The sequence below is a fragment of the Phyllostomus hastatus genome, unplaced genomic scaffold (genome assembly GCF_019186645.2).
Source record: "Phyllostomus hastatus isolate PE091 unplaced genomic scaffold, TTU_PhHast_1.1 phas_scaffold_385, whole genome shotgun sequence".
Classification (NCBI taxonomy): domain Eukaryota; kingdom Metazoa; phylum Chordata; class Mammalia; order Chiroptera; family Phyllostomidae; genus Phyllostomus; species Phyllostomus hastatus.
Genome location: NW_025334026.1, coordinates 13,890,665 through 13,945,820, shown reverse-complemented (window position 1 = coordinate 13,945,820; position 55,156 = coordinate 13,890,665). Strand labels below are relative to the sequence as shown.

At 46.4% G+C, this 55,156-nt stretch overlaps 2 protein-coding genes across 2 annotated transcripts; one reads left to right on the top strand and one right to left on the bottom strand.

Annotated features, from left to right (window-relative positions):
* Positions 1–9,781: 9,781 nt before the first annotated feature.
* Positions 9,782–35,687, top strand: YWHAG (tyrosine 3-monooxygenase/tryptophan 5-monooxygenase activation protein gamma). The gene is made up of 2 exons (XM_045819452.1): positions 9,782–10,139; positions 32,304–35,687. The coding sequence occupies exons 1-2, from the start codon at positions 10,053–10,055 to the stop codon at positions 32,958–32,960; spliced, it is 744 nt and encodes a 247-aa protein (XP_045675408.1). The 5' UTR covers positions 9,782–10,052; the 3' UTR covers positions 32,961–35,687.
* A 14,326-nt stretch (positions 35,688–50,013) lies between these two features.
* Positions 50,014–51,322, bottom strand: HSPB1 (heat shock protein family B (small) member 1). The gene is made up of 3 exons (XM_045819544.1): positions 50,898–51,322; positions 50,399–50,462; positions 50,014–50,306 (listed from the first exon to the last, which is right to left on the bottom strand). The coding sequence occupies exons 1-3, from the start codon at positions 51,262–51,264 to the stop codon at positions 50,117–50,119; spliced, it is 621 nt and encodes a 206-aa protein (XP_045675500.1). The 5' UTR covers positions 51,265–51,322; the 3' UTR covers positions 50,014–50,116.
* Positions 51,323–55,156: the final 3,834 nt, after the last annotated feature.

The following is a 55,156-nucleotide window of genomic DNA, read 5'->3' as shown; positions in this document are numbered from 1 at the left end:
CAGGTGGGCGATGCAGTGCAAACCAATCAGTGGTGACCACAACCCTAAAAGGGCACACCTGGAAGACCGATGACTATTCTGCTGAAACCCTCCCCTGAGACCTCCCTAAGATTCCCAACAGCAAGAGAGAGATAAAAGCCTCAAGATGAAGGACCCAGTGCCAGCACCTCTTCCTTCCCTCTCTCCTTCCCCCACAGGCATGCATCTCCCAACCCTAAGGGACCCGCTGAGGCGGGAGCTTGTCCTGGGCTAACATTCCCCACCCCCCAACCTGTTTCCAAGACCCTCTTTTCTCTGACTTCCCAGTGAGCTAAAGCAGCTCTGCCCTCGACGCATTTCTTTCCTGTGACATTTGAAGAGAACCAAAGCAGCCCAGCTTAGGCTCTCCAGTTATTTCTTCAATGCTAAGCCCTTTCTTGTTTCACTATCTCCAACTTTACTTTATTTTTAAAAAATATATTTTAAATTGATTTTTAGAGAGAGGGGAAGGGAAGGAGAAAGAGAGGGAGACAACCTCAATGTGTGGTTGCCTCTTGTGCATCCCCTACTGGGGACCTGACCTGAAACCCAGGCATGCACCCTGACTGGGAATCAAACAGATGGTCATTTGGTTCGCAGGCCAGTGCTCAATCCGCTGAGCCACACCAGCCAGGGCTCACTATCCCCAGCTTCAGTAAACATACTTTCATATTCACTTGGACTCACGTTGTGAAATCTTTCCTGCATGAAATCAAGAACCCATATACTACTGGCTAGCCCTAGACAGACCTGCTTAGGGCCAGGTCCCCTGTCCAGTAACACCTGTACCCCAGTCCCTTGGCCACAGCTGAGCACTGCCTGCTCTAGGTGGTCTGACCTTGACTTGCTCAGCTCCTGGCCCACACTGTGGAGAAAACCATTGAGCCAGGCAGTGTGGGCCATGGTCTCCAGGCCCAGCTGGGCTTCAAATGGCTAGCCTTTCTGAAGCTCACTCCCCTACCCTCCCCAGAGGCTCCCTCAAACCTTCCATCTGCTCACAGCCTCCTCCTCTCCTCCTCCCATGACTCAGCAGATGACTTCATCTTCTCCTTCTCAGAGAAGGAGGTTCCCAGGAACCTCCCTTCTTTCCACTCAGAAGTCCATCCCCTGCCTTCCATCCCAGCAGACTCCCCCTCCGGGACTCCTGACCCCCCACCCCACCTCAGTTCATCCACCCGTCCCTTCCACCTGCACCATCCTTATACCTTTCTTTCTCAAGACTCTTTCCCCTGAGCATTTAAATGACCTCCAGCCTCTTTCAGACAAATGAAACCCTCCCTCTGCCCTGAGCCACCAGCAACGTCAGCTTTTCCCTCCTTATCTGACCATTAAATTACTAATGAAAATAGTCATCTCCAAATCCTAATTCGTTGCCTCTGTACCTTCTGCCATTCTGAACCACTGTAGTGGGGCTCCCCACAAACTGCACTTACCAAGGTCAACAGAGACACCCTAATCATGAAGTGGCCTGCTTTTCTGTCCTCACATGAGTTTCTGGAGTCATTAGGCACCATGGAGCACCATGAGGACCGGATGGCCATGTTCTCCTGTGGTCCCTGAGTCACACGGACTCCTGGTTTTCTTAATGCTTTCTCTAGGTCTCCTCCTGAGCCCTTCTTCACTGGTTGCTCCCACACTTCACCCTCTGCTCATCTATACTCTCCTCAGGCTTGTGGGTCTACTCCCACTGAGAACTTACATTTCTTTCTTTCTTTTAAAGATTTTATTTATTTATTTTTAGACAGAGGGGGAAGGGAGGGAGGAAGAGAGGGAGAGAAACAGCAATGTGTGATTGCCTCTCACATGCCCCCTACTAGGGACCTGGCCCGCAACCCAGGCACCTGCCCTGACTGGGGGGGTTGAACCCTTTGTCACCGGTTGGCACTCAACCCACTGAGCCACACCAGCCAGGGCAGAACTTACATTTCTATGTCCAGACCGAATCTGGACGTCTCACTTGGGTGTATTCTTTCACATTCATTACTTCCCAAACCGATCCTGTCATCTTTCCCTTAAACTTGCTCTGTCTAGGAGAATGGGACAATCCCTGTCCACCCATTTGCCCGGAGCCATGCTAATCATCTCCTATCTTCCACAGCCACCACTGCTGCTCTAACCCAGCCCTCACCACCCCTCACAGGAGCTACAGGAACTCCCCCAAATTTCCCTGTTCCTCTGGCCTCCCAACCAATCCGCCAGCTGTCCCAGCTGCCATAGCAACTGCTCTAAAATGCGAATCTGACCCTATCTCTCCCTTGTTTAAAATCACTTCTGGTTAAAAAAATCTTCAGGGCAGCATCTGGTCCATTCTGAGATTCCCAACCTTGGTGCCTCTCAGGACTCGTTTGTTTGAACCCTCCCTACCCCTAGGACCCAGGAAACCTCCATGATGTCATAGATATCCAAGAAAACCCTGTTACATCATTGTGAAATATCCTGATCTGCACATGGTACCTGGAGTTCAGATCATTTTAACGAAGACAAGAACATTAAAAGGTTTGAGTATTTACCCAAGTGACTGATGGATCATTGGTTCCTCATTTTGCAAAAGAGGGACAGAGATCCAGAGAAGAGAAGTAATTTCATGTTTTTCAGCAAGTCATTGCGTTCTGTCTGCCGTACCAGGCCCCTGAATCCAGCACGGACAGCCACAGCCTTGGCCAGTCCACCCAGAAGCTTCTGTCTCTCCAACTCCAGGAGGGCCTTGGCTTTGACTCATCCTCCTGCAGGACCACCGGCCGCCTCCCCCCCGCCCCCCCGGCGCTTCCATGAGCGAGCAGGTCACTCAGCTCCTCCCTCTCTCCTCTCTTTCCCCAGCTTTATCTGCATCCTCCCACAGGAGAGGTTAGAAATAAACCCAGCTGTGGGCAGGGAGTCAGGCCTGCCTTTACTGGCTCTGAAAAGGGGCCAATGAAAGAAAGAAAGAAAGAAAGAGAAATTAATTCTCTCCACTGAGGTGGTACTTCTGGGTGGTGAGATGAGGAACAGGAGACATGAGCCCTCTTTATGACCCAGGCCCTCTGCTTCCTAGCTGTGTGATCTGGACAGGTTACTTAACCTCTCTGTGCCTTGAATTCCTCATCTGAAGCGTGGCTTCCCTACTGCCTATGCGGGCATGGGTTGAACACATTTTCTCTCCTGTTTTTTCTCATTTATTGGCTTTTTCTTGCAACATGAGTATTAGAGCTGAGGTGCAGACTTAGGGAGAGGAGGACTAAGCATTGATTATAGGTCCTGAGGCAGCCTTGAGGTAGACACTTGGCCCAGCCTAGGTTGGAGATGGCAGTCCTCTGGTTGGTGGCCAAACCTCCTCTTGTTGTGCTCTTAGGCCTTGAGTAACCCTCTGGGCACACACCTCTTAAGTGTGTATGTGTTGGCAGGGAGGTGTCAAGAGCTCAGTAATGCTGATCCATCCCTTTGGCCATCTCTCCATTCCCAGCAGGCATTATGGGCAGAGAAAAGCACATGCCGAAATTGACTTTCAGCTCCTGGGGAAACTGCCCAACATGGAGACAAAAGGCTTCATCTATACTGGCCTTAAATGTAACAGACTGTTGGGGAAAAGGGTCTTGGCAAAAAGAGGAACAACGAGCAGGGTCTGGGAATGCGAAAGCTGTCCCGCAGCGGGAGGGAGACCTCAGGAAATGGTAATTGCCTGTGGCTGGAGGTGTGCTAGCAAGAGCTGCCACCCAGGAGATGGAAAGATGGGGTGCTGCAAAGGGATTCCTCTACTGGAGGAACAAGAGTCCTTCTGCCATCCCTTCCAACTCCCAACCCCAAACTCCAGGGAGACAGGGAGGAAATCTGGCTGGCTCTGAAATCTAGAAGGCAGTTCAGGCCCCATGCTCCTGACTTGTCTGGATTCGCTCAAAGCTTGGCATGGAAAGGGTGCCTTTTGCTCTTTCCCATCCCCAGGCTCAGAACAAAGAGTTGGTGCTGATATCTGTGCCTACCTCCCATCCACTGATACAGCCTGGGCTCCTGTCTGCCTGCTGTGTCAGCACCAGCATTCCTATTATATGAGCAAGTGGGACTTGAACTCTGAAAGCATTAGTGCTGAGCTGACTTGGCAGAATTACCAACACAAGAAAATGCTCATTCCCTCACTTCTTCCAGCTGGCTCTCAAAAGTCCTCAAGGACACTCCACTTCCTCTTCAGGCAACCCAGCCCGGACTCCTTCAGAGTTGTCAGGGCCTTTTGAGGTTACCCTGGCAGACCACTGGTGGTGGAAGAATCCCCCAGAGAGTTTTGAAAACATACCGTTCCCAGACTCCATTGCTGGAAATTCTGACCCCGTATGTTGGACCTAGGACTCTGAATTCTAGACAAGCTTCCCCCAGGTATTGGGGGGACTGTGATGCACAACCAGATTGAGCACTACTGCTCAGTATCATCTCTGATTGGCTGGTGTTCTGGCCCTGCTTATTTGCTGGTCCCTGACCCCCGATTCCTATTCTACCCCCTCCAAACTCAGCTTATGCCATCACTGGACAGTTCCAAATGATGGAGAAATTGCTTCCTTGAAATGAGCTGAAACTGGTAGCTCTCTGCAGCTTGAAGTCTTCTAAAAACAAAAAGCACTTGCTTCACTCATGTGATTGCAGGCTGCCACCATCCCCATCCTTGTGGGACTCCCATGAGTCATTTGCCCTCTTTTGGAGTTCCAAGCATCAGAACACTTGCTTCAGACCCCTCTACCAAGTCAAGGAATGCATTCATGTCACAGTCTGATTCAGAGGGCAGGGTGGAGATTTGTCTTTAAGATTCAGTAGGGAACCTGAGGTCCAGATTGGTGAAACACTTGGCCTGAGGTCACACAACTGAGTTTGGGGATTCTAGTCTAGGCTCCTCCCCCTTGGAAGGCTGTTCTCTTGAGAATGTGGATAGTTTTTCTCTTTGAGACAGTATCAATTTTTTTTAATGGTGACAGACATCCCTTTGGTGTGCTAAATTTTGGAGTTAGCTCTTTATAGAGAAATGTAAAGCCCTATGTCAACGTTTTTAAAAAGATTTTTTTTATTTATTTAGGGACAGGGGAAGGGAGGGAGAAGGAGACAGAGAGGGAGCGAAACACCAATGTGTGAGAGATACACCGATTCATTGTCAACCAGAAATCCAGGAATCAAACCGGGGACCTTTTGGTTCACAGGGTGGCATTGAATCCACTGAGCCACACCAGCCAAGACACAACAGGCACTTTTTCAAAGTCCACTGTCTGGATCCTCTCCAAGATAATCCTTTCTGGCTGTGGCCCTTTTTGCTCCTGGGATTGCCTACAGTTCTGCTTTCCTGAATTTTGCCATAACTTGGCCACAGCCCCCCTGTTTGGGGCAAAATCTTTCAAGTCTTACTCAAGAGGTAAGACCATCTGGAAGCAGAGAGTCTCTTCCATTGAACGAAACTTCCCTGAGCACTTGTTCCGTGCCAGACCCTGAGCTCAGAGGCGACTCCAATGGATCTTTGTCTTTGAGGAATTGTTTGTAAGACCCCAGGGGAAGATAGACTTATACACGTGCAAAGGCAAAAAAGAGGTCTGCACCCAGGAGCAGTCAGTTCAATAGTGTCTGAGTCTGAAAGATAAGGAGGTAGGAGTTGAATGCAGTTGGGAGTAGATGGAGTTCTCAGCAGAAGCAACAGCTTTTGAAAAGGCCCAGAGCTGGAAGATGGCACTGCGTGCTTGGGAAATGTCAGTCAAGTGCCCTGTGTGAGATGCAGCTGGGGAGGTAGGCAGGGGTCCTCAGGAAAGGCCTGAATTTCAGGCTAAGGAGCAGGGAGGGACTTTGGCCCATATGCAATGTGAGAGGCATGCAGGGCAGAGTCAAAGCAAGGGAAGATCAGATGTACATTTGGAAAGATCTTTCAAATCTTTTACTGGGGAGGCTAGGAAGACATTGACGCAGGGTAGTTAAAAGGCTGTTGTTACAGGTTGGAAGAACTTAAGAAGCATCCATCCAATTCTTTTATCTTGTTGATGCACAATCTGAAGCCCAAAAAGTTAAAGTGACTTGCTCAAGGTCACCTGGCAAGATTAATAGCAAAGTCAAGGCTTCAGCCTGTGATTCCTGGCTCCCAGGGCAGGGGTTCTCCACTACCCCAGTATCCTCAGGAAGAGAGGTAGCCTACTGAGATTTCCCCATTGTCCTTTGCCTCTGAATCTGTCATGCGTGCTGCCCTACTGTAACCAGCCTGCTAGGCAGTGAGAGAGAAGTGTTCCCAGAGGACAAGGCGGGCGCATTGCCCATCTGCTTCTGAAGCTGGGGCTATTGCTGCTGCCTCTTCACCAATCAGGGAGCTTTCCTGCAGCAGGAGGAAGCCAGGAGCCAGGGGATGGGCCCGTGGTGATTTATGACTATCCAGAAACAGTAGGACACTAATGTCTCTGGCTGGCCTGGTTGTCTGCCAACTTAGCCAGAGAGGATGCTTCTAAAGGTCATGTCCTCCAGCACTGGAGATGAGGTGTATTGTTAACCATATAGGGTTTCTGCCCAGTGCCCTTGTGTCACATCACCAGAGGGCAGGGCTCCTCATTTCCTAAGAACATGCCAAAGGGTAGATCCTCATAGCCTGGGCAGGAAAGGGTATCCTTGCTTCTGGGTGTCCAGAAGATCTGCCTGGGTTTGAATTCAGGCTCTCTGTATCTCAGCTTTCTTGTCTAAAACACAAGGATGTTTCTGAGACTCTCAATCTTTGGGACTCAACCATATCACAGGTCATTAGGTAAAGATGCCCTGTTTCCACAGCTAAAGAATGCCAATAGTTTTCCATTTCAGAAGAGGAACATGTTGAATCTAGAATTATGATTCATCACAGCTGGGTGGAGCACTTAGTTCCTGTTTGGTTTAATTTGTCACTTCAAAGGAGGGGAAATTGAGACCCAGAGAGGGGACAGACCTTGTACTTTGAGTTGGGGACCAGGCAGAAGCCAGAATGTTAGTTCTCCAAATCCTTGCTTCAGGTTTCTTTCAGCAGTAACAGGCAGTGGCAGAGGAAGTCAGAATATTAAACCATTTGTTTTGTATAATGTTACCATGTCTTTGAAGCAGTCTTCTAAAGAGCCAGGGACTGCTGGGCTGCAGCAGCTTTAAGCCTAGAGTCTTAAAAAAAAAAATTAAAAGGGAAAGGAGGGCAGGGCCAGCTCTCCCCTGCACCACTGGAAAGGAGCCTCAAAGTGGAGACCACAGATGTCATTACTGTTTGACTTTGGAATATCCTTTCTTTGCATCAGCTTAACATTTCCCAAACAGATTTGACCTGGATTTTTTTTTTATTAAAACAAACATTTTTTTTAAATTTACCATTTGGGCTATTTTTTAAAGATTTTATTTATTTATTTTTAGAGAGGGAAGGGAGGGAGAAAGAGAGAGAGAGAAACATCAATGTGCAGTTGCTGGGGGTCATGGCCTGCAACCCAGGCATGTACCCTGACTGGGAATCGAACCTGTGACACTTTGGTTCACAGCCCGTGCTCAATCCACTGAGCACGCCACTGAGCTACAACAGCCAGGGCCCTGGATTTTTTTTTTTTTTTTTTAACGTACGTTGGACTGGCAGGGGAAGGAACTGAGGTGGAGAGGTCAGGACAGCACCATGAAATGTGTCAGGAAGTTGCCAAGATTTAGCATTGGCACCTTTAATCCACATGTAGACAGACAGCCAGCATTGGCTGATAGGGCTCATTCCCATGGACCTGTGATGCCTAAGTTAGAATAGTTCAGGCCTGGCCTGCAGGCAGGAAAAAAAAAAGGAAGAGGAAGGACTTGGTGAATAGTCTTGTAAAAGACAGAAAGAAATGGGAGGGTTTATTCACCAGCAAGCCTGCACTTGGCTGAGTGGTGTAGTATGGAAGAGGGGCTGGATCCTGTGTTGGAGGAGCAGGAGAAGAGAGCCATTCTAAGTTTTCTTCTCACTCAGTACATCTCCTCTACTCCTGCCAGAGCAGTCTACTTAAAGTGCATCCACTCATTCATCTCTTTAATATGTTCTACATATTTACTGTGTGCCAGGCACTATGCTGAGCACTGAGAAGGCAATGATGAAGAAGACAAAACACAGATCTTATTTTTTGCTCTTGTTAAAATCTTTCACGAGCTTTCTATATATTTCAGAATAAAGAATTCACTTCCTTGCCTACCATGCAGAGCTCAAGTTCTGGCTACTGACTCCATCCCCTGCCCCACTATCACTTTAGGCAACAAACACTGGATTTTTTGTCTATCCATACACATGTCAAGGAGGAACCTGCCTCTGAGTCCTACTGCCTGTGCCCTCTGCCTGCTCTCAAATCCTATGTGTCTTTGAAGGGCTGGGTTGGAAATGTTACCAACTTTCCTGGAGAAGCTTTTCAAAATCTCTTCCTATCCATCCAAAAATAATAAAAAAAAATACATAGCACTTAACACATTCTAAATTCCTTGAGGGCACTTAACACATTCTAAATTCTATGCCCTCTTCCCCAAGCATCTAGCATAGTCTGGAATATTCCCTCAGCAGAACTCCTTTATTCTAGGTTCTCATACACAATAGTTAATATCCCCTACTTCATATTTCTACTCTTTATCACTTTCTAACATATTCTACATTCAGGGGTAGGCAAAAGCATGTTCACAGTTGCGAGTATATGAGTTTACTCTATTATTATTTATTTGTATAACTGTAAACCTACTTTTGTCCCCATTTCTTGTCTACTTTCATGGGTAGGGTTTTTTGTTTGTTTTTGGCGGCTTTTGTTGTTCACTGCCGCACCCCATTGCTTAGAACTGTGCTGGAACCTAGTCGGTGCTCAATGATACCTGCTGGATAAATGAAGTAAATAAAACGTGCGGTGAAAACTATGGGGTGTGTGAGCTACATGGAATGTCAAAAAGGGAAGCACGTGAACAAGAATTTGTCAGCTTTACCTCACTGTCTATGCCCTAGGTGGAGATTAGTTAACTCCAGATACAACCTAGTGTTAAGCACACAGTAGGCTCTCAGCAACAGAATTTAATCTTTAACACTCAAACCTGGAGAGAAAGAAGGGGCTCCCCAGGTATCAGCTGGTAGACAGCCGCATCCTTTCTGTAAACTAACTGGTATGTCTGGCCAATACTTGTCCTTCCACGTTTTCACTTCATCAGGTCCAAGAACCTCAAGGTGGGGTTGGGGAACCGGAATCTTGAGGGGGAGGGTAACAGTTTAGCTCCCAATGTTTAGCTCCTTAATTCAACCACCCCAGGCACCACCGCAGAAGTTGGGTGCCACGGTAGACGCACCCCCCTAATTCCCCCATCTGTGAACCACCTTGGCCTGCTTCTTTATCTCGGACACAAGGTCCAGGGCTAAGGCCCCAGCCTATTCCCTCGTAATTTCCTGGAGAATATGGGGCGGGGCCGTGAATCAGCACTCGCCCGGACTGACACAGCCAACGTCCCCGCCAGGGGTCCCCAGCAGCAGTAAAATTAGAACCCACCCCCTTTCCTCCGCCTGCGCGCTATGACCCCTGGGAGATGTAGTGTTGACCGCCCCTTTGTCCTTGATCTCTCTAACGTACGTCTCACCTCGCCGGTAGATGAACTACAACTCCCAGGGGCCCAGCCACTGGGGCCTGTCAGAGCGAGGGTCTAAGTGGGGAGGGGGAGGGGCGTCTGGAGAAGCTGGGGCGCAGGAACCAGGGTGAGGTGAAGAATGGGGAGCAGCGGGGAAAGAAAGGACACCTACAAGACGGCAGCAAGCTGAGTTGAGAAGAGACCTGAGCAGCGGAAAAGCCGGGGCGGAGCCTGGGAGGGGTGCGCGGGTGGGCGGGCCCTGTACGTCACGCGGCGTGGGCGTGACCGCAAGGGGTTGTCCTCTCGCTGCACGCACAGCAGCCGCAGCCGCCTCACTTCTGGTCCCGCGGTTGCAACTCCAGCCGCAGGCGTCGCGCCACCTTCGTCTTCTCAGCCGCTCGCTTCGTGGGTCGGTTCCTCCGGCACACGGGCTCCCGCCGCGCCGCAGCTGTCTTCAGAGCCTTCAGGCCTCCCTGGTTTTCTCGCCCGGCCCGACTCAGCCCGCGAAGATGGTGGACCGCGAGCAACTGGTGCAGAAAGCCCGGCTGGCCGAGCAGGCGGAGCGCTACGACGACATGGCCGCGGCCATGAAGAACGTGAGTTTCTCTTCCCCTCCCCCCTCATAGCCCCAGCCTCTTCTCAGACGCGAGCCATGGTTTGGACAACCCAGGGATTAGTCGCCTGTCGCGATTGTAGGGTTGGCCGCCACTCCTCGCTCACTGAGGGGACGGGGAAGGTCTTAGTAGCGAATGGGGACCCGGGTTGTGACGCGGCCTCTCCCCGGGAGTCCCTCGGGGCCGGCGGCGCTGCCTGCGAGGCCCTCCCCGGCCTACGGTTGGGGCGGAGTCTTGCGGTACTAGTCTCAGATGCGGGGTCTCTGGTCCTGCGTCTCTGGGATTGCTGGGGACCTGAGCGGGGGGCTGTGCGCATCCTTTGTGCCCCACTTCCCCTCCTCCCAGCTTTGGTGTGGGGGCGGGGGACCGCATGGATGCGGTTCCTCTTTCTCTCCCTGGTGTCTGGGCGGCGCCTTTCCCATTCACTCAGCATGTCTCCCCGGTTTTCTAACCCCCCTCTCCCCAAAATCGTCCCCGCTGCATTTACTGTCAGATCCTGTAGAACCTCCCTGGGGAAAATGTAGGCTTCCCCGAAAACCTGGGCAAAATGGAAAGGTTCCTCACGTTTTTCTTAACAAAAGGCTCCTCTTTCTCCATTTCCCAAAGCAAATCCTCTTGCTTTTAGGAACGTTTTGTCTCTCGCTAGCGTTTTCATTGATTGTTCTCGACATGTCATCTCCATTTTTTCCTAATGTTTTGTATTGAGAAGGGTAGGTATTGTCTTTAAAATAAAGGTTGTGAATTTACCTGACTGGTTCAATTCGTGACATGCTGTTTGTTTTTAAAATACAGGCACACATCTGTTGAAATGAAGTTGAAAAAATGTTCTCTGATCTGTTATTGCAAACAAAGCGGTGGTGGGAGGCAGTATCAAGTCATTCCAGAAGATTCTGCATTTGTCATATTGCAGAGAGCCTAGAGGAGGTGGAGGCTGGGAGGAGTTATTTTAAAGGGGAAAAAGTCTTAAAATTTTTTTTGTTAGATACATCGGAGGCTTAAAAAAATTTGCTATCGCATCCTCGTGCTGCTGGAAAGGGATCCTGCTCTCCAGTCGTCTGCAGATTCCTGCGTGTATTGCACCATTTTTTGTCAGTAACACTGTATTTATCTAATGGGCTGGTAACCAGTTTGATTTTAGAGGAGAGGGAGGAATTGAACATTATTAAATGAAACATGGAAAATCCAATTAATGATTTAGTCTCTCACTATCTTAATATTTAACTTCCTGCCTTATGTAACAAAGGTTTTAAAATGCATCTCCAGTGTGAAGTGGATTTAGGAGTGTACCTTGCATGTTAAATCTTTTTAATGAAGCGATACAGGCATTACAGATTATTGGACAACTTTACGAGTTCACAAAATATGATGATACTGATGCTTTTATATTTTGTCAGTAACATGAACAAAAATTTTTTAATCTTGTTAAGGAAGAGAATTGATTTTGAAATTGGGAGCACCATCGAATTAATATAGTGCCACAGTTCCTATCTTAAAACATTTTAAAGCTCAAATAATACAGGTTGCACTTTTCATAATATAGGTTCATGTTATTTAGACTCTTCTCATTTTTCCATACTTCAAGTTTCTCAGAAAAGCTAGTGACCTCGAGCCCATATCCATAGCAATCCAGTGATGTCACACACAATGACACAGAGGCTGCAATGCACCTAAGGGCTGGTAGGGAGTATGCAAATGGCATTTGTCCAAGGTAATGCAGAAATTAGCAGATAAGCCAGGTGGAGTTGAGCACTTCATCTTTCACCAGATAAGGATTGGCACAAAAAATAAGGATTTCATATGTCTGTAGATGGCCAAGTCAGTGACCTCTAGATATGCCTATTCGTTTTGCTATTTCTAGTTTTCTCACAAGAGTGTATAAGATGTTTGTAATTTTAAACATTCATCTTGCCGTTAAAACTGGGCAGTGATGGAATAAAGATAGATTTTAAACAAGAATACATTCTGTGATCATAGTGCAGGGACAGGCTGTATACCTGGGTTTATTGCATATTATTAACTTGGCAGTTTTAATTAAAACTGTAAAAATATTATGCCTTTGTAAAGGGTCGTTTTCAGTAAATGTTAGGGAATGAGAATCTGTTACAAAACACTAGGTTCGGATTTGGGCAGGTTCTCTTTTGCTGTGTTTGTGCTTCTGCTCCTTAATGGAGTTTGGAGGAATGAACAGTTTATAAAATAAAGCAGACCTTTTTTCAGACCTGTTTACTGTGACTTTGGGGAAGTAGATGTACCTTGCACCTACATTTCCTCATCTGTTCAATGGGTCAATACCTAACGAAGTTATGAGGATTAAATCAATGCAGTAGGTGCTCAAAATGGTAACTATTTACAAAACTTTGTTTTTTCCTTTCAAAAAGTCATAGCAGACAATTTGGGAAATACTGGAAGATACAAAGAAAATAGTCCTATGTGTTAGAAGGATTAAATTTATTTGCATTTAATGAAATTATTCTAGTAATAACACTGTTGGGACCTGTGCAGAGTGGTAGTTGTAGGTGGGTAACCAGGATAGAAACAATATGCAGTGTTTATGCTTTTAAAACAAATGTGTAGTCTTGCATTTAAGGAGAGAGTTAACACCTAGGTGTTTCCTACTGGCTAGACAATACTGTCTTGTACTTTGGATTTTACTGCCTCCTGAGAAGTTAATGTTCTGAGTAGGCTATAGGTACTTCCTGGGGTTCGGGGTGGAGAAAAAGTTTCTGGGACACCAACTTTGTTGAGGTCATTGGATTGAGCAATTTAACTCGGGTGGGGGGGGCACTGGTCGCAAAAGGCTATCTTAATTATATTTAAAAAGTCTCCCTAGTAGAATCGATACACTTTAAAATTCTTAGTATCTCAAATACTTTTTCCTGCTAGCTCTTCCAGGAGGCTAGATCAATAGCCATTATCGCTAATGGAGTAATGACACCTCTGTAGACTCTTCAGAGGTGGAGCTCTGCCAGCCATTATTCTAAGTCATGTGGTTTCAGTTGTTCTCTTCTTTGGGGCGGAAAGAATAGAGATAACAGTTTGCTTTTTATATGTTATCCTTCACAGTAACTTAAACATTAACTGCTTTTTCTGATTATTAAAAAATTTAGATGATGTTGCTAAATGTACATCCTCCTTAATCTTTTGTATTAACTGTTGACCCTGGGGAGGATTTTCATCCCTTAGTACTTGGAGGAACCCTTACTTATTTATCACACCAAATTCTAAATGATTAAAAAGAGTGGAGAAAATGATCTTGCTTTTATTGAGGTAAAAGTCGCATAACAACTAACCATTTTCACGTGTACACTTCAGTAGCATTTAGTATATTCATAATGTTGTATAACCATCACCTCTAGTTAAAAACGACGATGATTTTGCTATAGCTGGGTGGATTTCAAAACAGGACTGATTTAGGAATATGTCAGTAATGAAGTGCCCACAACAGCAAAGCCAAAGGTAATGAGTATACCTTTGTCTTTGTTTTCTACCTTCTGGACCTTTTCAGCCTAACTTTTAAGAAGGGGCTTGGCTAGGTTTATATTTATGTTTAAAAAAAAAAGTTACAGAGCTTAAAAACCACATGGTGCTCACCCAAATAAAGAACAAGTAACCTGAAATCAGGCAACTTACTATAGAGATCATGGAAATTTTGCTGGTGTTCTTACGACTTATTTTCTTCCCCAAGGCCCACTTTGTTAGAAATGATTTCCATGCCTGTGTGTCAGCAGACTGCTGCTGAACACCTTGAGTACTGAGAGTAGTGAGCGATTCATGCATGGGGTTCTTAAATGATGGGATTCCTGTAAATAAGATGTTAAATACATTGTATTGATGGTTCTGTGGCTGCCAGAAGCTTCTCACCCTCATATCACTACTTTGATCTAGCAGGGCATTTTTCTGGATTTCTACCAGATTTCATGGGGTGTGAAAGAAAAGCAAAGACCATTTTATACATTTTATAGTCAAGGTTGGGGAAACATGTATCAACCACTATTTTTTGTCTTATTTTCTGGGTTCTGTTTCTTTGTGTTTGAACAGACATTTGAAACTATCATTATGGGCAGAGGGAGAGGGCACTATATTTGTTGTCTCTCTAGGTGACTAGTGCCAGCTACCTTACGGCCTTTCCTCTCATAATCGTTTTCCTTTTGTCTTCCCCAAATTCCGTTTCAGGTATCAGCCTGTCATTTTGGTTTGCTCTGAAACCATATCTTTCCTTAAATTGGCACTTGTAAAGATCCTTGGAGTTTTGACTTTACTAATTTATGAATTTGAATAGTTAAGAAAATTAACGTAAAAAATAATAAACAAAAATTCCCAAAAGAAAGCTTTAAGATAAATGGTTAAATAAGTGGTTTGCTCCCATGATTTTGCAAAAACAATAAATATTATAAATCTTAAAGACTTTGCATGAGTTTTTTTTTCCCTTCTTTTTTTAAAAAACCGTGGAAGTCTTCCCTGGCTGGTGTGGCTCAGTGGATTGGGCGCTTGCCTGCAAACCAAGGGGTCGCTGGTTCAATTCCCAGTCAGGTCACATGCCTGGGATGCAACCAGGCCCCCAATCAGTCCCAGTAGTTGGGCATGTAAGAGGCAACCAACCACACATTGATGTTTCTCTCTCTCCCCCTTTTTCTCCCTCCCTTCCTCTCTGAGAATAAATAACTAAAGTCTAAAAAAAAAAGTGGAATTCTAAGCCAAATTTTCATCAGCTTTCATCTTGAAGGATATGATGTGCGTCAGAGGTAGATTTTTCTTTACCTGAGTTTGAACAGTTAGTGCACCACAAAGCATTATTTGGCTTGTGAATTGGTAAATGAAAATGGGAGTGTTCTTACATATATAGGTATATATATTTAATATTACTTTCTATTAGTTTTAGGTGTACAGCATAGTGGTTAGACAATCATACTTTACAGAGTGTTCCCCCAATATTTCCAGTATGCTTTGGTACCATAGTTGTTTCAGTATCGTTGAGTGTATGTCCTATGCTGTACTTCACATCCTCAACATATATCGTTACTTTTTTAACACAACATTTAAAAAATTTCCAAATAAACTCTCATTTGTCTTATGTCCTTAATTTTTGTAGCAATATCTTATTTTTTGTAGAGATAGAAAGCCAGATTTAGTAAGTAGGGCCTAGGTGTAGTGTCCTTTTCTTAATGATTCTGTTACTAGAACAGGGGTGTCAGAGCTGGGAATATGACAGTGACAGCAGTGGGCAGCTGAACATGTAATGACAGTAGTCGCTCAAAAGGAATTACTTGTCCGCCCTCCCCCACAGCTGAGTGTGAAGAGCAGCTGCAGTGGTGTACAGCAGTGAGGGAAGGCTAAGAGGTAACAAGGGGAAGGTTACCTGTTAAAAATGCAGGTTTGTTCTGAAAGAGGTCATTTAAATTTTATTAGCTTTCTGAAAGGAATTAGGAGTATGACAATTAAACCAACTGTATTTAAATCACTTAGATCTAGGAAACAAAGTTGACTATGGTGCCAGTACTTTAAGGATGCAGAAATAATCTTATCTTTTAAAAACTGAATTGTTTTACTTCAGTACCATTCGATTCAATACAGCGTTCCTTTTGTAGCAGTCCAGCATGAAACCGTGAGTGGGTATGTCTTTGCAGTGGAGGCCCAGTGTGGATAGTGGCCGCGCAAGCAATCCCATGTCCCCTGCCAGAGCACTTTTACATGCAGCCTGCCTGGTATGGGTAGACTGTTGTGGATAGTTATTTTCAAATATTCCATTTTTCACATACTAACTACATGTGGTCTTCCCTAACTACATTTGTGTAGTAGAAATAGAAACCTTAAAGTTTAGGCCTGGCCGGTGTGGCTCAGTTAGGTAGAGCATTGTCCTGTAAGCTGAAAGCTTGTGGGTTTGGTCCTGGTCAGGACACCTGCTAGAGGCAACCAATCAGTGTTACTCTCTCACATGGATGTTTCCCTCCCTCCCTCCCTCCCTCTCCTTTTCCCTCTCTTTTTAACAAAGAAAGAAAGAAACTTCACAGTTTAGACACTAGCTTTTTATTCTAGGCTGAAAATGACCTGATCCAGAAGGGCAAGGAGAACTAACAGGATAGGAAAACAGGAACAATAGTCAGAAGCATTCTGAAGCAAGCAGAGCTGGTGGGGACAAGTATTATCACCATAGTAAGTCCTCATGGAGAAATATTGCCATCATATCTTTCTACAGTTTTAGACTTGCTTTATCTTACCTTTTCCCCTTAACGTTATTTTAAGGATATTTTCTGTCATAAGTATTTTCAGTGGCTAAATAATCCTGTGGATGTCATAATTTTAATTATTTTTTGTTTCACATTTAGGCTGTTTTCAAATATATAAATAAATACTGTCATGAATATCTCGGGCTAAAGCTTCTGATACAGTTTATATATTAGGACAGAGACCCAAAAGTGAAATTGGTGAAAGAATAGCTAAGAATAATTTTTAAGGATCTTGAAACTATCACTAGTACTAGGTGATGATTTCTGAAAAGTTTTGGAAGATGTAACTGTTTGAATAGGTATAACATACACGTGGTTCAAAATTCAAGGATACCCTACCGCTTTATGTTAAGAAAAATAAAATGAGATTGAAATGGGGGAAAGCTTGATTGCTGCCTTGTTTGTGGCAGAGCGCCCTTTTTCTGCGCTCTTGTGGTTGGAATGACTGCCTTAAAACTAACAGTGAAACTCTCAAAATCTTACAGAATACAAGGATGGTGTAATACACCCTCATGTAGCCCCCTTCATCATTTGTCAGCGCATCGGCCACTCTTCCGTCTTTATACACTTTCCTGCTCTTGCGGCAAATCTATTGAACTAATCTATCGAATCTATGGCTATCAAACTAAAATTACCCCTATTTGGCACAGATACTCAAATTGCGAACAAGATTTCTTTACATTCAAATTTGGCCATCTCAAAGGGTAGTTTCTTGCTTAAAGCATTTAATCCAGATGGCAGATAATTTAACCTTCCTTTCATTTTTGAGAGTAGTGTTTAAGTTAACATCCAAGTGCTCCTTGCCCCTCAGCTTTTACACTCAGGACAGGGGTTGGTTGAAAGGCTGGGTGGGTCAGAAGTGCGGAGAGGAAAGACTATGGGGTATCTAGGTTAAAAGAATAGAGTTCTGTCATTACATTAGTATGTTGATTCCTTTTTTATTGCCCTCACCTTTTTTTAAAGGGTAATGTGGGTAGATTCTTTTGTCAGTTTTAGCTTTTATCACCAATCTGATAGAAGAGCTAAAACCCAGTTGATTTGTGGAGGAAGATGTGAATAAACTTGCTCTTGTTTGCCTTCATAGTTTGCCAAACTTTTTTTTTAATCCTCACCTGAGGACACTTTCATTACCTTTCGATAGAGAAGAGAAGCATCGATAGGCAGCGCCTGTCTGCCTGTGCTGCCCTCCCACCCCCACCCCCACGTACCCAGACTGGAGATGGAACCCAGAACCCAGGCATGCCCCTGGCCGGGAATCAAAGCTTTCGGCGGGTATGGGATGATGCTCCAACTGACTGAGCCACACTAGGCAGGGTGCCAAGCGTGTTTTTTTTTTTTTTTTTTTTAATCATTTTGCCTTAACGTTAATATATTGCTGGGGAGGGGGTGATATGTATAGATAGATATTAAGTACATACTAGCTGTCTGGGCTCAGACAGCTGGGTTTTGAATCTATGCTCAGAAGTATGGAGCTTACCAGCATAATGGTAATGCAGATGGCTATTCTGCCATTTTATTTATTTACTTTACCATTTGAGGATTCTACAGGTAAAAACTAGGTTTCTTTAAGACTAGATTTTGGGCATTTGATTCACTTATTGAGGAAGGGAGGTAAACAATATGGTAAACTTGAGCGATTGTAATGGTTTGAATTATAAAACTTGCATAGAATATATTTTTATTGATATTACTTGTTTTTAAACATTTTTTATTTATTGATTTTTTTTGAAAGGGAGAAACATTGGTTTGTTGTTGCACTTGTTTATGCACTCATTTGTTGATTCTTGTGTGTGCCCTGACTGGGATGGAACCCGCCATCTTGGTGAGTCAGAACGGTGCTTTGACCAACTGAACTACCCAGTTGGGGCGTGATATTACTTATTTAGAACTATGTCTAGCATGTAGATTCTCAAAAATGCTGAAAGAATTATAACTTGTTCTTATTTTGGGTATATAGTATGTTTGCATTTTGATCATGTCTTTTCTCTGTTCAGTGCTGGCTTACTATATACATACACACATACAGGCTATATGTATACATGCATTTTTAGTAAATGCTGGCTAAAGACTTTTATCGTCTGTGAAACTGCGTCAGTATCATTGTTCACTGCTGTTGCAGCAGAACACTGCTCTGACCACAGTGGAAAACTTAACATTTTTTAGTATGACTTTTTTTTTTACATCTGTTCTGTAGATTTCTGAACTGATTAAAATCTTGTTGGGAAGATAGATGTAAGTTACACAGTCTTAGATGAAATATTGCAATATAGTTTGACATTTATTGTCACTTGTGAACCATCTTCATATACTTTCCTACTTAATTTCACAAAAGTTTTAGAGAACGATATTCCCATTTTACAGGTAGAAATATTTAAGTAATATACCTAAGAGTTGAACTAAAAGTATTTTTTTCCTAAACCTAAGGCTATTCTAAAAGTTTTCAGAAAGAAGTCAAAGGTAATGTGTATAAATGGATACTGGTGATCTTTTAACTATTTTCTCATTTATTTAATTTCATTAAGTTTAGTCAATGTTTCATTGGTTGCAGAAGCATTAAAAATCCTTTAAACTACTGCATGTTTAATCTCTTTGTTTAGTTGTCCTTGAGAGAGTTGTTGTGTAGTTTAGGTTAAAATACAGAACACATTTCCTTTAGAATAGTCCTAAGGTATATTACTCAGTGTGAGTGTAATCTGCTTTCTTTTAGAAAACATTTGATCTCATGATATCAGATGTTTTAAGTACCATTTAACAAAGGAGAATTTCAGATTTTTAACATGGGGAGGTAAGTACTATAGCTTTGCTATTGGAGTCTTAAAGGTATTTCCAGCAGGTGAAAGAATGCCACTCAGAACTGAATGAGAGAATATACCTTACTTGAAAGAAAAATGGGAGGAAGCTGTGATCTTTTTGTACATCAAAAATAATATGATCTTGTGTAGAAACATGTTTTGAGGGGATTAGGGTAAAGATCAAGGAAGAAAGAAGGTGCTAATTTGAATATTTTGGAGATGGTCTAGGCAGGTGGAATAAGCGAATGATAACCAATCCAAAATCAGAAAGGGAAGATATAGTTGTGGTGAAGGATTATTGAACATCTGGGAATATTTATTCCACACATAAAAATGGAGGTAAGATCATTGCTGTGGAATTAGAGGAGGGCATCGAGGTCACAGTCTGGGCATCGGAGGAGATTTCCTAGAGGAAGTGATGCCAGAGAAGCATTTCAGGGGTGGGGGCATGGCATGAGGAGACAGGAAAGATTGAAAGAAGGGATGTCCAGACAGAGGGAATATCATGTTTAGCTTTGAGATGTACAGGGAGCAGAATCTGGTGCATGAATCATTTATTCACTATGGCTTACACTCAGGGAATACTTCAGTAGTGTGTATTTGAGGGAATTTTAGTCTACAGAGGTAAATGGGGCAGTTCACAAAGGGCCTTGGGGAGTTCGTGTTTGTTTGTTTATCTGTTTTATTTTTTAAATCCTCATCTGGGGACATGCCTGCTGACTTTAGAGATAGGGGAGGGGAGGGGGAGAAACAGCGATTGAGAGAGAAACATTGATTGGTTGCCTGTCATATGTGCCCCGACCTGGGATCCACCTGTAACCTAGGTATGTGCCATGACCTGGAATGAAATCTGTGACTTCTTGGTTTACGGGACATCACTCTAACCAACTGAGCTACATGGGCCGGGGTGAGTTTGTGTTATTTTTAAGCTATGAGACATCACTGAGGGATTTTAAGTAGAAGAGAATCATAGTCTGATTTTTGGTCTGGAGAGATCATTGTCAGCACTGTGGAAATTGAATGAGAGGAGAGTGACAGAAGGAAGGAGACTTAACTAGTATTGTAGGGGTCTAATTGGAGAGATGAAAACTAGGTAAGATGAACTAAGTTGTGGCCATGCTGAATTTGAGGAAACATTTAAATGGAAATAATTAGAGACATGGCTTCATATTAATAAATGAAAAGCATTTAGAACAGTGTCTGGCAGAATGTAAGCAGTCAGTGCTATTTATTCAGTAAACAAATGTATACATATATATTATTTTAAGATTTTATTTATTTATTTTTAGAGAGAAAGGGGGAGAAGCATTGATGTGTGATTGCTTCTCACATGCCCCCAACTGAGAACCTGGCCCTTAACCCAGGCATGTGCCCAGACTGGGACTCAAACTGGCAACCCTTTGGTTCACAGGCCTGCACTCAATCCACTGAGCTACATCAGCCAGGACATAAATATATATTTAAAACCCACTAATGACCAGGCTCTGGTCTAAGATCAGAAAAATATGATATCTCCAACATTCTAGTTGGGAGCCTTCTCTCTCTCTCTCTCTCTCTCTCTCTCTCTCTCTCTCTCTCTCTATATATATATATATATACACACACACACACACACACACACACACACCCATGATAATTAAAACCAGGCATAATAAGATCACGTAGGGGGGAAAAAGAGGTGAAGTAAATCTGAAACCCTGGGGAGTAGCACGTTAGTAGTAACTGGAACGAGGAATGAAAGACTAAGAGTAGATATAAATGCAGAAAAACAGGAGAGAGTGCTAGCAAAAAGTCAGAGGCATTTCTTTTAAGATAAGGTAATTTGGGTATGTGAAATAGGAAGACACTTGATGACTTTTTAAGAGTGGCCACAGTGGTAATGGGATGAGGAGTTAAAGAATATTAAAGAAATGCATCTGTTACCACAGATAGAGTAAATTTTCACTTAATATCCATAGGCTCTGCAGCTTTGAGTGGTACCAGGTATAACTAGTTTTACCATAGGCTAATTGATATAAATGAGAGTTAAGTTAGTGTAGCATTTCATCAACATTATAATGAAACATTCAGGAACCTACTGTATAGGTTTATTTACAGAAACTTAATTTGGAAGGAAATAAGAATGAAGAGATGGAATTAAAAGGGATCATTTATTTTAATTGTGTAATTGGAGTACATGAGGTCTGTCTGGAAAAAGTCCAGCCATTGTTAATATAACAAGAATGGTTGTGTGACATCGATGTAACCTGGCAGCCAAGGAGAGTGGACTGGAATGCACATGCATGAACGATAACTTCACTATACTAGTCAGTGGGGGGTGGTAGATGCGATTGAATAAGCATGTGTACTGTGTGGCCGTCACATTCAAAATGACTGAATAAGTAGAGCAATGAATCTGCATCATATTTTGCATTAAGCTTGAACATTACTTATGCAGAAAGTATTTTGATGATTCAGAACACTGCAGCTATGGGCAAATGGTGATTGGCAGCTTAATCATGACAATGCAACTGCTCATGCCTCATGTCTTATACAGAGTTTTTTGGTGAAACATCAAATCATCCAGGTGACTCAGCTCCCCTACCACCCAGGTTTGGCACCCTGTGATTTCTGGCTTTTCCCAAAACTAAAATCACCTTTGAAAGAGATTTCAGACGATTGGTAAGATTCAGGAAAATACGACCGGACAGCTGAAGGCATCTGGGAGAACTGTGTGAGGTCCCAAGGTGCCTACTTGGAGGAAAACTGAGGCATCACGGTGCTATGTACAATGTTTATTGTATCTTGTATCTTCTTCAATTTATATCCCTGTTTTTCATATTTTGTGGCTGGATCCTTTCTGGACAGAGCTAGCTCATAGGTTGGAGGGAAATAGCAGGAGATAGGAGAAGGAAAAATACAGGAAAGAGAACAATTGATGACTGTTGGGAGGGAAGAAGCATCTTGTTTGGCATACTGGATTGCTTTTGCTTTTTGGCTGTTGATGCTGTTAACGTTCGTGTACAATTTTTTGTGTGAACATTATGTTTCCATTTCTCTCGCACACACTTAAGAGTGGAAATGCTGAGTTGTGGCAACTCAACTTTTTGAGTGTGGTACTTAAGTTCTTAACCTGGAGAAATAGATATGTATGGATCCCACACAGTGTTGTATCTTTAAGGACTAAGCCTGTTTATTTATTTAATTATGTATTAAATAAATATTTTTTATATTTAAAAAGTATTTATTTGTTTAAAAAGCTTCCCCTCCTTTGTTAAGAACAGTTGTAGAGTGGAGAGCATGTGGGATTTTGAGCCATTAGATTTGGGTTCCATTCTTTGGCTCTGAGTCATAATTTTCATAACTTTATCTTTTAAAGATTTTATTTTTAGAGAGGGAGGGAGAAAGAGAGGGAGAGAAACATCGATGTGTGTTTGCCTCTTGCACACCCCTCAGCTGGTGACCTGGCCTGCAACCCAGGCATGCGCCCTAACTGGGAATTGAGCCAGTGACCTTTTGGTTCTCGGGCTGACGCTCAACCCCACTGAGCCACACTGGGTAGGGCCCCACCCTGTATATTTTTTTTTATGACTATCTAGAATTCTGTTATATGGTGTATTGTAATCTAAGTAGTCTCCTGTCTTAAGATCATTTGGTGGTTCCAGACTTTAGCTGTTACAAATAATGCAGTGAATTAGTTTCTGGAATGAAACTGTAGTGTCAAGGTTTTTGATTATTTGTATTTTCTGATAATCTTTTCCAAATTGCCCTGTATACATTTATTGTGTCCACGGTGGATGAAAGTGCTGTTCACCCGCTCTGTCTCCTTCATAGTAAGTCATTAAACTTCTAAGTTTTGCCAAGCTAATATTTATAAGGACTGGTTGGGCACTCTATGTATATTTTCCTTTTCTTTCAACTATCTGTTCCTTTTGACGATTTTTAAAGTTATTGGTTGGTCTTAAATTCTTTTTAGGAGGTCTCCGTAAGAAATTAGCCATATGTCTGTGATGTGCTGCAGTGTTCACAGCATCAGAGACTTTGTATGGGCAAAAGAGCACAGGATTTGAAGGCAGAGGGCCCAAGTTTGTGTCCTTGTGCTGCTGTGTGTTAATGGTGGGATTTTGGTGAAAGGGCTGTTTTATTTCTCTGCGTGATATAGAATGTTCCCTGTAGGGTAGTTGTAAAGAGAACACAGAACTTGGTGGTATCAGAAAAACAGGTGCTCCACCAGCTCTCCTCTCATCTGAGACCTTGACTGTGGCCCTGAATATGCCGTGGAAGTTTTGTGACTCTGCTAGGATGTTTCTCTTCCTGGAAAGTTTTTTCCTTCTGCAATTTGTATCCAGTGTGACTGCTGCTGGATTTTAAAAACCCAGCTAAAGTTGTTACCTTCTAATTAAAACACCGTCTAAGCTTTCCAGGCAGAGTTTTGCTATCTTTAAGAATACCCCTGTGACTGATATTCTAAAGTGAATAAGCTTGAGTTCTCCTGGTGGAATATTGTATCTTCAGCTCATCGCGACACATGCTGGATGTTAAATGAATGCTTTATGAATTATAAGAAGTGGCCTTTAAGCCCTCGCCAGCATGGCTCCATTGGTTGAGTGTCGTTCTGCAAACCAAAAGGTTGTCGGTTCGATTCCTGGTCAGGACATGTGCCTGGGTTGCGGGCTCTGTGCCCTGTCCTCGTCAGGGTGCTTGCAGAAGGCAACCAGTCTATGTTTCCCTCTCACATCTATGTTTCTGTCCCTCTCCTACCCTCCCTCTAAAATAAATTTTTTTTTATTAAAACAAAAAAATGGACCTTTAAGTATATTTTTCTTGTCATTAGACTTGATGGGACATGTTATATGAAGTTTTCTAGAATGAATATGTGTTGGAGGTCCCCAGGACTGTCCCCCTAGGTTCAGTGATTTGCTAGGACCCAGCATGGAGTCTCACTTAGCAGCTATGGTTTATTAGAGTGAAAAGCTACAAAGCTAAATCAGCACAGGGAAAAGGTGCTTGGGGTAAAGATCAGTAAACTAGGTGCAAATTTTCAAGGGTCCTCTGTCAGTAGAGCCACACAGGGTGTATGTTTGAAATGTTATCTACCAAGGAAACTCTTCAGAGACCCCAAGGGTTTTATTGGGGCTGGTCACATGGGCACTTTCTGCCCAGCATATAGCAAAATTCAAGACGCTTAGAACGATAACAGGTGTTTAGCATAAACCACATTATTTACACAGTTTAGGGACAGAGAAACATTCTTATCTGAGGGTGGCAGGAAATCCTTCTAAAATCCACGTTCTCAGGTGCCTGCCAGAGGTCAGCTGCACAAGCAGACCCTTCTAAAGGGAGCAGTCTTGAGCCTAGTTTGTTAACACTTTTCTGCACAGCAAAGTTGAAGACACTTTACTCAGATAGGAAAGATACAACTTCAGATCATTTCCAAAAACTTCAGTGATTTTAGTAGACAGGTTACTATAGACTACATGATTAACTGTATTTAAGCAGAAGAACAGTGTCACATTTTTTAGTAATGGTGTATTCCACTGCTCGCACAGTAGATAGACACCGTGGCCACTGTGTACGCACTGATGCCCACCTCGTAAGCTCATTTCTTCTGTTTTTAGCGTAGGGTGTTTGTATGTAGCAGTCACTGCGTCTGCTTTCGTCTGCCTTTTCCATGGCCTCTTGGCCCTTTCAGATGATAATGTTCCAAACCTAGGAGGGCACAAAAAAATGCATGAAGGGGCCAAATGTCATACCTAGTATTTGATGTTTTTTTGTTTTTGTTTTTAAGTAGACTATCCAAAAAGAACAGTTTTAGATTCACAGTGAAATGGAGTGGAAAGCACAGCCTCCCCTACTATCCGAATCTAAGTGGTACATTTACACTCAGTGGACCTGCTTGACATGTCATTATCACTTCCAAGTTCACAGTTTACATTAGGGTTCACCTGGTGTTGCACATTTTATGGATTTTGACACGTTTATAATGACATGTATCATAGACAAAAGTTTCACTGCCCAAAAAGTCCTTTTTTCCTGCCTATTCATCCCTCCCATCTTGTGTGTTGGATGTTAACTTCAGTTCTTTGTGGAGATTTTCAGCTTCCTAAATAAATGTATTCTATGTTTACCACCATAACTGTTATTTTGTAATAGCTATGTAAGATTCTGCAAGATAGAAGTATATTTTTAAAAAAGTAAGATTAATGTAACAAGATGAAACACTTAAGTAGCATGTGACAATTTAAGGCTCTTGATAGATAAGTTGAATTTGTGAATGACTTAAGACTTAAGGTGCTTTAAGACTTAAGGTTAGAAAGTCATCTAAATACCTTTTCAAGAATCTCAAGGGTTGGTAATCTCAGTAGGCACTAGTTAATTAATACCTAATTCTTTAGTAGCTGGAATTTGGGGAGTTCTGTTTCTTAAACTGTTGGTGAAAATAACAGATTTTTCTAGCCTTTTTACTCACAGCTCTGTCTTCAATTCACTAAAAGAAATTTGAACTTGAGCTAGTATTCTAAGAGTTTTGCTTAGAAACATCAAATTTGTTTCTAAGCAAAATATATAATGCTGGAAGATAAAAGCTTTCCACATTTTCCAGCGTCTGTAATAGTAAATTTGGGGACTGTGTTTGATAAGTGCTGCATTCTTACGATACAAACAATTCAGTGGCTTGAAAGACATGACCTCCCTTCCCAAGTGATGCATATCTCACATCTTTCCACATTGAATAGTCATTCTATCTTAAACTTTTTGGACCTTTTTTTTTTGTCTTTTAAAGTATATTTAGATGTTGAAAAATAGTATGGTTGTGATCTCTATTTTAATGTAAAAGTTACAGATTAATTCTCATACAAGTCACTTTGATTTTAAGGATTTTTTAAGGTTCTGATTTAATGCTTGCATTTTTTGTTTTGGTTTGGTTTTGGTTGATTTAGAGAGAGAGGAAGGTGGGTGGGGGAGAGAAACATCAGTTTGTTTCTCCACTTATATATGTATTCATTGGTTGATTCTTGTATGTGCCCTGACTGGGAATCAAGCCCACAACCTTGGCATATCAGGAAAATGCTTTGACCAACTGAGCTATCCATCCATGACTTTTCTGGTGTAAGGTTTTCAGAGAAACCTTCCTTTCCTTTGAGCAGACTCTTCAGAGTTACAGGCTTTTCCCTCTAACTTAGTTTTTCAGTTGCAGGGAACACCTGGGTATGTTCCAAATGTGGAAACCCTGTATCTAAAGGTGATATTGGCACTTCATAATCTCCATGTTCCAGTTTGTTTGAGGCAGTTAGACATACTTTACATGTGCACAAATTGCTACCTTTGGGCTCTGCATCCAAGCTTTATTTGCAATAGGAGAGCTAAAGGTATATATTATACTGGTGAGGTAATTTGAGCTTTAAATAGTTGCTGGCTCTTGAAATAAGGACAGCATGATTTAGGGGAAAGGCCAAGACTCTATCTCAAAGGACTTAGGCACTCTGGCTTCTTGCATGGGAGACAGTCATCAGGTTGCACTGGAAACTGCTAGTCTTCAGTATCTACGCATTCAGCAAACATGGGCTAGAGTCCTGTGGTTTGTGGTCCGAGGTTGGCGGAGGCCTCGGCTTGTTGGAGAGTTGGTCTGGGAAATTTTTCTAGCTGTATGATACTAAAGTTTATGGAAAGAAGGTTATGTAAGGTAGGTAAGGAAGTTTCAGCTTAGAGTAGAACACAGGATGAAATGGAAAAGAGATACTTGATATAGGATGATAAGCTAGAGATTGTGTAAGAAATTTAGAGGCTTCCTAGCTGACAATTAAAATGAAGGAAAATTATTCAAGTTATTATCAAAAGTGATTGCTCACGTTTCTATAGCATTTTGCTGTGTCAAGCACTGCATTGTTTGTCTGGTATACCCTAACAGTAACCTTACGGAAGAGGCAGAAGTCTTCATTTTACAGATAAGCAAACCAAGGCCCAGACGGATGAAATGTTTTGCTCCCCAGGTCACTTAGTAAATGCTGAGACTTGGAAAAACCCTGTCTCCTGGGATATTTGAATATTCATCAGAAATCAAGAGGAGTGACAGTGGCCTGAGGGCTGAGAGTAGTGTCTCCCGAGCTTAGAATATATAAAGAATTGGATATGAGATGATAAGCCTCTTTATTCAGGAGCAGTGGTGTTTCCACAAGGCAATGTGCTAGGGAGGTCTTGGAGCAGAAAGCGCCTCTGTCCTGGTTTCCTCCTGGTCTAAAGTCCAGTGCACCAAGTCCTAGTCTCCCACTCTGCGCTCAGAGCACTGAGGTCATGTCTGGTAGAGGTACTCTTCTCAAGCATGATAACGGAGAATCAGTAATGCATAGTGTAAGGTTAACATAAGAAAAACTACTGATAATTTGAGGAAATATTTGAATGTATATTACTTGCTGGATATTTGAAGAGAATTAGTAAGCAAAGCATGATCAATTAATTTAAAGGATGAATTGCAATAAACTATAATAAGTATGATTTGGTTTACATTCTGGTTTAATTATTTCTGAGAGATACTATTTAATTCACACAACCGGTTTCGCTAAACAACTCTTTTCCACCCCATCCCCTTTATAGAAGTGGAATGCATACTGAATATAAATGATTCCTACATAGAAAACCGTCTGTCAAACATCCCGCACATCCATAAGTAATATGAAGTAGATGCTGTGGTTGATCCACACAGGGAACAGTGAGGCCTCTAGAGAGAAGCCAGTTTAACTGGGGCTGGAAGGAGAGATAGGGAAGATTTCCTAGGGGCATTGGTATGAACTTGGTTCTTGATAGTTGTGTAAGTATTTTCCAGGCAGGAACACTGGAAAGTGTTCTAGGCAGGGGCAGAAGAACACAGAGCAGAAGTATGATGATTTTGCTATTGACGTGTTACAGCTGAAGCACAGGCACAGGAGAGGGTGCGGCGAGGGAACCGCCTGTTCTGCTGTTACTTAGGAAATAGCGAATGACCTGGGTCCCATATGTTGTGACTTAGCCGTTGACTTAGTACACACCAGTTTAGATAGGCTAGTTAACTAGACAGATAAAAATGCGACCTCAGAATAGGAATAAAAAGTAAGGGAGGGCTCTGTCCTTGTAAAATTTTGTTTCATGGGGATATCAGACCCTTAGTAGTATGTGTGGGGTGACTATGATAGCACAGAAGTCGAGTTATATAAATGTAGTGTCAGTGTCTTGATTTAATTTATTATGTTTTGTGTACAGCATAGTGGATAGACATTTCTGTAACTTACGAAGTTATCCAACTTTGATAAACCCATCACCCACCCGGCACCACCCACAGGTACTACAGCACTGCTGACGATGTTCCCCATGCTGCTCCTACATCCTCATGACTCTTTTATAACGACCTGTTTGTACTTCTCAATCCTTTCACCTTTTTCACTCAGCCCCTTAATCCCTCTTCCATGTGGCAACCATTAGTTTGTTCCCTGTATCTATGAGTTTGTTTCTGTTTTGGTAGTTCATTTACATTTTATTTATATTCCACATACAAATGGAATCATATGGTATTTGACTTTCTCTGTCTGACTTACTTCATTTAGCATAATGCTCTCCAGGTTCATCCATGTTGTGACAAGTGGTGGGATTTCATTATTTTTTTTTGTTTCCATGGCTGAGTAATGTTTCATTGTATATATGTACCACATCTTTATCCATCCATCTGTGAATGGACACTTAGATTGCTTTCATATCTTGGCTGTTGTATGTGAAATGTCCTTTGTTACAGCTTTTGTTTCAAAAAAATTTTTTTTTGCCTGTCATAAATACTGCTACCAGCCTTTTTTTTTTTTCCCCCATTTCCATCTGCATGAGGTGTCTTTTTCATTACTTTTCTTTCAGTCTGCGTGTCTTCCAGTCTGAAGTGGGTCCCTGGTAGGCAGTTTATGTAGGAGCCTTGCTTTCTTCTCCATTCAGCCACCCTATGTCTTGATTGGAGCATTTAATCCATTTGTGTTTAAAGTATTGATAGGTACATAGTTTTTGCCATTTTATTATTCATAGTTTTGATCTTTTTTTACTCAAAGAATGCTTTTTTAAAAAATACGTATATATATATTTTTTAAAGATTTTATTCATTTTTTAATTTTTTAGAGAGGGAAGGGAGAGAGAGAGAGAGAGAGAAACATCAATGTGCGGTTGCTGGGGGCCGTGGCCTGCAACCCAGGCATGTACCCTGGCTGGGAATCGTACCTGTGACACTGTTTCGCAGCCCGCGCTCAATCCACTGAGCTACGCCAGCCAGGGACAAAGAATGCTTTTAAACATTTCTTGTAATACCAGTTTGGTGGATTGGAGAACTACTTCAGGTTTTTCTTTTCTAGGAATCTTTCTTTCTTCTTCAATTCTAAATGATAGCCTTGGTTGGGTAGAGTAGTCTTGGTTGTAGGCCCTTCCTTTCCCTCACTCTAAATATTTCTTGCCATGTCCTTCTGGCCAGCAAAGTTTCTGTTGAGAAATCAGTTGACAGTCTTATGGGAGCTCCCTTGTACGAAACTTAACCTGCTTTTCTCCTGCTGCTTTGAAGATTTTCTTTTTGTCTTTGACCTTTCATATTTTAGTTATGATATGTCTTGCTGTGGGCTGCTTTGGGTTCCACTTATTTGGGGCTTTCTGTGCTTCCTGGACTTGTTTGTCTCCCTTTTCCACATTAGGGAAGATTTCTGTCACTGTTTATGCAAATAGGTTTATAATCCTTGCTTTCTCTTCTCCTTCTGTTACATGTATGATGCAAATGTTCCTCTTGTCCCAGAGGCTCCTTAAACTATCCTTTTAAAAAAAATAATTTTTGCTCTTCTGATTGGGTGTTTTCCACTGCTTTGTCTTCCAAATCACTGATTCAGTCCTTTCCTTCATCTAGTCTGTTGTTGATTCCATCTCGTTTATTCTTCATTTCAGTTACTGTATTCTTTATTTCTGACTGGTTCTTTTTAATGGTTTCTATTTCTTTATGTAAGTTCTCACTCAGCTCATCTATTCTTCCCCTACGTTCATTGAACATCCTTATAACCAGTTTTGAACACTATCTGGTAGATTGCTTGTCTCCATTTTGTTTAGTTCTTTTTCTGGAATTTTGTTCTGTTTCATTTGGAATATGTTCCTGGTCTCCTCATTTTGGCTGCCTCCCTGTTTTTGTTTCTGAGTATCAGGCAGCTCTGCTCCATCTCCTAGTCTTGGCAGGGTGGCCTCGTGTAGTTAAGTGTCCTGTGGACCTAGTGGCAGAATCTTGCTGTCCATTTGACCTGGGTGCTCCAGGGGTGCCCCTTGTGTGGGTTGTATTGTGTCCTCTTGTGGTTGAGCCTTGTTGCTGTTGGCATATCAGTGGGATTGATCCTCAGATGGACTGGCTATGGGGACTGGCTGTGACCATAGCAGAGGAGCCGTTGTATAGGGACTGACTCCACAGAGATTTTGCCTCGGTGGGGCTCTGGTGTGGTTCTGGTGCTTGCCAAGTCCACTGTTTGGGTGTGTCATTTGTGGATCGGATTGGGTGGTACTCTGGTGCAATGTGAAGCCAGCCGGGCATGTTGGTTCTGGGACCTTTTGGGAGGAGCTCTAGTGCAGTCCGTGGTCAGCTGCTGCCTGGGCTTGGGCTTGGAGGTACCTGGGGGAGAGGCTATGCTGTGAACTGAGGCCAGATTCCACTAGAGCTGGGGGCCTCGCAGCAAGAGGTACAGGACACTGAGGTGAACCACTGCTTGCTTGGGGTTTGTGGACCTTCAAGATATTTTAGGAAAGACTGAAGCATGCGCCAGGGCCAGTAGCTTGTGAGGTGCAGCCTGTGAAAGAGATTCTGGCTGGTGCGTGGTTTGAGTAAGGTGAGATCTTGGGTATTCATCAGGGTGAGACCAGCGAGTGGTGTCAGTTGGTTTGGTGAAGATTCAGATTTGGTGCCTACTTGGGAGGGCTCAACAAAGCAGCAGTGCCACCTGCCAGCGCTCTGTCCAGGCCAGCTTCCATCCTGTGCCCTGAAGCCAGACAATTCAGTTCCTTCCCATGTGTCCCTGGTGCTTTTTGAGCTGCTGCCCCAGCACTGGAGCGCAGAGTGAGCAAGAGTGTCAGCAGTAAGTCCACATACAGGGACTCCAGCAGCCCTTCATCTCACCTGGACGGAATCCCCACTGATTTTTACAGCCAGATACTGTGGGGCTGGGACCCCTCACTCTTCAGGGAGGGCCTCTGCAGCCAAGCTGTCTTTCTGGATTCTTAACCACTACAATTTAGTTGAATTTTGAGGTAGTCACAGGAGGAGGCAAGCTCAGTGTTCACCTACTCTGCCGCCTTGGCCAGAGAAGGCCAGAGTTCTCGGTGTGCTGTTGCTTTTGTTTTCTTAAGGCGATTGTTAGCCTTTGGGTTGATGAAGACCCTTTAGAAATGTCTGTACTGAAAGAGGTATGAATTCTGTTGGCCACCTCAGGCCAGAAGCACTTTGTTCACCTCTCCATTCTTTTGTATTGCTAATGTATTCAGGCAAACACTACAACAAACGCGTTCCCCAGGTTGCTAAAATTTCAGTGGTCAGACTCATTCTCATGCCCCCAATTTTGACTGCCTCTCTGAGGTTTGTAATTGGTATGATCTTCACACAAGAGCAGGAAAATGTCCTTGTTTCTCAAAAGTCTGCTTGAAGTTGACTATATTCTCAACCAATACTCAAAATATTCCCACCCAGAAGGGATAGGGCTGAAGTTTAGCAGACAAGGCAAGGTTAGACGGAAGCTGTCCTTCTGTTCTTATGAGAACAGGATGGTATATAAGAGATATATGGGCCATCTGTACTAGAATCCCGAGGAACATGAGAGAACTGTTGACCTTTTGTGATTTAGGTCAAAATTTGATTTGCAATGTAATAGCTAGACTCGACAGTTCGTGGAGCAGCTCTGATAGGTATGTGTCCATTTCTGGTGGGGAGCAGGGTTCAGGCACCACTGACCCAGCTGCAATTATTTTTTCCCCTTCCCCTACTGCGCCTTCTACCTCCACTCCCCTTCCATGCACTCACACAGCCTGCCTTCTCTGTGAGTCACTTTAATCAGGTGGTGGATCTGTTTGTGTTTGAGCGGCATGAAGATATGATTAATGCCACTGATACGACACCTCTTTTATTCTTTTCCTCTTAATAGGTAACAGAGCTGAATGAGCCACTGTCCAATGAAGAAAGAAACCTTCTGTCTGTGGCCTACAAGAATGTAGTTGGGGCACGCCGTTCTTCCTGGAGGGTCATTAGTAGCATCGAGCAGAAGACTTCTGCAGACGGTAATGAGAAGAAGATAGAGATGGTCCGTGCTTACCGTGAGAAAATAGAGAAGGAGTTGGAAGCCGTGTGTCAGGATGTGCTGAGCCTTCTGGATAACTACCTGATCAAGAATTGCAGTGAGACCCAGTATGAGAGCAAAGTGTTTTATCTGAAGATGAAAGGGGACTATTACCGTTACCTGGCTGAAGTAGCCACTGGAGAGAAAAGGGCGACTGTCGTGGAATCATCTGAGAAGGCCTATAGTGAAGCCCATGAGATCAGCAAGGAGCACATGCAGCCTACTCACCCCATCAGATTGGGCCTGGCTCTTAACTACTCCGTTTTCTACTACGAGATCCAGAATGCCCCAGAGCAAGCATGCCACTTGGCCAAGACCGCCTTTGACGATGCCATTGCCGAGCTCGACACTCTCAATGAGGACTCCTATAAGGACTCCACTCTCATCATGCAGCTCCTCCGCGACAACCTAACGCTCTGGACAAGCGACCAGCAAGACGACGATGGTGGAGAAGGCAACAATTAAGGCCCCCCAGGTGGACTGGCAGCGCACGCTGATGCTACTACTGCAGTCTTTATTTTTTTTCCCATGAGTTGGGGGTCGGGTGGGGGAGGGAAAGGGAGGGATGACCTTCCTAGGGAGAAACCCACGACCTGTTCTGTCTTTGATTGCCTCTTTGACATTTTTGCCAAAATACCACTAGTGGAAAGTCAGGCTAGCTGTGCTGGTGTTGGAATAGCAGCCTCACGCCGGCATATGGACTGTTCCGTAGATTAATGCAAGTGGAGCTGTCTGTCTTTAATTTAACTTATTGCTAGATAATAGGATCTTGAGATGAAAAGAAAACTTCAATGGAATGGCCCTCGTTCAATAAGTTCTGTGGTTCCAGTAAGAATTTTTATGTACATATGCTCTTGTCTTAATTTCTATCTCATCTGTTTTAGCTGTGCATTTTTTTCAGGGTGTAATCTACCAGACATGGAATAATTTAAATCCCAAACTTGACAGGCTCGGAACATAAGGTATATTTATCCTTATGGTTTAGGCCCTGCTTGTTTTCTGAAGTTTCTGATTAGCTGACAGTATTAACACTAAATTGCAGTTTACAGTATTTCTACATTACAGCCATATGTAACATCAAGCCATTGACTGTATTTTTCTTTGCTAGTTATTTTGGCTTCACGTCCCTTCTCAGCCTTATCCAAGTTCTCTCTCTCTCCCCTAGGCCAAAGGCTGGCCTGAGGAGCATCAGAGCTACTTAAGGTTTTGGTTAATCGGTGCTTGGCGGGTGGCTGTGGGGTTTTTGTCTTTCTTTCCTCTTAAATCCACCACAAAAATTATTAACCAGTTTAATAGAAACATTAAACACCACAAAAATAGAGAAAATTCAGGTCTGTATGTCATTTATTGTATTGATATTTTCAGAGAAGTCCTAATCCGTAAACTGCCACATCTCCTTCCTCAGGGATCATGCTGCCGCATCACTCCTCACTGCAGTCTTCCCCACTGCACCTTATCCTGGCGCCACTCAGTTGGTTGAAAAGCTGTTGGGTTGTAGAAGCTGGGTGGTCGTTTTGAGGAAGGCCGTGGTGCAGTGTGTGAAAATTCAGGTGGCAGAAGCCGACTGGTAGAACAGCCCAAAAGGAAGAGCTCCATCCATAGACGTTCTGCCCGGTTCAGGAGCCTTGCATGTCGGCTTTTCCTCCCTGAAAACACTTGTCCCAGTCGTTCCAGGAAAACCAACTAAAACCGTTATCAGATAGTAAATACTTAACCCCTGTTTGACCAAAACTTTTTCTATACAGATTTTTCTCTTTAACAAATGCATAGAAGTCAGAGGTTAATTTCTTGCGCAGTTATTGCAAGTGTTAGAATTGAAGGAAACCACATTGCTATTTTCACAAATTTGTCTTCAGTTGTTAGCCTTTGTCCTTCATTCTCGTTTTGGATAACTCTGTCTGAAAACATGACCCGTTGCATGTGTGGTCAGTCTTTTTTATAAGGTCAGCAATGGTGCGAACTCCCAAGATAGGTAATGACACCAGACTTGTTTTCTTTGTCTTGTTTAGGCAAGGAGAAGTATAAGTGATGATTGAGGAAAACTGACACTTGCTTTTTACTAATATCAAAATTGAGCTTACAGTTATGAAATGAATACATTTAACAGGCTCCAGGTTACAGTGAAGATAGAATGCTAATGATACTCTCTAACATTGCACAGTTCACCCAGCATGACTTTCCTTAGAAGGTCCCCTTCCTGTGCTAGAGTGGAAGTCCCAATTAACCAGACCCAACCAGAAGAACCAATAGAAGAAAGCTTTACAGCTCTTTTGCCTTTATAGGGCCCTAAAGTCAATGCCATGGAAGGGGGAAGGTGGGCGGGGGGGGGGGGCGGGGGTGCTTTCCTTAATTTATCTTCATGTCCAGTGAGCAGTGTTGTGTCCTTGTAGCTTTTGGAAATGATTTACTGGAATTACAAAACCTATATATATATTTTTTTTAATTTTAGCTTTGGCTCTGGCTGCTTTTTAGAATAATGCAAGATAAAATCATACCTGAGGGCTAAAAATGAAGAGGGAATGGTAGACTTGATATTTAAGCAGCTTGAATGGTTCCTTTTCTTTTCTTTATTTTTAAAGAAATGCACTTGCCTATGATACTGTCTCTCTGGTGAAATGATTACTCCTCCATTACTCTATTGATACAATATTGTGCATGCTAGTGTTGTATTTCTATACAGTAGCTTGAAATTTATTAACTTATACTGTAGGTGTTATGTATTCCTATGACAAAAAAATCAAGTCTTCAAATTTTTTAAAGTTTTTTTAATTTAATTTTTCCTTTTGGGGGTAAAGTTTGCTCTACCAAATAGTGATTGTAACAAATTGATCTGTTTTGGATGTTGCTATAGTGACATGCAGTTATATATTTTGTTTTTAAAAGGGGGGGAGAAAAGAAACACCAGTGTTAGCTTAATCTTAATGTCTGGTGTTTGTCATGGTGAAATTATAGCTATTACAGTGTAGGAGAACATTGACCATGTTCTCTGAATGAGCCTTTGTGCTTTTTGTCATGTTATGCAGTGAACTATTTTTAAGGTCTAATCAGTGATTATTTTTCCAACTCCGTGTTTCTCTAAGGAATTATTTCACACACGGACCATTCTTAGCAGTTTTCCTCAGTGATGGAATATCATGAATGTGAGTCATTATGTAGCTGTCGTACATTGAGCAAATAAACTTACAGATCTGATGTCAGTGCTACGTAGTTTTATTTATTGAGTTGAATTTTTCCTTTGCTGGGGTATTTGAAGGTTTGATTAGTTATGGGTATTCTCTCCCTCTCCCCCACTCAAAGAATGAGGTTGGATTGGGGAGTGGGGGGTAAGACCATATATACTGGAGAGCACCTATATCTGGGAATTGGACTTGGGTTTACTCACCCTGAAAAATCGTTACACCTCTTGGGCCTTCATTATTTCTCCTACAAAACACGTGACTTCAACTAGATCTTTGAAGGTGGAATGCAATTTGTGCAGAAGTGCAAAGACCGTAGTTTGAATCATGGCTCCTTTTGATTATTGGACAAATCACTACACTTCTGAGCCTTGGGTTGGGGTGGGGTGTGAAACTAAATGAAAACCAGTCATGTGCCTGTTCGGTATCTCTCTGGTGCCCAGTGTTGTTGGAGATCTCATCATGTGTTATATGAGGTGGTTCTTTGTACTTACAAGTGTTCGTACATATATTGTCTTGGGTTTTTTAGTCCTTCTGAGGTGGCCAACAGCCATAGTTGGTGTGAGCTGAGCTCTTGACAGCCTGCTGTTGCTGCTGACAGCTGTCAGTGTATTCACCACCTGAAGGTTTGCATCCCAGGGTGTGTGGGGTGTTCTGCCATGAGGAGGGCTCTGTCTACAGGGAAGAGTGCCAAGGCAAAGGCTTTCCTCCTTCATCAACTTGGGCATGCTCCAGTAAAGGGCGGTGGGGGGGACGCTGGTTCACCTAGTGGAAGAAGATGGCTTTTTAATAAGTTTTTGTTGCAGTTCATGCTTTAGGGATAACACTGTGTGTGGCTAGGTTTTTGTCTGTGTGGTGAATGAAGTCACCTGTGTGTTCGTCACTCAGAACCACTGTGAGAGGGCCACTGCAAGTCTAGCTGCGGAGATAGAAGCGGCCGTGTGCCCAAGGTCCCGCAGCTTGCGGATAAGCCCACATTGGAGCCTCCCTGTGGCCCTTCTGAGCTCTGCCTCCCAACACCAGGCTGTTCCACTCAGCTAGGAAACTCAAACTGAGTAGCACCAACATTCAGCCACATGGACAGAGCTCTTTTAATGTGGGAATTACTAAGGTTAGAGAGATGAATTAGGCATCTTGCTAACAGGGAAGCACAGATAAGGGTGAGATCAGAAGAGTCCAACTTAATTGAAAGTAACGGCTTTCCAAAGCTGCTCAGAAAGGAGGGGTAGCTCCTGGCAGTTGCTATTCTTATACCCTGATCTTTGTGTGACTTCCCATTATGGGGGCCTGGAATTTGACAGGAGATGAGTTTACCCAAAGCATTCCAGCACTTCCTTTTGAGATAAAATACTGCCTGTCGCATTTCTGTCCAGTTTTAAGAGTTCCTTAATGCAGTGGTTTTCAGACTTCTTCATCTCAGGACCCCTTCACACAACTCTTAAGTGCATTTGTTTATGTGGGGTGTATCTACAACTAGAAACTAAAAATATTTATTTAATAAAAACAATAAAAGCCCATTACATGTTAAAATAATAATTTCATGAAAAGGAATTATTTTCCAAAACAAAAAATAGTAACAGCATTAATTTACAGTTTTGCTGGTCTCTTAATAGAGCTCAGCTGCACTCAGAGCTGCTGCTCCTATTACAATCCATTACAGTGTAATGTGTTGTTTGAGTTGAAGCATTTGGGGAAAAAATCTGGCATCACACCAGTAAGTATTTGGAAAAGGATGGCCCTAAAGAGTTGAGGTTGAGAATGTTCTAACTCGAATGATGCCTTGAGTGAGGCATCATGGGGAGATCCTGTTCCTCAGTGCACTTCAGAATTAAAAACATGAGCAGTGTGAAACAACTAAATGAAGGTAATGTGAGGGGTGGGAGAGTGGTTGTAAAGGGGTAAACAATTCACTCTTCAAGGGGCAACTGCAGAAGAGAGTTCTCCATTTCTGTAACTTTGTAGTTGGGATGCAGGGGGCATCAAATGAGATTTCGCAGCAGGGAACCTTCAGCGTAGCAGGTTAGTTGCTGTTGAGTGAATGTGAGGGTTTTCCTCCACTATTTATGTGTCATTACCACATGCACTGGCCTTCGTGCTGGGCAGCCGAAACTGGACATTGACTCACTGCTGATCTGAGTGGCTAAGAATGGCAGCTACCTCTTGGGTGCACAGTTCTCAAAGCAAGCTTGGAGAAACAATCTGGAAACTAGCTGGGTAACACTTCTATTTCTAGGAGTTGACATTAAGTGGTCACCAGCCTCATCAGAACATTGTAATGTGGGATACCGGATTGCTAATTACCCCACTGATTTGAATTTTCCAGTTCTGGTACGGATAAGGATACACGTGATTGGATCTGAATGGCCACAAACCCCACCTGTAACTGCCCACAGATACCTAGTGAGCAGCTAGGGCGAGAGTGGCTGGGCCACACTGATGAGTGCTCAGCGCCAGGGTTTAGGGTTATTGGCATTTCATTGGCATCATACTTAAGCCATGTGTGGCAAGACAAAATGGATTAGGATTTCCCAATTTAAGTAGTAGTCTGAAATGGCACTTAATGTACAGTGTGGGGGAGGAAAGAATACAAAGTTATTTGGGGGGATATTTTTTATTTGAATAAGTAGTACATGCATGTTAAAAAGACAAGTGTACAATCTAAAATAGATTTTTTAATTGCCTTTGAGCTAGGAATGGTTTTTACAGTTTTACAGGGCAGAGACAGTGTGTTGCCTATGGAGGTTAACATACTTCCTATCTTCCAGTAGTCTGGAGACTCCTGGTTCATCAGTAGCTCCCAAGACGGTTCCCAAGTCACCCATTTTTCCATCCTAGAGGTAACCACTGTTGTCCCCATCTGGCTCAGTTCGAGATTGTAGACTTAACTCTGGCTTTGAGAGAGGATATTTACCTTGAACACTAAGTGACTCTTGGATCATAAAAGGTTTTGCCTTGTGATTTTAACTGGGAATCCAGTGGACCCAAATAGTACCTCTTGAGTTACAGTTAACCCCAATGTAAAGGGCCCTAGTCAGGTGATACTGGCACTTAACCCCCAGCCCTTTATTTGGAAGATTTTCAAAGACAAAAGATGAATGACACTGAACAACCGAGTACCCAGTACTTGATACGGTACTATTTCATTTAATTTCTATTTCTCTGTCTTGTGGAACCTTGAAAATAATGACATTTTTTGTAACCACCCCTGCATACACACTATCTGGGATCTAATTAAAATTCATTAATTAGATTTCATTATACAGTTTCTTTAGCCTCTATTTCTTCCATCTCTTTTATAACTTTTTCAAGAGACCAGGCCACTTGAATGGCCCGCACTCTGAGTTTGTTCAATAGTTTTCCTCTTGTGTCATTTCATTTGTTCCTGTCCTTCTTGAGGCACTTTGTATCTTGCATAAGGATTTTACTTTGTCCCTCCATCCAGTCTTAAGTGGCTCATGTGGAATGGAATAGGGCCTGGCCAGGGCTCTCCCTGAGAATTAGGTGGTCTTGAGCAGCAGCCAATACCACGGCCTATTAGATCTGAGCCTATAAAGTTCTGAACAACAGGCTGGACAGAATACCTGCCACCCACCTTGTTTTCTGAGTCTCCCAGGTGAGGGTGTTTTGCCTCCTCAAAATCCTCTCCTGCCTTCCCTGGATGGGAAAGTATTAGGTAGCTGCCCTGTGGGTTTGACTTGGCAAGCCACATCACGCGTGCACTCACTTGGCCTGGTGGGTCCTGGGGCCTGTAGCTGGTGCCTGGGGAATGTGATGAAATAGTGCAGCCCACCACATTCCTGGGGGTTCTCAGGAACAGGCAGGCGTGCCTGAGAGGCTGCCTTCGTGTTCACTCTCCATCCGTAGACTGAATCTAGGCTCGTTTTAACTTGACCTTGCTGTTAACTGGTTCGCCCGACCATGATGGGCAAATCACCTCACTACTCACCGTCTGTGCCATAAGGGGCTAGGAGACATCGACACCTGTCTCTCTCTCTACTCCCTTAGCTTGAAGCTAGAGTTTAGGGATGGGGTTGAGATGGTTGGTCAGTTCTTTAAAGCCTGATGGGAATCTCATTTTGAATTCTATTAGGTTTGTTATCAAAGCATACTTCCTTCCAAAGTTTCTGCCTTCCAGAATATGGAATGGAGTTACATCATTACAGTTTATAGGTGTTTTTGTCTGCTCAGTTTTAAAAAACATTCCTTTTTGGGAATGTTACGGCCCTTCAGTGAGTTCTGGGTTACAGGGGGTCTGATAGTGGGAAAACTAAGACTGAAAAATACTCTCTTGCCCTAAATTAGGTTACGTTCAAAATAGAGACAAGATAGATTTTGAAGTAATGGTTGGGTATCAGGTATAAAGAATGAGCAGCAGCTCATGGCTGACTGCAAACGTTTTGGGTGAGTCCCTTTCCTTGTAATCTCCCTAAACGCCTCCCAGATCTCTAGGATCAGATATTACATCCTGCTGCTGGGTGAAAGCAGAAGGAGTAATAATTGCTCCCAGTGCTTATTAGGATCTAAAACTTTTAAAAATTTAATCTCCATTTTATATTTTCCCATTACCATTTAGTCCCCTTATACACCCCTCGTCCCAGCAATCACCACACTGTTGTCCATGTCCAGGTGTCCCTTTTCCTTTTCGTTCAACGCCTCCACCCCATAACCTCCCTCCACCCCTAGCTGTCATCCTGCTCTCCCTCTATGAATCTGTCCCCACATTCCTTAAGTTTGTTCATTAGATTCCACATATGAGTGAAAACTATTGTACTTGTCTTTCTCTGCCTGGCTTATTTCACTTAGCTTAGTGTTTCCCAGGGCCATCCATGCTGTCACAAGGGTAAAACTTTTTTACCATAGTAAAAAAGTTAACCAAGTTTTTATCAAAACTTTTTTTTAATGGAATACTGAGTAGTATTCCATTGTGTAAATGTCCCATAGTTTTATAGGATTTAAATTTTAGCCTGCCCTAGTTGAAATGGCTCAGAAGATTGAGGCTGGCCTGCAAACTGATACGTTGTCAGTCAATTCCCAGTCGGGGCACATGCCTGGGTTGCAGGCCAGATCCCCAGTTAAGGGGATGGGTTGGGGTGAAAAGGCAGCCAAGCCCTGCTCTCTCTCTGCCTTCTCTCTGAAAATAAAATCTTTTCAAAAAATTTCTTCAGGGCCTGCGAACCAAAGGGTTGCGGGTTTGATTCCCAATCAGGGCGCCTGCCTGAGTTGCTGGCCAGGTCCCCAGTGGGCAGGGTGTTCTCAAGAGGCAACAACACATTGACGTTTCTCTCTCTCTCCCCCTCCCTTTCCCTCTCTAAAAATAAATAAAATCTTAAAAATTTCTTCGGCCTAGTGGTGATAAAAGCCAAAATGAATGCCAATCCCTCCAGGCTTCAGCACCCTAATGCTTACCAGCGACGACTGATTTGGCCACTCCTGTTCCATTACTTGGGTTACCAAACTGCAAGGCTATGGAATTGAGAGGGAGGATTCGGCATCAGTCCCGGACCAGGTCTGGGCCCTGGCACCACCCTCACCTAGGTAGGGGCCGGCTCTGGTGGTGCCATCCTCTGCTGCCCCTCGCTGGGCGCCACCAGCTCTGCATGCAGCCGTCACAGACGGAGCCCCGCCCGCCGCGAGTTTCAGCCAGGTTCTGTTGCTGAAAGCATTCCCGGGACAGCAACAGCGCCATCCAGCCCAGCGCGCTGTCCCGACTGTTTCTGGGTCCCCACTCCCAAACACCTGGGCCCAAAAGGAAGGATTTTGCTGTCTGCGTGTGCCCAAGGGCACACGGGAGAATTCGTGTAAATGAGCTGCTTGGCTCTACGCGCCCGCACGTCGCGTGCCCCGGCCACGGCTTGCTTGGGAAAGAAGTGCTCTGAACACTCAGGGTTGGGCAGGTTCCAGGGCAGGCTAGACACACGTACGTGAACGGGGCCTGCCTTCCAATCGCGGGCTTTGGGAAGCACCAATCACAGGCCAGTCTGTTATGCTCCTCCAATGGTCAGCCTGTTGCTAGGACCTTGGTTCCTGCTCCAGGATCTGCCTACGCGGCTGTCCTTGCATAGTCACTTCCGACCCTGCCCTCCTTCCTCGTTGTGGGAGGCTCATCCTCTGTTTTTAAACCTTGTCGCCTGGGTCTCCACCTTCTGCCCACCAACCTCTGTGTGCTCTCTTGTCATCCGGAGTAACCTGGTCTGGGCTCTACAGGGCATTATAACGCCTTATAAGGCGTTAGCGACATCTATTGGCATTGTCCGTGGCTTTGGAAGGAACTGGTTTGGGAGGGCAGAGCCTGAGGCTCCTGCTTGGCCCCTGACCCCGTGCCAGCACCTCAGTTTCCTCATCTTAACTACCTGACCTCTAATGTCCTGTGTAGGTTTGCTCTGCTTTTTACCTACGTAACTCTCATTCTGGAACCAGCCCAAGGAGGTAAGCATTACCCAGTATTACAGGACACAATAGTTGGAAGGATGCAAAGGGAGTTGGCATCTTGAGTCTGTCGTGTTGGTTACTTCAATTGCTGGTTCTGTGACAGAGCGCTTAGATGGCAGACCTGCTGTCCCGAGGACCCCCAGGACAGCCCCTGCCTCTCTTTGACATTCAAGGTCCTCTGGCACAGCCAGGTCCCAACCTACCTCTCTAGCCTCACCTGCTTCCTGGCCTCAGTTTGCAGCCCCATCCCACCCTCCTCTGTGCATGTGCTGTTCCCGCATTGAATGCCCTTGCTTTCCCCACACTCCTGGGTAGAAGTTCCTAACTTTTAATTGAACGGTGGTCATTCAGGGCTCTCTTGCCCAGAATTAGATGTCAGAAGTGTTAGGGAGTGTAGACACCTTCAGTCAGTCTCTGCCGTACTCATCTCTCACATAGACAAGCACAATCTGAGGTGTGAGAGGGGAAATGGGTTACCCGAGTCACAATAAGACCTAGATTTAGGACTTGAAGATAATTTTCAGTGGCTACTTAACTGTTTAAAAAGATGAGATTTCTGTCACTCAGCAATGTCATTTTCCAAATGAAGGGTTGTCAGTGGAAGGCTTAAGAGCTCAGGATTTGAATTCTGAGTCCTAATTATATGGCATAACTTCTCAAGTTCCTTAGCCTTTCAGTGTCAGTTTCCACATGCATAAAATGGGAGTAATACAGCCTATCTCATAAAGATGCCTAGAATTGACCAGGTACTTAATGTGCTTAATGACCAGATACTGTTCTAAAGGCTTCATATGTGTTAATTCATATAATCAGCTCTATTTTGCAGAGGTAAAAATTAAGACTTGTCCAAGATCCCACAGCTAGTAAGTGGACCAGTGGGGATTTGAACCCAGGCAGTTTGACACCAACAACCAAAAGCAGAACCACAATCCTGTTCTGCCTCTCAGAGGTATAGGGTTGCTATGAGTTTTAATAAACTAAGGAGTGATTGGCAGCTAGCAGGTGCTCAGTACATGCCAGTTGTGATTAGTAACAGAAACACTGGTAAATACCTATGCATGGGGTGGGGCAGAAGCTCTGGCTCCAGGCCTTGGCTGCCAGACCCTTAAAGGCAGAAGCCGGGGGCGGGGGGGCAGCCAGGAGAGTGAGCTGGGTCCTCCAGGAGGGAAATCCTAGGAGGCTGGAGGGCTCTCAGAGACTGAGGCCAGAGCAGAGAAAAAGGCATGGTAGGGCCAGGCTGGGATGGGGAGGTGTCAACATTTTCCGAGACCAAGTCTCCTACCCCAATTTCTGTGCTGGACCTGGCAGGACCAGAACCTGGGCAGAGATTCTGGATGTCTCTGTAGAGCACCAGGGGGCAGTCACTTGCTGTCCTAGCTGGGCCTAGAGGAAGGGAAGGGGCAGGGAGAACTCTCATGCCCAGCATTAAGGCATCCTGCAGGGGGCAGTCTCAGAGCTCATCTTGGTATTGTTCCAGCCCCCAGGCAGGGGGGCCATGGCTTCATTTCTGGAGCTGACCAGTGCAGTCTGAGGCCTGAGCTGGCCAGGCCTGTTGCCTGCTTGGTGGAGATTGATTACTCCTCCTCCTGCACACTCTTCCTCTCACCTGGAGACCATTGTCTCGGGCCTCCAGAACGCCTGCTGAGGGATTGGCTGTGGGACCACTCACAGGGTTCAAGGCTTTCAGGCTGGTCAGGCGGAGGGAAGAGGGTCTTCGGGATCTTCGACAGGGCCTTTGAGGGAATTGTAAAAGGATAGCTCTGCGGCTATGGATGGGGGGTGGGGCTTGGTGGGGAGAGGGCACAGTGACCTCTCTGGTTATTCATTCATCTAAATTCTTAATCTTTCTATCCCATTGTCCCATCCACTTTGAACACAGGCTTTTTAAAAAAGTCTTTTTAAAATCTTTTTTAAAAGATTTTATTTATTTATTTTTAGAGAGAGGGGAAGGGAGAAAGAGGGAGAGAAACATTGATTGGTTGGTTACCTCTCTCACCTGCCCCGACTGAGGACCAGCCCACAACCTGGTCATGTGCCCTGACCAGGAATTGAACCCATAACCTTTTGCTTTGCCATATGACACCCAACCAACTCAGCCACACCAATCGGACTTTTACAACCATCCCTACACAGACTTAAAGGACTCTTAGGATCTCATCTTGTAGAGGGGAAATGATGTGAGAAGAGAAAGGTTATCCAGACCTGCCCTGGCGTCAGGGCCAAGACTGAAGCCATCCTCGTGAATGGCCCTTGTTGGTCCTGCAGAGAGCTATCCTCACCTCCTTGGGCATCCCTGCTACTTTGGCCTGCCTGCCATTGTTAGGGGGCTGACCCTGGGCAGCCCCCAGTCTCCATGATTCCACCTTGATTCCCATTCGGTACCACACTGTCAGGGCAGGAGGCATCTCAGAGGCCACCCAGATCCCTTAGAATGGAAACAGCCTAGAGCAGGGCTGCTGCACCCCAGTTCGTGCCTCCTAAACACAGAGCTGCTCCTGTCCCCTCTATTATTTAGTCCAAGCCTTCCTGGCAGGTTCAGGTTCTGCCCTGTTATCCCTGGGGGTAGGTGTAACTTCCTTCCACTGAGGCAGGCCTCCTCCACCAGTGCTGCATCTTGAGCCACCCACTGCCACCTTAGTCTGGGCAGGGTGGAGTACTGGACTGGTAGGTGAGCAAGGCTGGAAATAGGGGGACCATTATGCTGCAGGGACCCCTCCCATGGCTGGGCAGTTTCCCCCAGGGGCTCCAGATATGACCTTTTCTCTCCGGACAGGGAGTAGGGAGCCCTGGCCCTCAGTCTGCCTCTCAGTAGAGAGGGAGGTAGCAGGCTGCCTGTGCAGACTCTTCCACCTCCATGCTCCTATTCAAGGTCATCCGGTGATTCTGCTCTTGATCTGGAGCTGTCCCTTCTTAGCTGACTCTGGGATTCCTGGCACTTTTCATGCTGCCAGCTCTCCCAGCACCACCAGCAGTTGGTAGAGCTATCTAATAAGAAGCCTAGGAGAATGTGGTTCATCCTTGGGAGGCATGGTTATATATATATGGTGAAATCCAAAGTCACCTGGCCAGGTGGAGGAAGAGGAGGTGGAGGACCCAGAGCCCTTGACCAGGAAGATTTTGCCAGACATGGAACGAGTTCCTGCTTACTGGTGGGTGAAAGATTTTCTTAGACTCCTTGAGGAATAAATACCTATTAGCCACAAAATTAGGCAATATAGGGCACTTTATTTGGGGTTGCACCCCGGTGAGATCCCCCCACCCACGTCCACACAGAGAGGGGCCGAGAAAGCCGCTGCCGAGCAGGGAAAATGGCGAGGTTTTACTTTGGGCTGGGTCTCCGTGGGAGCTGGGGATTGGTCCCTTGTGAACAAAGCGGCAACATATCATTGGTGCTTCCCCTTGAACCCTGGTTTGACGTCAGCCATCTCTTCCGGGTTGTAGTTCAGCCGCCATGATTGATTGTAGTCCAGCTGCCATTTGTCCTACCCCGCGCATCCTGACAAAATGTTTATTTAATTCTGTGCAGACTTAAAGTAGTGACCTAATGTCTTCATAAAAAGATCACAAAGTCCCTTAAAACACCCACAAACACGTACAGTCCTTCCTTCCCCCTTTGCCCAATCAGGGGTACCGTATCTCAGGAAAGGAAATAGAAGTTCGTGCTCAGGCAGCCCCCGGTTCTTCCCAGTAATCCATCTTGGCTGGGAGGCCTCCCTCGGTTCCCAGCACCATCAGCTGTGTCGCCGGGACCTCTGCTAAAGCCGGGCGATGGTTCCCCCTTCTAAAGCTGCGGGGGTCCCCACTCTGGCAAAGCCGTGAGGGTCTCTCTCCACTGCCCCAGCCGCGTGGTCCTCCCTGCACAATGGCCGAGGGAGTCTCCACTCCACCAAAGGCCAAGTTGTTCTCCCTCTAATGGCTGCCGCATCTCTCTCGGCCCCACCGTGCGGACCGAGAAACATCGCCTGGGCGTGCAAACCCCAATAAAGCTCTATACTGTGTAGTTTTGTGGCTGATTAGCATTTATTCCTCGATGGAGCCTAAAAAAACCTTTCAGTGGGTCTCCCCCAGGGGACCCTGTGCTCCCTTGGGCTGGCACACAGGACATTGGTTGATGGACAGATAGTGCACTCTTTGAGGGTGGAGGACATATGGTGGGCCTCCTCCACGTTTGCTGGGGCCGCTTCCCTGGGAGAGTCACAGGAGGGCAGGGCTGAGCCCCCGTTTCACCTAGTGCCAGTTCTGGCTGAGACCAGCGCAGCGTGCCCAGGTGCCCTCACCCATGCAGCTTCCTCCCTCTCCTTTTGTGCTTTGGCTCTGGGCCGGCAGCTCCTTGCTGCCATGCATTTCTGAGCTTGGGGCCGAGCCCTGAGCTCCCGGGTGCTGCCCCAATCCTCAGGTCCCACTGTGTGCATGTAGGGGTAGGGTGCAGGGAGCTCAATGTAAGGCCAACAGATAGGACCCTGACCAGCTTGATTCCTGCTCTGCCCTGGGCTCTGCCAGGATAGGGCAGAGTAGGGCTTGGGTGGCTTTCAGAAAACCAAAGGATCTGGGGTCTGTCTTAACCCAGTGGTCAGTTCTTGGCCAAGGGCCCCAGTCCTGTCTGATCCTCCTCTTCTTTAGTCCTTTGGTTGCCCCTGCCCTATCACAAAGGTTCTCCAGCCACACCCTTTGGACCCAGCACTGGGGACCTCCAACTTTTGCCTCCCACTCTGCCCTCTCCTCAGAGCAGTCTGCAGCTGGAAAAGCCTATGATGCTTCTGTAGCGGGGAAGATGATGCTATCTGGAAACAATCCCCTCAGCCAGCAGCCAAGGTCTGGGGTCTGCTCCACCTTGCAGAGACAACACAGTCAGCAAGCCCCAGGTCAGGAGCCACAGCCTGGGCAGATCCCCACCTTCTCCACCTGCTCCCCACACCCCTGCCTCCAGTCTGTCACGGCACACTGCAGAGCCTGCTGCTGCCACCCCAGGCACCTGGTTCTTTCCCTCTCTCCCTGACAGGACCCATATCCACTGCATCTTGGCAGCACATTGCCCCCTGCTTCTTGGCTGGCTCCTGCCAACCATTCTCCTTTAAGATACGGAACCTGTTTCTGAAGCAGAGATGCTTACACCCTCGCTGATGCCGCAGCCTCCAAAGCATGGCCTTCAGTGCCCTCTAAGACAGGGCCCCACCACCCTCCCTCATTTGCCCTGTCTCTCTCCCTCTACTTGCTGCTTCTCCTCCACCTGAACATGCTAGCCTTCCAGCTCTTGCCTGTGCTGTTCCCCCTTGGTTATCACACAGGGGCCACTTTCCCCCACTGCACTAAGACTCCAGAGCACTCTGGAGCACGCCCCAGCCTGTCTCTGACACATAGTGCTGCTTGTCACTGAACTGTTTCCTTCACTTGCACCCTTGAGAGCAGGGACTTGGACGGACTGGCTGGGTGTTGGGCCAGAGGAGGTGCCAACAGGGAGGGCAGATTTCCCAACTGGGAGGGAGAGAGAAAAGGAGAGACCAGGGAATCAGCCTGGAACTGAGAGGGGCTCGTGCACCCTACAGATCTCTGGGAGGGCCGGCACCAGCCAGGGGTGACCAGCAACCACAGAGACTTAAGGTCCTAGAGGGAACCTTCCCCATTGGCCTGGGGCACGGGGCATGGCCTCTCAGACACCCTACGGCTGAACAGAGGGGCCCAGATGCTAGCATTCACCAGATCAAGGCCAATATCTGAATCTGCAAATGTGAAGGACATCAGAGGCCTTTAGAGAAGGGCCCATTGAAAATCAGGGAAATGCCTGGAGAGGCTTGGAACTGCTCCTGTGTCGCAGCAGCAGTGCAGGGACTCACCAGGTCTCCCAAAGCCTGGTGCCAGCCCTTCCCAGTAGAGACCCCAACCTGAGCCAGCCAGCCCTGTCCACTCTGCCCAGAGGTGCCACCTCAGATTCCACATCTTCTGAGCTGGGCTCTAGGCACAGGGCCATCCCACCTCAGCCTCCTCTGCCTCTGCCCTTCGTGCAGCCCAGGCAGGCTACAGGAGGACGTCTGCCTGCTTCCCCCTTTCCTATTAGTTTCCCATGGAGCCTGGGGCCTCTTTCCTATGCCAGGAGTGCATTCCTTCCCTCCCACCCAGCCCGTGCCCCGGCTGTGTGCCAGATGGTGGCCTGAACCCTAGGGACTTCAAAGCAGCTGCCCTCGGACCCCACTCCTACAGCACTGACAGCACCCTAGGCACTGATCCCTGCCTGCCCTAGACCATGGCTCTGGACTCCAGGTCTGAGACCCCTAGAAGCTCTCCCTGGGCCATTTGCAGCCTGGCTGCCTTGAGCAGCTACACGGCCCCTGGGCTCGACTGCATCCCTGTCCTCCTCTTCCTGAGGTCTCTCCAAGCCTCATTTGCAGCGCTTTAAGCAGTGGAACCCTGCCCCACCCAGCCTTCCTGTCTGAGCTACCCTGCCCTTCCCTGCCTGTGGCCACACAGATGTCCCTTACCCCTCCAGGACTAGCTGTGTGGACAAGGGCGTTTCTTCACTTCTTTGAAGCTCGCCTGTGCCTGGTTAAGCAGGACTAACTGGACCTGTTCCTAGGGCTGATGTGAGGATTACCTTGTCAGAGGCTTGGCATCAGCTTTCCCACACTTCAAGGGCACTAGCAGCCTGGCTACAGCTCTCTCTGACGGGTGGGAAGATGAAGCCACACCGCTGGAGGCCAGGGCCATCCCACTGCCAGCTACACGGTTGCTGGTGATCAGAGCAAGGGCGAGAACTAGACGGGTTGACTCTGGGTTGTGGCTGCAGGAGCATGGAGGTGTCCAGGATACACCTGAGATGTGGGATGTGTGTGTCTGGAAGGGGGACGGCAGATTTAGGAGACTGGAGCTTAGGAAATGAAAGGTGGAAGGGTGGGTTCAGCCCCGACCTGTGCTGCCAGCCGGGCCGGTGCAGCATTCCTGGGCCCATGTACTTATTTCCCAGTTGGCTTCCCTCCAGGTCTGGTAAAGCCTCTGAGGGCTGGGACCTGCTTTGGCTTTATTCCTGCCCCATGTGGTGGAATCCCAACAGGGAGCCTGCACCAGAGAGGGGAAATGAGGGAGCCGGGCAGCATCAGGGGTGGTACTCCCTGGGAAAGTAGGGCCGTGGGCTTAGAAAAGAACGCAGGAGTGTCCTGCCACAGACTCAGGCTCCGGCACCTTGTCTGTGGAGATAGTGTGTGGTCTCTCAAACTCTGGAGCACTTGAGGCTGGGCTCCGAATCCCTCATCTGATCTCTCCCTCCCCCAGGTCCCTGGGAACCCTCCTGGGGCCAGGTGAGAGGCAGGCAGGTTGGACAAGGGTGGCCCAAGGGGAGGGCCAAGGTAGGTGTGATGTTCCTGCCCGGCCCCAGCAAGGCAGGACCTCCCAGAGCACCGACCACCCTCCCTGTCTGGGTCTTTGCCTCTCTTCCTCAAAAACCTAGTCCCACTCTCCGGTGGCCATCCTCAGGCCTGGACGCCCAGGGCCCACCCTGCATGTGCAAGCATTGGGGGAGGGAGAATGGGCCCTCCGACCAGACCCACCTCCCCTCAGAAAGTCACTGCACCTCCCAGACATGGTCCTGTCCCTCTCTAGGAGGATGACAAAGTTATGACGAAGCCAGTAATAGCTCCCAGAAGTTTCTCTCCCCGAGCCCTGCTGTCCCCTTCCACTTGACCCCAGCCTTGATGTCCCTGATTGCCCAAACCTGGGGTTTTAATAGCTGGCTATAATCATTACTTCTCTCTTAATGGAAGCTAGGCTGGAGAGCGAGGCTGAGCCCTGTGATGGATACCGCTGCACCCACAGGGCCCAGCAGGGGGCTTGGCACACAGCAGGCCCTCAGCAAGTGCAAGGAACCTGTGAGCCAGCAAATGGCACCAATCCCAGGCCTCCACAAACACCAGGGTCTGAGACAATAGTAGGCAGTTGCTTTGAACTTTATTTGAGAAAAGCAGGAACATATATCAAAAGAGCATACAGGCTGACAGGGAGGGATGGCCAGTGACGGCAGGTCTAAGGCCTTCACTTGGCTCCAGGCTGCTCAGACTTCCCAGCTTCCGGGCCCCCAAGCTGGGCGCGGGCCTCGAAGGTGACAGGGATGGTGATCTCTGCTGATTGGCTGGCTGGTTTGGGCATGGGGGCCTCCACAGTGAGCGTGCCTTCAGGGGACAGGGAGGAGGACACCAGGGTGGGGTCCACACCAGGAGGAAGCCTGGAAATGCAGAGGGAGAGAGGACAAAAGTCACACACAGTTAAGTCACTGCACCCTCCTCCAGTTCCCCCACCATCTGGCCCAGGACTCACGTGTATTTTCGAGTGAAGCACCGGGAAATGTAGCCGTGTTCATCCTGTCTCTCTTCGTGCTTGCCTGGAAAAAGGAAGGTCGTCAGAGCGTGAGCGAGGGGCCGCCTCTCAGGCCAGCCTACACACAAACACGCCCCACCTGGTGGCCTGGATTCATGGCAGACACAGAACTGGTGGAGGGATTTGAGGGCCCAAGACTGTCCCAGGCCCTCAAAAGTTTCTGGAAAGTTTGGTTGCCTGGCGCACACGCCCCCTCCACGGACCGGGATGAGGCAGGAACAGCTCTGGGGAACCTGATTATTGGGGCGGGCTGGTGGCTAGGGAGGCGATCTCCCCTGGAAGGGCGATTCTTCCCCTAATAGAGCGATTTTTAAGGTCAAAAGGCCCCTTAGAAGCTATCCGCACCCTCTATTCTGGAGAAAGGGGCACAGACCCGGGGCAGGGCCAGGCTTCCCACCCAGTCAGCTTCATCCCCGCAGGGTGGGGGTGGGGGGCTTACCGGTGATCTCCACCACACCATCCTTGGTCTTGACCGTCAGCTCCTCGGGGGCGAAGTGGTTGACGTCCAGGGACACGCGCCAGCGGTCGGCGGTGTGCTGGATCTCCGAGATGCCGCTGCTGAGTTGCCTGTTGAGCGCGTGGCTGTAGACGGGCGCAGCCACTGCCCGGGATCCCTCGCCGGCGGCGGTCAGCGGGCGCACGTAGCCCGGCCAGCCGCTGTGGCTGAACAACTGCGACCATTCCTCCGGCAGCCGCGGCATTCCGAAGGCCTGGTCGAAGAGGCGGCTGTGGATCGGGTACCAGTCGCGGAAAGGGTCCCAGCTAGAGGTCCGCAGGAGCGAGAAGGGAACGCGGCGCTCGGCCATGCTGACTCGGTTCTGCACTTCTGGCTGAGGATCCGAGAATGTTCGGCGCTGGCGCCAGCTGAGCTTTTAAAGGGCTTCAGCCGGATATTTTTAGCAGGCGGTGCTTCAGTTCTCTATTAACGGCAATGACTGCTAGTGGCAGCTCCTCCCCCTGCATACCGGGGCGGGGGCGGGGCGAGGAAGGCTCTACCCACATCTGGAAACTTCTCTGGTTGAAAAAACACAAATGACTGAAGCACTGATGCTGATGCAGTGCCCACTGTTGGACACTTGCAGACCCGGCGGCTAACGCACTGGACTGTTACCTGTGGACAGTCCCACCCTTTTGTCCTGCTGGACAAAACTGAGAGGTTGAGCCACTTGTCCCAGACTACACAACTAGAAAGCAGCAGAGCCAGATTTGAACCACAGGGTATATGTGGTATAATATCTTAAGAAGCAGTCTGGTGTGGTTTTTAGGGGTGTGGGCTGTGGAGCCAGGCTGCTTAAGTTCACATCCTGGTTCTGCCGATAGTGCTAGTTAGACTGTGTGCCTCAGTTTTCCCATCTGGAAAATGGAGATGACGATGATGATAATGGTTATCTCATCGGGTTGGTATGAGGATTCGGTGACTTAATGCAAGCACAGACTGTAGCCCAGGGCTGGTATGTGGTCATTGTTTGTTAGTGTTACTGTGTACCTGGGATTGGAGGGAGGGGGGAGGAAGGAGCATATGTGCCCGTCCCTCTGGCAGAGGCAGGGGCATGTGGGGGTCTGGCCATTGCCCCTGCCCGGAGCAGTGGGGCCGGTCCCAGATTTGAAACCCCAGGTCCAGCGCCAAGAAGGAGACAGGAGGAAGGGAGGTTATTGTCAATCTGTACATTATGTCTATGTTGTGAGCAAGGGAACATCACTGAAAGGAGTCACACACACACATCTGTGTCTTTCCACAACATCAGGTGCATTAGGGGAGACCTCCCCTGTAAGCCAATAGAGTCACACACAGGTCACACACAGAGAGGGGAGTTTATGCATGCGGAGCACGCGTCCACCGACAGTCCTGGTCACTGGCGCCAGCGTCTGCAGGTGGAGAGGCAGACATCCTTCTCCAGCCAGGCTGCTACCGGGGCGGCGCGTGTCCGGTGGAGTGGAAGTTCAGCAGGGCTCCAGTCATGACCCACAGGACAGCCAAGCTCAAGCACTGCTGGGTGGTTGGCATTCTGAGCACTTACAGCCCACAAGAGGTGGAGGTCCCGCTCATATTGGTGTCCCGGTGGAATCCCTTCCCAAGCATTTAACTTGTGGTCTTGAGCGTTCTGGGCCCCTCCTAAGGGTGTTCCTGTTACCTCAGTCCTGACATGGCAGGACCCAGTCTAACTGAGGCACATAACTGTCATGGCTGACAGTGACTCCATACTGGATTGTCACAGGTGTCCAAAAGTCTGCTCTGTGCTTGCTCTACACAATCTGTGTTTCCTTGAGGACAGGGAAGCTGAAATGCAGCAACCTTGAATGTAGCCTGGGCTTTGCCATTGACTTACTGTGTGATTTTGGGCGAGGCCCCTCCTTCCTCTAGGCCTCAGTTTCCCTTTTTCTAAATTGTGGTCATAAATCCCCTTTTGTTGTTGATTCCTACAATACAGCTGAAGGGGGGCTCCAGCTGGTACAGTTTGCTAAATCTTGCTTGTTGCCCGAGACCTGCCCCTTAACCCTGTCTCCTACCTGACCACCTGGGGGATCCAGCCCCAATCTCCCACCTCCAGGAGAGAGGGGTGCCCCTCGGCTCCTGCCATAATCCTCACATTCCCTCTTTCCTGCCTTCATAGGCGTGGCCCTGGTCCAGCCTCCCTTTTCCCGACTTCTCTCCTATTATCCCTGCTTTTCAGATGAGGAAACAGGTTGAGAGCGACTGGCCCGGTGTCTCCTGTAAGACACCAGCAGAGTAAGCCTCTTGCCTGCAGTGCTCAGGACTCTTACCCTCAGGGGCTCCTTCCTTGGAGTCCCCTGCTGTCTCTCTTTCTCAGATCTGCTCTGCTTGTCGCGCTCCTGGGGCTGAGGCTCTTCTCTGTTAGTTCTACAGGAGGCCTCACTCTGCGCAGGACACATGAGGGGCTGGAGGCCAGACGGCAGGACACTTACCTGGGTGAACTAGGGGCAGCAAGTGTCATGCTCCCTGAGCCTCAGTTTCCTCTTCCAGAGAGAGAGGTCCTGAATGCCTTTCTTTCTTACCCACTTGCCCTCCATCAGGGAAGAGCTGGGGCCGGGCCATGCAAATCTGAGGTCACCTCTGGAAAGGCCTCTGAGCACCTGAGGCTCTCAGGCCAAGGGTGCAAGGTAGACAGGACCCCTGCCCTCTGCCCCACCTCCCTTGCTGGATCATCATGTCATGAGCCCAGTGGGTCATGTTGGGAGCTACTGGCTACTTGACAAGGGTCTCAACTTCCAGAAGCCCCAAGCCTTAACTCCTTGGCACTCCCAGCCCCACCCATCCCCAGCTCTATAAAATCTGGATGAGCTCAGGAGCTAGGGAGGGCCCTCATCTGCCCCTGCCTGCCCACCTTGGCCCAGACGGATGCCCAGGTGCCCCACCCTAGAGGGAGCTGTCAGGTGTAGTCATGGATGCTTTCAAGTGCGGTCCTGCCAGGCCCAGCCATGCTTTGGGTGGAGGCTGCCTGTCGGGTTGTCAGCACTTTATAGACAAAGGCTCCCTTCATCTCTCCCTTCATCCTGCCTGAAACTAGGCGGGAGGATCCATCCCTGCTGCCCCAGCCAGGGGAAGTTGTGCAACCTGAGGGGCAACAACCAGCACTCTGCCCACAGCGTGTGGAGGAGGCTGAATGGAGAACTCACATTCACCTTCGGTGGACCAGTTCCTGAGGGACTCTGCCAATCACAAGGGAGGGGACATGGGTGGCTCTGGGTCATGATAAGAGGGGGTGTGGTGTGGGAGAACAGGGTTTTGGGGTTGGATAGCCTGGGCTTGAATCTGGGTGCTGCTGTTCATTGGCCTGGTGACCTCTCTGAACCCACATTTTCCCATCTGCAAAATATGGCTAATAATGCGTCTGTCTTGCAGGATTGTGGTGAAGCTGAAATGCAGTAATGCATTCGAAGTGCCTGGTTCCCTTGCAGAGCAGTGTTAGTCATTACTGAGGAAAGGGGGCCTTTAATTTTGCGTACTGAGACTTAGCCTAATGAGAATCACCCAGGGGCATGTGCTTTATAGCATATCCAAGTATTTCATCAGAGTTCCGTTATTGAAATGAGGAAACTAAGGGTCAGACCTGCTCAAGGTCACAAAGCTGGAAGGGGGGGTGAGGTGTTGGAACTCAGGTCCCCTGATCATCTGTCCTGCAGGGGACGGACTTCCCAGGCAGTCTGGGGAAGGCTGCGGTCTGTGTGCTTCTGGGTGCAGGTGCTTTGTTCAGCCAAGGCTTGCCTCTCAGGACAGGGAGGGCTGGGCCAGACTCTCTGGGGTGCCTCCAGCCCTGACCAGATGCCCCTCCTCCAGAAGGTTGAACCCCTAAACCAAGACACAGGGCTTGGCAAGAGAAGCAAGGGCTGAATGTCAGTCCCCACTTGCCCACCTGCCCAAATGTTCTTTGACATCATCTGCTGTAGCATTCCAGTCACTGAGCTGCCAGGGGTAGTTTTTCTGGGATTAAGAGAACAGCTAATTCCACCCCCAGGGATTTCCCAGAAGCCTTGGCGGTGGGGGAGGGGAAACAGGAGGTGGGTACTGCAGGGTTGGGGATTACTTAATTGGAGAGGCCCTTCCCTCATCCCTGGCCTCAAAGTCTGGGGTACTCTGCAGCAGCCCCAAGACCAGCCTCCCAGCCTGGCACTGTGCCTGCAGCTTTGGCCCTGCTAGCCACACCCCTGGCTGGCCTGTGCCAACTGTGGCTGAGCCAT

Coding starts and splice junctions, on each gene's coding strand:
- YWHAG (XM_045819452.1), top strand. CDS start 10,053: ATGGTGGACCGCGAGCAACTGGTGCAGAAAGCCCGGCTGGCCGAGCAG. Junction 10,140..32,303: donor TGGCCGCGGCCATGAAGAAC/GTGAGTTTCTCT, acceptor TCCTCTTAATAG/GTAACAGAGCTGAATGAGCC.
- HSPB1 (XM_045819544.1), bottom strand. CDS start 51,264: ATGGCCGAGCGCCGCGTTCCCTTCTCGCTCCTGCGGACCTCTAGCTGG. Junction 50,463..50,897: donor TGGTGTGGTGGAGATCACCG/GTAAGCCCCCCA, acceptor TCCTTTTTCCAG/GCAAGCACGAAGAGAGACAG. Junction 50,307..50,398: donor TGCTTCACTCGAAAATACAC/GTGAGTCCTGGG, acceptor CTGCATTTCCAG/GCTTCCTCCTGGTGTGGACC.